This window comes from Panthera leo, chromosome B3 (assembly GCF_018350215.1).
Source record: "Panthera leo isolate Ple1 chromosome B3, P.leo_Ple1_pat1.1, whole genome shotgun sequence".
NCBI classification, from domain to species: domain Eukaryota; kingdom Metazoa; phylum Chordata; class Mammalia; order Carnivora; family Felidae; genus Panthera; species Panthera leo.
The window spans coordinates 145,715,287-145,783,034 of NC_056684.1; the positions used below are offsets into that span (position 1 = coordinate 145,715,287).

The 67,748-nt window shown below is 64.9% G+C and overlaps 2 protein-coding genes across 4 annotated transcripts; both read right to left on the reverse strand.

The window, feature by feature from the left end:
• Window positions 1-23,010: 23,010 nt before the first annotated feature.
• Window positions 23,011-46,241, reverse strand: JAG2 (jagged canonical Notch ligand 2). 2 transcript variants are annotated; one of them, XM_042944476.1, is made up of 26 exons: window positions 46,176-46,241; window positions 45,622-45,972; window positions 38,454-38,511; window positions 36,811-37,062; window positions 36,591-36,651; window positions 32,137-32,267; window positions 31,928-32,047; window positions 31,624-31,737; window positions 31,288-31,401; window positions 31,031-31,147; window positions 30,903-30,949; window positions 30,622-30,792; window positions 29,620-29,770; window positions 29,359-29,511; window positions 29,156-29,269; window positions 28,822-28,935; window positions 28,626-28,739; window positions 28,331-28,447; window positions 27,966-27,993; window positions 27,793-27,878; window positions 27,181-27,294; window positions 26,959-27,074; window positions 26,254-26,502; window positions 25,657-25,788; window positions 24,019-24,175; window positions 23,011-23,642 (listed from the first exon to the last, which is right to left on the reverse strand). In XM_042944476.1, exons 1-26 carry the CDS (start codon window positions 46,239-46,241, stop codon window positions 23,158-23,160), a joined length of 3,732 nt encoding a protein of 1,243 aa, XP_042800410.1. In that variant the 3' UTR covers window positions 23,011-23,157. The 2 variants fall into 2 exon arrangements, with proteins under 2 accessions (XP_042800410.1, XP_042800409.1); XM_042944475.1 differs by lacking the exon at window positions 31,031-31,147.
• Window positions 46,242-51,443: 5,202 nt separating this feature from the next.
• On the reverse strand, window positions 51,444-58,728 carry NUDT14 (nudix hydrolase 14). 2 transcript variants are annotated; one of them, XM_042944477.1, is made up of 6 exons: window positions 58,566-58,728; window positions 55,534-55,577; window positions 54,973-55,037; window positions 54,514-54,751; window positions 54,197-54,373; window positions 51,444-51,764 (listed from the first exon to the last, which is right to left on the reverse strand). In XM_042944477.1, exons 1-6 carry the CDS (start codon window positions 58,644-58,646, stop codon window positions 51,524-51,526), a joined length of 846 nt encoding a protein of 281 aa, XP_042800411.1. In that variant the 5' UTR covers window positions 58,647-58,728; the 3' UTR covers window positions 51,444-51,523. The 2 variants fall into 2 exon arrangements, with proteins under 2 accessions (XP_042800411.1, XP_042800412.1); XM_042944478.1 differs by lacking the exon at window positions 54,197-54,373.
• Between the last annotated feature and the right edge of the window lie 9,020 nt (window positions 58,729-67,748).

Here is a 67,748-nt window from a genome sequence, read left to right on the forward strand (position 1 = left end):
TGGTGCTGAGGTCCAGGGCAACTCCATCCAGCCGTGGGCCAGCGGGGATCAAAGACAGACTCAGAGGGACCATGACGCTAGCAGAGCGGAGACCTGCTCCACTGCTCAGAGCCCCCGCAGGCCTCCAAACCCACAAGAGTGCGGGTGCTAGACCTGGCAAGCATGGGTCTCACAGCCTGGCCCCACCCACAAACGTGGCAGAAAGATGGCGTTTATTCCAGTCTCCTGTTAAGGCCTGGAAGTATAGTTCAAGTTTTGGGGGTTTTTAGGGGCATTCCCTCCATAAAGGACTTGTGGGTTCCAAATTAATTCCGGAATAGCATATATATATATATATATATATATATATATATATATATGGGCTTTTTTTTAGATTTTATTTTAAGTAATCTCCACATCCAACTCAGGGCTTGAACTCATAACCTCGAGATCAAGAGTCTCGTGCTCTACTGACTGAGCCAGCCAGGTACCCCTATACATATATTTTTTAAGTAACATTTTTCCGGTTTCTGTTTTTCCAGTGACTTAGGGGAACACTGCTTATTGTTTTTTATCAAAGCGACCCTGTTGAACTCAGAATAGTACTAGTAGTTAATCTGTTGGTTATTTTGGCATTTCAGTGTGAGTTATCATGTTATCTGAAAATACATGACATTGTAATTTGGTCTCCCTCCATCTAGTTCCTAAATTGCTGATTTCTTTTTCTTGTCTTATCACGTTGGACATCCAGAATAACACTGAACAGAAATTGTAAGAATAAACACGCTTATGTTATGTGTAATTTGTTTCTGTTACATTTGCCAGGTTTGGCTGTGACAACACTTGCACATTAGGGAAATTCCCTCTGGTTCTTATTTTCTAAGTTTCTTGTTGTTGTTGTTGTTGTTGTTTTTAATAATGAGTATGCATTAAACTTTGTCAAATACTTTAATCTGCATCAATGTAAGAATGATCTGACTTTCCTTCTTTAACCTGGTGAATTGCTGTGTTAAATCTTCTAATTTGAACTACGCCTACATTCCTGATATAAAGTTTGTGTGACCTTAACACACCATTGGATTTTAGTTAGCTAATACTTTAAGGTTTTTTTTGAGATTTTTAAAATGTTTACTTTGAGAGAGAGAGAGCACGCACGAGTAGGGGAGGGACAAAGAGATGGAGACAGAGGATCCAAAGTGGGCTCTGCACTGACAGCAGAGAGTTCAATGCAAGGGTCCAACTCACAAACGGCAAGATCACGACTTGGGCCAAAGACAGACCCTTAACCGACTGAGCCATCCAGGTGCCCCAATACTTTAAGATTTTTTTTTAAATTTTTTTTTTAATGTTTATTTCTTTTTGAGACAGAGAGAGACAGAGCATGAACAGGGGAGGGGCAGAGAGAGAGGGAGACACAGAATCTGAAACAGGCTCCAGGCTCTGAGCGGTCAGCACAGAGCCTGACGCGGGGCTCGAACTCACGGACCGTGAGATCATGACCTGAGCCGAAGCCGGACACCTAACCGACCAAGCCACCCAGGTGCCCCAAGATTTTTAAAACTGGTGTAGAATTCACTGATCGAGTGCTTCCTAGACTATCTCTATACTAGCTTCATAACATGGGTTGGACCACTTTTCTCTCTTTCTCTTTTTCTGGAACACTTATATGTCATATGGGTTACCTGTCCCCAAGGATTTGGTGGATTTCATCTGTGGTACCCGCAGGGTGGGGGCTTTGGGAGGCGTGTGCGTGCTGGTGGGGAGGTTTGGCTATTATTGTGATTGTTAAATGATTATTAGACTCTTGTGTCTTTCTATTTCTTCTGGTCCCAATTTCAGTATTTTAAATTTTCTATAACTCCGGGTTTTCAGATTTATTGGTGTGTACTCTTTACAAAATGTTTCTTACAGGGGTGCCTGGGGGACTGACTCTTGATTTTGGCATAGGTCATGACCTCACGGTTCATGGGATCGTGCCCACGTCGGGCTCTGTGCAGACAGCTCAGAGCCTGGAGCCTGCTTCACGTTCTGTGTCTCCCTCTCTCTCTGCCCTCATCCACTCACACCCTGTTTCTGTCTCTCAAAAAATAAATAAATGTTAAAAAAATAAAAAACAATAACTCTCATACAGCTATAGTTAATTCTCCCTTTTCTCCTACATTTTGTTGTTTCTTTTGTTATTTGCCATCAGTCTTGAAGCCAGCTTTGACTTCCTCACTATTTCTTTTCTGTTTTTGTCTTTGTTCCATCGTAGTCTGTATCTTTATTATTTCCTTTCTTCTTTATTTCTAACAAAGCTATACGGTTGTTTCTAATACTATTTAAACGTGTCCCACAAATTTTACATAGAAGCTCCTTTATTCTTAAATTCTATGCATTTGGGGATTTACTTTATGAATTTCTCTCCAACCCAATCCCTACTGAGCACTTTAAAAAAAAAGTTTCTGAATGTGGCTTTTTTTAAAAAATTTTTTTTTTAACGTTTATTTTTGAGATGGAGAGAGACAGAACTTGAACAGGGGAGGGGCAGAGAGAGAGGGAGACACAGAATCTGAAACAGGCTCCAGGCTCTGAGCTGTCAGCACAGAGCCTGACGCGGGGCTCGAACTCATGGAGTGTGAGATCATGACCTGAGCTGAAGTCAGACGCTTAACCGACCAAGCCACCCAGGCGCCCCTGAATGTGGCTTTTTTAAAAATTTTTTTAAAGTTTATTAATTGTTCAGAGACAGAGACAGAGCGTGAGCAGGGGAGGGGCAGAGAGAGAGGGAGACGCAGAGTCTAAAGCAGGCTCCAGGGTCTGAGCTGTCAGCACAGAGCCCGACGCGGGGCTCGAACCCACGAACCGTGAGATCGTGAGCTGAGCCGAAGTCGGACACTTAACTGACGGAGCCACCCGGGCGCCCCTTGAATGTGGCATTTTTAAAGCCATGGTTTGGTTACTGGTCTCTTGTTTTGAAAATTATATTGTTCTTGGTTTCTTGCATAGGTAGTAAATACGCCCGGTGTTAGATCCACAGGATAGAGTCGCCCCCGCTGCCCTGCTCCAGACTTGTCCGCTCCCAGAGCCGACCAGCCCCACAACCTCTAATGGGTTCTTCTGAAGACACCCTCGGTACGACCAACACGGCAACACTTTCTCTGCCTTGTCTCCCTGCCCTTGTCTGTCACACAGTCCCCAGCCTTGGTTGGTGGCCGTACCGCCCAGGCTTCCCTGCAGCCAGGAGCTGCTGCTGGGCCCGGGAGAGGACAGAGAAAACATTTGCTTTTCCGTAACGCGTGGGACAGGTGTGACTGAAACTGCCTTTCCCTTCTCCTTTCCCTCCTTGAGCACGGCCAGACTTGGGGAGAAGAGGCAGCCGTCTTGTAACAACGAGGCAACAAGGCCGAGGGGAAACGCCGGGCTGCCGGGAGACCACTTCCTCTGGGCCTCTTGGGGGGAAATAAACTGCTATTTGTTGACATCACGCTAAGTTCGGTTTTCTTTTGCTTGAAGCCAAACCATTTATAAATTTCCAACACACACACACACCTCACAGATGATCGCATATCGTACCTTCAGCACACTGGTTCCCTTCACGTGTCCGTCAGTCTGGGAGACGGCCCTTTATCAGTCCCTAGAAGGCAGCCTTGTTTGCGGCCGCGACATCAGCCGCTGTACGTGCACCACGGTTCGCTGAGCCGGCCCGCTGGCCTTCGGAGACGTGTCCGGCCTTCTGCGATTGCAGACAAGCCTCCACTGAATGGATGGCACACGTGCTTCATTCCACACCTGTGAAGTCACATCCGTGAGATGCATTCCCGGGCATGGAGACTGTTATCTTTAGGACGCCCAGTCTCCTGACCCGGACCGTGCTACATCCCCGTCTGTGTCCCTCAGTGCGGTATGAGTCCTCTTACTTTGGGTCTTAGGAGTTTCTTGTTAACCTTATTCCTGGGCACTGTCACCAGGTAGCACTCTGGCCACCGGGATCTTCCTTCTCAGGACCCTTCCTGCAAACAAGCTGGTTTTGTCGAGACCAGGCCAATAATTACGTTGCTTTTGTCGCAGCCACAGCACTGAAATAGAGTTGGTAATAGAATCTAAGTCGAGGGGCGCCTGGGTGGCTCAGTCGGCTGGGCGTCCGACTTCGGCCTGGGTCATGATATCGCTGGTCCCGAGTTCTAGCCCCACGTCGGGCTCTGGGCTGACAGCTCGGAGCCCGGAGCCTGCTTTGGATTCTGTGTCTACCTCTCTCTCTGCCTCTCCCGTGCTCATGCTCTGTCTCTCTCTCTCTCAAAAATAAATAAACACTAAAAAAAAAAAAAAAAAAAGAATCTAAATCGATCCTCCTGGATTTTCCAGATACTTAATCGTATCGTCTGCAAAAACTAATATTGTATTTCCTTCTTTGCAGTTTTTAAAAAGATTTTATTTTTTATTTTTTTAAAGATCATTTTATTTATTTATTTATTTAAAAGTTTACTTATTTTTGACAGAAACAGAGTGTGAGCATGAGTGGGGGGGGTGCAGAGAGAGAGGGGGAGACACAGAATCCGAAGCAGGCTCCAGGCTCCGAGCTGTCGGCACCGGGCCCGACGACGTGGGGCTCAGACCCACGAATTGCGAGATCACGACCTGAGCTGAAGTTGGACGCTTAACGCGCTGAGCCACCCGGGCACCCCTTCCCTGTTTTTTTGTCTTGAGTTTCTTCTGGGGTACAGAGGCTTGGAACCAAATCACAGGCCGGCAGCCTCACGGGCTGAGGAAGCGACATCAGAGTGCAGTGCTGCTGGAGGGGCAGCCGGCAGAGGACAGGAGGCAGCTTCGCGCCATAAGGGCATGTGGTGGGAGCCTGATGCCAGTTCCCTTGCGGGGCGGCGGGGGGGCCTTTTCCCCACACCCAGCGACGCCCCCCCCCCAGTAGCTGGATGTCCTGCACCCCGCTCAGTTCAGACCACCTGGAGAGGCCCCAAGGGTCGTCCCCTGGCCCTCACTTCCGATGCCCGTTCCATGTGCGGGCTGTCACCTGTGCTTCTGACCGACTGGCTGTAAATCCGAGGTTCTCGTGCCCCTTCCTTGGGCTCGGTTCACTTGCCAAGGGGCTCGGAGAACTCAGGAAACCAGTTTATTACAACAGGCATTGAAGCACGTGGAACAACAGCCAGACGAAGAGACGCGCAGGGACCCAGCAGCGTCCGTGCGCGCGGCACCCGGGGCACGCGGCTGGCAGGCTTCACCCACCTGGAAGCTCTCGGAATCCCGTCCTCTGAGGTTTCCCGGAGCTTTCCTTCCGTAGGCTGGCCTGGTTAAATCGCCAGGCGACAGATTCAGCCGCTGTCCCCTCCCCAGAGGTCAGGGCGGGAGGAAGCCGACAGCCCCCAGGCAACCAGCCCCCACCCAAAGTGGTTTCCGGAGCCACCTCATTAACATCACAGAAGGCACCTCCCTGGTCCCCCTCACGGGGATTCTAGGGCTTCTTCGGGAGCAGGTGCCAGGAATGCGGACGAAGCCAAATGCAGATTTCTCATTTTGTAAATCACAACACACAGCGCCTGCGTGTGCGTGGGGGTTCTCCTCAGCCGCCTGCCTGGGGTCCAGGCTGTACCGTGCAGGGAAGCGGGGACACAGGGCTGTGGGCTGAGAGGCGGGGAGGGGGGGCGGCGCAGGGCTGTGGGCCGAGCCGGGGACACAGGGCTGGGCGACACTGTGTTCTTGCCCAGCTGGAGGGAAGCGTCCCCGCTGGGCACCTGGGGAGATCAGGTGAGACCCCAGCAAGGCCGGGGTTTAGGAATAAGAAACACCCTCCACAATAAAGGCCACAACATATGACCAAGAACAAACGCGGAACAGCCCCACCCTTCGAAGCATCCAGCCAAGCCTGACGTGACCAGACAGTCCTCCGGGACTTTAACTGCCGTCCAGAGCAAAACGACATCTTTTAAAAGATGGTCCCATCATTGAGACACCTTTCGACATAACAACCACCGTGTCTGGAACATAGCAAACAACGACCAGATGGAGAAGAAGAGTGAGAAGGCGACCCATGATCAAGGGGGACGAAGTTGATAGAAACAGAGTCTCAGGTGACCAGATTCTGCAGCCCACAACTTTATTTTTTTTCAATGTTTGTTTATTTTTGAGAGCGATCGAGCAGCCAAAAGGGGCAGAGAGAGGGAGGGAGAGGATCTGCAGTGGGCTCCCCACTGTCAGCACAGAGCCAGACGCGGGGCTCGAACTTACAGACCGTGGAGATCGTGACCTGAGCCGAAGTCGGACGCTCAACCGACTGAGCCCCCCAGACGCCCCGGTGCACTTGGATTTTTAAATCTCCTCGGGGATCTGTTATAATTATAATTATGAATGATAATACTTTCTTAGAAAATGCTGTTTCAACCAGGCTTTGTATGTTTGCTTACTGTTCATCAAATGGTTTCTTATCACGGAAAACAAGTTCTATACCTGTGACACTTTTCCTCTTTCTCCCTTTTCTGTGCACTTGAACTTTCTCCTTTTCCTTTTATTAAATTTTTTTCTTAATGTTTATTTATTTTTGAGACAGGGGGAGACAGCATGAACGGGGGAGGGTCAGAGAGAGAGGGAGACCCAGAATGTGAAGCAGGCTCCAGGCTCCGAGCCGTCAGCACAGAGCCCGACGCGGGGCTCGAACCCACGGACCGTGAGATCATGACCTGAGCCAAAGTCGGACGCTTAACCGACTGAGCCACCCAGGGGCCCCTCTCCTTTTCTTGACTAGGCCTTCTAACTGTTGTTCTGCTTCCTTGTGATTTTTGCCCCCAAAGGGTTAGCGCTTCCGATTATGTGTCAGTTCCCACCATCTTCTGGTTTTCAAATCCGTTCATTTTTGCTTTTGTCTTTACCGCCTGGCCCTCCCCAAAGGTTTGCCCCCCATCCGTCAGCATTGCAGTCAGCGCGCCCCTCCACCCGCCACCTGGAGAGGACGCCCTGAGCTGTCCCCAGCCCCCTGCGCCTTCCTCGCCAGGGCCCTCGGGGCCTCGCTGACCGCAGGCACGCTGCGGGGGGTCCTCGTGGGACCAGCATCGGGAGACCGGGGACCCCTTCCTCCCTTACTGTGGATTCCTGGCTCCCTCTGAGTCGTGCCCGGCCCCACCAGTCCCCCCGGCCTCAGCCAGCGGGTGCCCGTGGGCTCAGGTGTCCGTCAACCACCCTAGAAGGTGAGGGCACCCCCAGCTTCTGAGCTAAAACGTGGAATTCTAAATCCCTTGTAACCGCACGCATCTCAAAAGAAGCCATCGGGTCCACACGCTCACTGGCCTGGGACTTGCAGAAACCTCGGCCCTAGTCACCTGACCGTTAGGTGACAGATCTTGCAAATCTTTTGATGTGTAAGCCGTCTTTTCCCCAGTTAGGTTTGTGCTTGTCCCCCGGGGCCTGCCGGGATCGGTTCGGATTGCAGACTAGGGAGCGGAGAGGGCGGCCCGCAGAGCAGCACCCCCCCCCCAGGTGGGATGGACGCGGCCAGCACGGCGGGACCAGGCCCTTCGAGGGACCCGGGGCGCTGTTCCCGCTCAGCACGATTATCCTGCCGTCCTGGCGATCCGAATCTTCTTCCCTCCCAGTTCTGGGGTCCTGCTCTGTCCCGTCAGGGCTCCAGCCTTCACAGAGGGGCCTGGGGAGGGACGTCAATCCCGCGTGTGGGAACCGGCAGGCCCCAGCCCCGATGATGCTCGTCTCCCTTGGGAGTGCATCGACGCAGCGGCCACGAGAGACCAGAGACCCTTGCGGTGCCTCTGGACTCCTGTTCTCTGACCGGTCCTTGAGCTCAGAATCCAAACCCCCGATCACATCACATTACGTCTCAGACTGCAGTGCAGGCCCGGGCCGCTCGCACCGCCGAAACACACGTTTCTGGGTACTTCGCTCCCGGTGAGCACGGGCGGCCGCCCAAGGCCGAAGTCCCTTCCGCCGCCCGTGCTGTCGGGGCCAGGAGTCAGTCTCGGGGACAGAGCTCTCCTGGCATGGAGTGTGCAGACCGTGGAAGCTCGGAGGGACCTCGGCTGAGTCTCAGAAGTGGCTTTCGGGACCCACGGCCGGCTTGGCCCCGTGCTGGAGTTCACATGACCGCAGACACCGGAGGCCCCCTCAGGCGAGGCCTCGCTGCTCCTATAGAGACCAGCCTCGCGGCTCGCTTGACGGGAGAAGGCGTCCGAGGGGACTGCCACTGTTGCTCCCATTACTGGGGAGCTGCCCCCGGAGTGCAGGCCCTGGCTGGAGCCTGGGGAAGGACGGCCGTGCTCCAGCCCCGGGCCCGTCAGCCGCCAGGCCCTTGTGGGAGGCCGCCAGGAACGGGCCGGACCCCGGCGGGCCCCCAGTCCCCTCAGACGCCCTCGGGGACCCGGACGGCAGAGGCAGGGGCGGCCTGGCCACAACTCGGGGAGAACCGCTCCCGGAGCCAGAAGCGTCGCACGCAGAACACGAACACGTGAACGGCTGTTTTAACCCATGGGTTCCAGGGGGGCCTATTACACACGCGGGGTGATTGGGGCCCTCAAGGAGGCTGTGGTTCCCGCTGCGCTTGGGAATTTGGGGAACCTGAAGACGCAGCCCCACGTTCAGCTCCGGGACCCCGCCGAGCCAGGACCAAAGGCCGCTAGATGGAAGCCCCATGACCTGGACTGTCGGGGTGAGACTCGGGCCTGTTCCCGCCGCCACAGAAGAGCGTCCCCGCTCGGGCTCGCGCGGGAAACGGTGGCAGCCGCGGGAGGGCCGCCCCACCTTGCTTCCCTTTCCAGCGAAGGTCGAGTTCCTGGGTGCCCACGGGAGCCAGGTACCAACCACACGCACTGTCCACCGGAGAGGGACCAGACGAGCACTGGACTGTCTGCCGACTTCACTCGAGGGCCTCGTTTGGTCCCAGCTGGGGGTGGGGGGGGCGGTGGGGAAGAACCATCATGAAGCGAATGGTCCCCGGAGCCACAGAGAGAGGCCACAGACCTGACCACTTCGGATCAGCCAAGAGCCACAGGCACCAGCCGGGAAACAGTGTGCAACACACAGCGAAGCGACAGGTCTGACCACACGCGTGTAACACTTCCGTTCAGAGGAGGAAGCCGCAGTTGACCCTGAACTTGCGGAAATGTCTGCAACACACACGGTGGGAGAGTGGGCAGGTCTGAGCATGTGCACGTGAGAAACGCCTCACAGCAAAGCTTCCCGGACAGACGGAGCCGGTCAGTTCGCGGGCCGCAGTGAGCAAACAAGGTCACAAGCTTTGTCCTTCGTCGGAGCCCCGCCCACTCACGCGGCCGGAACCTCTCCTCCCTGCGGCCAGCTTGCCCCGGGGCACGGCCTCCGCCCGGCCCACGTCTCCAACGTGCCCACTCTTGCCCTGGTGCCCCCAGGGCGACACAGCCGCCCTCAGAAGCGGTTCAGCGGCAGCAGAGCTGGGGCACCGCGAGGGCACAGCCTGAGCCCGCGCCATCCTGCTCCGGGGGGACTGGCCACGCCGGGTGCACTCGGGCGAGAAGGGCTGGGGTTCTGTTTATAGCCCCAGCACGCAGCAGTGATGAGTTTTCTTAATGTTGATTCATTTCTGAGAGAGAGCGAGCACTTGAGCTTAGGAAGGGCAGAGAGGCGGGGGGAGAGGGAGAGAGAGAATCCCAGGCAGGCTCCACGCTGTCGGCACAGAGTCTGATGTGGGGCTCGAACCCATGAACCGTGAGATCATGACCTGAGCCGAAACCAAGAGTCAGACGCTTAAGCGACCCAGCCCCCCAGGCACCACCCCCCCACAAATATTTTAATTGCCTTTCTTTAGTTAGGAAAGAAAACTATTCCACATATATGCTTTTGATTAGCACTTAAATATATAAATTTAGTCTTATAATATGTTAATCTGTCATGTTTCATTTTTTTTAGTGTTTGTTTTTGAGAGACAGAGAGACAGAGCACGAGCGGGGAGGGGCAGAGAGAGGGGGACCCAGAATCCGAAGCAGCTCCAGGCTCTGAGCTGTCAGCACAGGACACGATGCGGGGCTCGAACTCGCAAACCACGCGATCATGCCCGGAGCCGAAGTTGGACGCTCAGCCAGCTGAGCCGCCCAGGCGCCCCGAAGTGCTGAAATTTTTGAATAAAATAGTAACAAAATGCATGGCTAGGAGGGATGACGGTGTGAACGGCCACCTGGAGCCCGTGGGGACAGGGCCATCGGCCCCGCGTCCACCTGGGGCTGGAGCTGAGTTCCTGCCCAGAGCCCCCCCGTGAGGTTCTTCCCCTCAGGAAGGGGTCAAAGAGAGGTCACAGGTGCCAAGCGGGAAGGGGGGGGGGGTCCTTCCAAGCTGGCACAGCATCCCTGAGAACGCTGTGTGCTCCCGGCAGCTTGTGCACGCGTTGTCCGCGGCCGGCGCACGCAGCATTCAGAGACCAAACCCATGCTGAGGACAGAAGCGCCATCCGGGGGTCGTCTTCCCGTGAGGCAGGCGGGAGGCCGGGGACGCCTGTCAGTGCTGCCCTGGCCGTGGGCCCTCGGCCGCTTCCATGACCGCTCTCTCCGCCTTGGTTTCTTACTGCGCGAAGGGAGCGGTCACTGTAGCCCCAGTGCAACCGTCGCGCGGGCGGGCCACGAGGACCCGAGTCACCCCGGGAAGGCTCGGACCAAGGCCCCGTTACCCCTTCTCGAGTGGCGGTCTCCGAGTCGGCCCAGCCCAGAGGAGGCCCTGAGGCCCTGAGGGGGCAGCCAGGGGGCAGGAGGGGTCCCCCAGCCCTCCTCTCCACCGGCGACCTCGGGTCCTCCCAGCTGCCGCCCACCTCCGTCAATGACCGCGACCTGACCCAGCCCGTGCCCCTACTTGGATGACCACCCTGGGCGTTCCAGGGGACTTGTGTCCCCCGGGCACGCCGGGTCTTAGTTCTGAGTCTAGATGACCGTGGGGGGCTGGGGGCCTCAGGAGAGCTCAGCACAGGGCCGCTGTGAGGCCAGAGGGCCAGCTCACTCTGACACCGGGGCCCCCGAGACCACGCTCGGGTGCGGGCCTCACTGCAGGCGCTGGCCGAACTCACCAGAGCCGATACACTCAGGAATGGGGTTCGTCCTGCGAACGGACTGGGCAGGAGGTGCAGGGCGGTCACACACCCCCCCCCACCCCCGCTCCCTGGGTCCGCATGCCAGGCCTCTGCCGTCCTGTCCCCCGCAGTCAGAACAGCACGACTTTCCCGACCGGGATGTGGGGGCGCCTGCACACAGGACTGCCAGCCGGGGGCGCCCACCCGGCGCTGGCGTCCAGGGTCCCTGCTGGCGTTCCGTGGTCGACTGAGCCTCTGGAGGTCAAACTGGTACCGCCTGACCCAAGGCCCCCACCCTGATCCCGCTGGGACGAGCTGGTGTGGCCCAGACCCCCAGGTAAACAGAGACCATCTTATCAGGCAGGACATCCTAGAGACCAGGGGCCGAGGGTGAGGCCAGACCCCCCTTGGGCCACGCAGAGTCCTACACCACGCGCCTGTCAGGGGAAGGAAGGCGGGTCCACGCGGGCAGGGGTGGGGGCGGCACGGCCTGGCCAGGAGCCTGGAGGGGGCCGGGCTCAGGGTGGTCAGATTCATTCAAGCCCAGCCAGTGCTCCCACCCAACCCCCGGCCCAGGCTGGCGTGCACGTGTGCAACCGGCCGAGGCTCTGACTGATGCTTCCGGAACTTCCACGCCTGCAAGGGGGAAGGGCGAGGGGTGGGCAAGGACGTGGGAAACTGGGCTCCTTGCACGTTGCTAGAGGGATGTAAAATGGTGCAGTTTGGCTGTTTCTTAAAATATTAAACTCAAATTTACCATATGGCCCAGAAATTCCGCTCCCAGGAATCCACCCAAGAGAAAGGAAAACGTGTCCACACGGAACCTCGAGCGTGAGTGTTCACGGCAGCCTGACTCCCACGGCTGGAAACGACCCAAACACCTACCCACGGTGCCTGGACACGCGAGACGTGACGTGTCCGGGCCACGGAATACAGCTTGGCGACAAGAAAGAGCAAGGTCCCGACACGCGGGAGACGAGACCGGACACAAAAGACCACAGGTGGTTCAGAGGAGGCGGGTCTGCCGTCGAGGGAGGTCATGGCCTCCGGGACTCGGCCGGGCCCCGCCCCGGCCGCCCTGCTCTTTCCGGGGAGACGGAGGCGTTCTAAAATGAGACCGGGGTGACCCCTGCAAACCTCTAAATCTATGAAAGATGATTGAACCGCACACTTCAAGCAAGTGGATTTTACAGCATAGAAAACATACCTCAACAAAGCTGTTAAACAGGAAGAACCAGAAAGAATTTCTGCTCTGTTCCGCCCACTCGCCCGAGGTCGCCTGCTAGCTGGCCGGACAGGGGCCCAGTGGGCCCAACGCCTCAGCCGACGGACGCCCCTCCCAGATGTGTGTGGGACCATCCCAGCCAGCCCCCCTCGGGGGACCTTCAGGTGCCCGCTGCCTTCGCGAGCAGTAACACACACTCGACGGTTGGGGCCACCGTGGGCGGCGCTCGGTTACACGCCGTCGCTGGCCGCACACCGCCGTGACCTCTGCTCGCGGCGCTTTCTCGCCGGCAGCCGCAGGTGACGGGTCTGGTAACCGTGCTGCGGGCAGGCCTGTCACATCCCAGTTGCCCCTGGCACGAGGTCGTTCCTAGGGCGGCACCCAGGCCCCAGGCGGCGGGAGAACCAACCCGGTTCACAGGAGTCGCTCGCTCCATCTTCGGTGTTTGGTGGCTTTCGGCCGCCCCCCCCCCCCCCCCCCCAGCCCTGCATCTGAGCAAACCCCGCGTGCTCCATCCCTAGGCGCCAGCAACCACTTCCCACCGCGCGCTCCAGCCTGTGCACCCCCCCCACCCCACCCCGGTCCCCGCCCCAACCCCGATAATCAGCAAAGCGGCCAACACCACTTTCGCTCAAGCCATCGGGACCCGCACTGCCTCCTCCCGTCCCCTCACCCCTCGGAGGGTGCGTGCATCCTCAGCCCCCACCGCTGAGCCGGCGCTGGGGGTCCTCTCTTGGAAGGACTCCTGGTGCGTCCACTGTGAGCCCTCTGCTGTGCTCCGTGCGTTTCAGACAGGAAGGATTTCATACGGAAGATGTGCACACGACCAGGGGGGACCGCAGCGGCCACTGAGAGAGCCCAGCCAGGGCCTGCCTGCACGGCGGCCTCTAGTCCCTGTGCCACAGGGGACCGCAATAGGGGCCGGGGGCCCGCGTCCCCGCCCCCCCCCCGAGACACCATCCCAACTATCCTCTGGCCATCCAGGCAGAAGAGCCCGCTCAGCACAGGAGAGAGGCAGCCTTCCAGATGTCTCCACAAGGAATCCCAATGTCTTCCACTTCCCTCCGCGAGCGCGTCCGGTACGAGAGCGCCCAGGGGCTCCCGTGTGAAAAACACACCGAAACACTTGGTTGGGAGGGGGCGGTGTGAGGGCGCCTGGGGGCTCCGTCGGTTAAGCCTCCGACCCCTGATTTCGGCTCAGCTCACGGTCTCACGGTTCGCGAGTTGTGTTTGGAGCCGGCTTGCGATTCTCTCCCTCTCTCTCAAAATAAATAAAGTAAAATGTAAACAAAATTAAAAAAGACAGCGAATAAATAAATAACTGCACAACAGATGGATTTTTGGTACACATAGAGCTGAGCGGCCATCTCCACGACCAGCGTCAGTCACCTTCTTCACCCCGAGAAGACATCCCGCCTCCGTCCGCAGTCACACCCCATTTCCCCCTCCCCCGGCCCCCGGAGGCCACCGCTCTGCGTCCTGTCTCTGGGGACCTGCCTCGTGTGGACGCGTCATGTGAAGAGAACCGTAGGACACGCTGCTTTCTGTCTGTACTTTCCTTCACCGGGCACCTCTCTGGGACTCCCCCGTGTCCCGAGACCACATCATCAGCTGACGGATGTTTGGATGGTTTCAGGGTCGGGCGATTACGCTCAGTGCTGCCGTAAGCATTTATCGACAAGCTTTTGGTTTGCACTTATGTTTTTATCTCTCCTGCGTAGACGCCCAGGGTTGGAACCGCCAGGTCACATGGTATCTCCGTGTTCAGCCTTAGAGGCCCCGGACCGTTTTCCCAAGTGGCTGCTCCATTTCATGCTCCTTCCAGCGACAAACTAGAGTTCCACCTGTCTACTTCCTCATCGACACTGTCTGTCTGTCTGTCTGTCTGTCCCAGGCGTCCTGACGCGTGTGAGCCCGGTCCCGTCGTGGTTGAGATCTGCGTTTCCTGAGGGTGACGGATGTGACGAGGAGCCTGTCACGTGCTTGCCGCCAGCTGTGCGTCTTCAGTGGGGAAACGTCTGCTCAGGTGCCCGTTTTTCAGTCGTGCTTTGTCTTTTCATTATTGAATCGCAAGAGTTCTTTATATATTCTAGTCTAAGCCCCTCAGCAAACATACGGTCTGCAACTGTTTTATCCCATTCTCTGGTTTGTCTTTTCACCGTGTTGAGGGGGTCCTTTGAAACCCAAAAGTGTTTCATTTTGATGAAGCCCTATTTATCCGTCCTCTCCTCTACGGCTTGTGCTCTGCTGTCGTGTCTGAAGCCGCCGGGGCTGCCCCGGCGGCACCGGGACTCGAGGCAACGTCGGCTGCCTCCTTGTCACGCGGCTCTTGCGTGTACGTGTCTGGTCCACCGGGGGCTCATTCTTGTACACGGCGTGAGGTAGGGGTCCAGCCTCCCTCTTGCACGTGGACGTCCAGTCGGAAATGCGTGGAAAGACTACCCTCCCCCCTGTGTCGTCCCAGCACCTGTCTCGGAAATCAGTTGACCATGAACTCTTGGCTCTACTGCACTGACCTGCCCGTCTGTCCTTGTGCCAAAACCAGACGGTCTTGATTATGGTCACGGGGTGATCAGTTCTGAGGTGCGGAAGTAGGAGTCCTCCTACTTTGTTCTTTTTCGTCAGGGTTGTGTGGACCATTTGGGGTCCTGTGCAACTCGATGTGAATTTTAGCATCCACGTGTCAATTTCTGAGGGGAAGATTCCATCTGGGATTTCGGGAGAGATTGTGTTGAATCCGCAGATCCACTCGGGGAGCGTGGACATTTTCAGAACGTTAAGTCTTCCGATCCAAGAACACGGAGCGTCTACCGCTTAGGTCATCTTCATACTCTTTCAAGGAACACCTGTTGTTCTTAAATTGTTAGTTTTCCCTCTTCAACCCCCCTCAAGCCTCATATTTTCTTCTGACTGTTCTTTGGCCCCCGGTTTTGTGCACTCACAGCCGCAGGCAAGGCTTTATTGCTGCTTTGTCCTTGTCGTGTGCACTTTTTCTCCACCACGAAGGCATGAGTGTCCAAGGGTTAAACGTGTTTCAGCTGGTCTTTCTCCCCCTTCTCTGTCGGTCCTTCTCACTCCTTCCCTGACCCCAGCCCCACCTTTGTCACGTCGCCCACACGGACACTTGCGTGCCCTCTCTCTGTGTTCTCTCGGAGCCCACGAGTCCGCGTTGCATGCACGTGATAATGTGGACGCGTGTGCATGGGTGACACAGTCGTGACTTCTTTTAAAAGAGCACAGGTCATCTCAGCATTACTAGCCATTAGAGAAATGCAGATCAAAACCACTCACACTCAATACAATGGCTACTGCTGAAAAAACAAAAACTTAATCAGTGTTGGCGAGGATGTGGATAAGTCGGAACCCTTGTGCACCTTTGGCAGGAACGTAAAATGGCGCGGTCGTCATGAAAAACGGTACGGAGTTTCCTCAAAAAACTCAAAAGTAGAATTACCACATTTCCAGCAATCCCACTCTGGGCATTTACCCAAAGGAATATCTGTGTATCTCGAAGAGATGTCCGTACCCCCGCGTCCACCGCACCATCGTTCACGACAGCCAAGAGCTGGGAGCAACCCAAGTGTCGATGCATAGATCGGGGGATAGACAAAATGACGGAATAGTACTGAGCCGTAAAAAGCAAGGGAGGTCTGGCGCCTGCTGCCGTGGACGGACCTTGAGGACATCATCCCAGATGAAATAAACCAGTCGCGGAAAGATAAATGCTGTGTGATTCCACTCGTCGGAGGTACCTGTGGGAGTCACATTCATAGAAACAAAATGTAGACGGAGGGCTGGGGGTGGGATGGGGAGAATTTAATGGGGACAGAGTTTCAGATTTGAAGAGGAAACAGTTCTGTGTCACAACAACGTGAATATACTTGATACTATTGACCCATATCCTTAGAAATAGTTAAGATGGAGGGAGCCTGGGAGGTTCGGTCGGTTAGGCGTCCGACTTTAGCTCAGGTCATGATCTCACGGTCCGTGAGTTCGAGCCCCGCGTCGGGCTCTGGGCTGACAGCTCGGGGCCTGGAGCCTGCTTCGGATTCTGTGTCTCCCTCTCTCTCTCTCTCTGCCCCTCCCCCACTCACACTCTGTCCTTCTCTCTCTCAAAAATAAACATTAAACATTTTTTAAAGACAAAATGAAACAAAATAAAATATGTTCCCACGTCCCCCTCCTCCCCCATCCCCCCTGAGTGTGGGTGCCCACCGTGGGGTCGGCCATCAGAGCCCTGCAGCCTCTGTCCCCGTTCTGGGCTCCGTGGCTGTGGGAGACGCGCCAGCAGCTGGACCGGCCCGAGCCGCCCGAGTCAGAGTGACCGCAACGTCACGGGAGACCCCGAGCCACATCCGCCCGGCCAGCCTCTCCCGGACCCCCAGCCCTGAGAAGTGGCCCGAGATGATAGGTGTTCATGGTTCAAGGCCCTGCATGTGGGGTCACTTGTCACACAGCAGCAGGAACCAATACTGGCTCTAGTGACAAGTCTGAGGTCCCCGCGTGTCAGGTGCAATCATCCGGACGCACACGGAGACAGCCGTGGGGTGGCCGGGCGCCCCGGGCCTCAGCGGGTGGTGGGTCCCTCTCACCACGCGCCCCCACGGCAGCCTCGGCGGGGCTTCTGCCGAGGGTGACACTGACCCCGCCACGCCCGTGTCACCTCCCGGGGCCGCGCCACGGAAGGAGATGCCAGAGAGCATCGGGAACGCCCAGCACACTGTCCCCTGTCCCCCGGCCCCCGGCCCCCCGCCCTTGTCCGTTTATCACTTCGGCGTGGCACCCTGGATCCTGGAAAAGCTTCCCCTTCCCCCAGAGCCGGAGAGCTTCCGCAGGGCTGCTGGGGAGCGAGCCTGTCCGTGGGCAGCGCGGGCCGTGGGCCCTTCTTCCCTCGGCAGGCGGGGTCTGTATTTAGCTCGGAGAGCTGTGCTCCCCGCCTCTGACTGCCCCTCTCCACCTACTCCCCGCTCGCCTTCGGGAGCTCCTGTTACCTACCCTGTGCTCTGTCTCCACCCCAAGGATTTTCCCTCTTCCCTTGTGATCCTCCAGGACTAAATTGGGGCTCCATTGCTGTTCCTGTTGGTGTTCGTCCTGTCCACTGTCAAGTGGCCGGGAGATCGCGTTTTCACTGCAGAAAATCGTCTGGTGCCCCCGTGGACCTCCTCCGATGCTCTCTCCTTGAGAATCAGCCGTGTGGCTGTGTTCTCCTGAAGCCGTCTCGTGGAGAGGCGCTGGGGTTCCTGACCGCCCGCCGGCCGCCAAGCCCGGGGCTGTCGTCAGCTCTCCTGGGCTCTGGGGCGCTGGTGTCCAAAGGCCTGTGGGTGTGGGAGGCACAGCGGCCCCCACGTAGCGCCAGTGGGAGGGCACAGCACGGGCCCCGGCCCTGGAGGGGATGTGGAAGGTGCAGGAAGCCCGAGGACGCGAGCCAGGCCTGTCCCACCTGAGGGGACACACCCCGCCCCTGTTTAGAACCTGTTTTCTGGCCCGGCCCGGACGCCAGAACCCCACACCGGCCTCGTCGCCGGCCTCGTCACCGGCCTCAGACCCATCCGAATGTCCTCTGTGGATGGGGAAGGGGCAAGCCAGCTTGGGTCTTGGCACAGCTGGAGTCAGGCCACCTTGAGGCCACCGCCACCTACCTGTGGCCTGGCCCGCGGGGGTTAACGGCCCCAGGTGCAGGAGGGACACTTGTGGAATCAGCCCCACCACTCCCCAGGGCCGGTTTCTTCGGAGACTTGGCTGCCAGAGCTGTCGCCAGGCAGAGCCAGCCGGTGCGGTCCCCGGGGCCACACGCCAAAGACGCAGCAGGCGGCCCCGGGGCGGCGGGTGCAGGAGGCCCTGGTCCTGGCCTCCCGGCTGCTCATCGCCCGCGGTAGGCCGTCCGCCAGGGCACCGGGTCGGCCGGGGGGTTGGGACGTGCTGCTCGGTCCGGGCACTGCTCCCTGCTCTGACCGGGTGGTGGTGGGAAGGGGGAGAGGGCCGTCTGACCCCAGCCCAGAGGAAGCGAGCATCTCCAGGAGAGCTGTGCGTGGACGCCAGCTCTGTCCGTGCTGTGGAACCTGTGTCACGGCCAGTGTGGACGGTCGCCCTTCACCTAGTGGGCACGGCGGGGCTCTCTGGGTCCCCCGCCCTCAAAGAGAGGGCTGCCTGGGGCTGCCCCCGCCTCCACACCTCTCCCAGCCCCTAGTGCACATCCGAAGCCCAGTCCCCTCCAGATGGCCACTAAATCCCGTCACCATCTTCTCTGAACCGCACAGCGTTTGGATGCTACACACAGATGAGGGGGGACGCAGACCCTGCTGGGCCCGTGCAGCCTCCCCGGACCTGGGCTAGGAGCAAGTCCAAAGGTCCTGGCTGGGCTGCCGGCTCAGGGCTTCCTGACCCCAAAGCCCACTGTCCACCAGGTGTGGGAAGGCCCAGGCCTCTCTCTGTGACAGGCACCCCACAGATGGTGGAGAACTTCCCCAGCCCAGCGCTCGGGCCAGAGCCTCACCCTTTCCCGTCGGGCCCCCAGCGTCTCCTGTCCGGTCCCCCAGACCCACCAACCAGGAGGGAGGGGTGGGGGCAGCAGGAGAGACCCGCCACCAGGAGGAAGCTCGCACGGTCGTGCAGAGCACAGCTCACGGGAAGGTGGCTGCGCAGGGGACCCAGTGGCCAGGAGGGCCCCAAACTGGTCCCGGACTTTGTCTCCCATCTGGGCCACAGCAGGATCCGTGCAGTCGCGCAGGCTTCGGCGGGGGGGTTGCTGGCAGTGTCCACGGCCACTGCTTCTTGCCAGTGGAGCCCCCCTGAGCGGGGTCGGGCACCAACCTCGGGGTAACTGTGTCTGCCGCTGGGGCATCTGTGAGCCTGTGTTCCTCTCCGTGAACTTGCTGACAAAGCAGCTGCCCTCTGGGGGCTAATTACCTGCCCCCCCCTCCCCACCGCCCCCAGGAGAGAACAAGGTTCCAGCCGGGACAGGACAGAGTGGCCTGACCTTGTTATAGGGTCGTGGCCTCAGCATGGTGTGGCTAGGCACAGACCAGGGCAGACCGATGAGGGGCATCTGGGGTATGGAGGTGGCCCCGGGAGCAGAGAAGCGGGCGGTGGGCCAGCCACAGTGCGCCGGGCTAACGTTCCTGGCCGCTCTTCACGGCCACACGAGAGCACAGAGTAGGGGCACCGCAGGCGAGGAGCCGCGGTCCAGGCGCCGTGCAGGCATGAGCCGTGGGAGCCCGCAGGGTGTCCTTGCAAGCCGGGCCCGGAAAGGCGCGTGGACAGCCCTGCCCCCTGCCCCCACCAGGCACCGGGCCACCCAGGCCGCGCCCGGATGGGGAAGCAAGGCAAGGACCCGAGTGGCCTCGGGACAGCCCGCTGGGCCTCTTGCCAGTGCCTTCCACTGAGGTTCTCCCCGCCTCGGGTGTCTTCGCGGCTTCGGACTGCATCCTGGGGCGGCTTCTCCCGACCTGTCTTCTAGCTCACTCGTTCTTTCCACCGCAGGCTCTCAGGGCAGCCGCCGCGTTCTTAGATCCGGATGGCACTTGGAAGCTGTAGAAGTTGTGCTTGGTTCTGTTTCAAATCTCCTGGGCGGTTTACTTTGTCTTTTTCCTTTTTTTTTTTTTTTTAATGTTGAGAGAGTATTTACCTACATGCCCAGAAATCTGGCCCAAAACTTGGACCTCCAGCACGGAGCCTTGGCCCTCCCGGCCGAGTGCGGGCGCAGGAACGGGAACGCCCTGGTCTAGAGCAGCACAGCCCAGGGACCGGGGGTGGGACGCCCACGGGCCGGCGGCTGCCAAAGGCAGCCAAAGACAAAGAGGTGACGGGAACCAGGCACTCACCCCAGTCCCGCACACCAAGAGGAGTGCAAGACGCTCTGGGCCCCACTGTGGGACCGAAGCGTGGCCGGGCTGGGGTGCACGTGTGTGCGAGAAGTGGACGTCCGGTGCCGCACGCGGGCAGAGCTGTAGGCTAGGTGCCCGCCCCGGTGCCGGGGCAGGAGAGCAGGGCTGGCAAATCTGCCTCTGAGGAACGTGGGCCTTGCCTTCCTGTGAGGGGACAGGGGACGAGGGGGGACGGGGGACGGGGACGGGGGGATAGGGGACGAGAAGGGGGGAAAGCGGACGGGGAGGGGGGGCCGCCGGAAGTGCGAGTACCTACCGGGGGAGAGCCTGAGCCTCTTGCGCTGGTGTGTGCTCCCTGCCGCCAGCTCTTCCGAGGCCGACTTGGGAGGCGTCCCACAGCCGCTGGCTGCGGGCACCGTGTGGGGGGTGTGAGGGGGGGCGGGTGGGGGCCAGGCTGGCATCAGGGGATAGGAGCTGAGTGCAGGAGGGTGACACGTTCCGGCCCGGCCGCTCACAGTCCTGGACCGACCTGTCAGGCCCCCCAGAGGGCACGGCAGGGACGCGGCCGGCTGCCGCGCTGTCTCCTTGCGCCGCGTGGCTCGTGCGGAGGCGAGACTGACACGGCACCACGGGCCGGGGGCTTGGGGGCGGACCCACGGTGTAGCGGGCGCATCAGGGCTGTGGATGCGCGGCTCACGGCGGCCGTGGCTGCGCCGGCCGTAGATGCGGAGGTGCGTCCCAGCTCCCACCAGGAGGCCCCACGTGCGTGGAGACCGCTGAGGCCACAGGGTAGCAGAGGGCAGTCCGTTCGCGGCCTGGCTGGCAGGGCCCGGGCCGCACTTTGTTGCTTCCCAGCTCCTCCCAAGTGTAGATGTTTTCGAGGTCCCGCCTGTCCATCCACATCGCTGCCCGGTATTCTCTGAGCCCAGGGGGCAGGTGCGGTTTGTAGCCCATGTGAGCGCTGGGACGCACCTGACGCCCGCAGGCTGTTTCTGACGGCTCTTGCTTGCAGGGCCAGGCCCCCTCCCACCCCATGTGCTGGGGTGTGGGCCGTGTGGTCTGCTGACCGACCCTGAAGACTGACGCACGAGGCACTTAGAGATCTAGGACAAAGACCGTTCGCATTTGTTTCCACTGGGCACCTGGGGGCCTGAGCTGCGTGTCTGCACAAGTCCGGCCTAAACCGTGACTTCTCAGGAGCAGACCTCCCGCCCGATCTGCCTGGGCCGACCCCTTGGCGAAGAGCGGGATGGAGCGTGACCTTTGCCCCACAGCCATCTGGAGGACAGACGCCTCCAGGGTGCAGGCGACCATGAGCAGGGTGTCCTGCAGACCTGGCCTCTCACGGGGAAGGAGCTGACGGGGACGACGCAGGAGGGCCTCCAGGAGACAGTCTCTTACATGGCGCCTGGAGGGCCCGTGACAATAGAAACGGCTGGAGAACGTGCGTCCCGAACCACGTCGCCAGCAAGCAGTGACTGTGGCCGCTCCCGGCCGGCTCCCCCAGACCGCATGCTTTCTCTTCTTTTCCTCCTAAATTCTGTTCTCGCCTTTGCTCCTCGACTTAGTGACCGCCCGCCCCTCAGGGGAGAGCGAACGGCAAGCCAGCCCCAAGGCCACTAAGCTGAGCTCCCGCCTGTCCCCCCAGCAAGAGGCAAGAGTGACTTTCAGCCACGGGTGTTCATTCTCTCGAGTTCTGATTCGTAATTTCTTAAAACCTTGACAGCTTTTAATGAAGAAGCAACTTGAAACTTTTATAACGCTTTCTCAGCAAAGCACCCCGTCTCCCCACTTCCCGGAAAGTTTCCGCCGGGCCCACGTGGGCCACACGGGATACCAACGTGCTCCCGGCCCCAGGCGCCCGTGGGGACCCCGCGGCCCCCAGGCCCTCATCCCACCAGCAGCCACCGTGGCCGTATGGGCCTGCACCCCAGCCTCCCCGCGCCAGGCTCTCCCCTGCGGAGGCCCCACCCCACCCGACTCCCGGTAACAAAGAACAGCACCGAAAAGAACAAGGGAGGCCAAAACGTTTAAGTTATTAAATCAAATATACAGAGTGATTCATTTAATATGTACATATTTACAAAAATGCACTTTCACGAGGAGGGGGGCCGGGGCCGGCAGGTGGGCAGCAGCCTGGAGTCCACGGCAGACGCGGACCGTTGCGAGGGGAGAGTCTGTGTGAAGGCACTTGTCGTGAGCTTCGACGCTGCCCCCGTCCCAGGGACAACAGAGCAGTCGGGAAGGGCACTTCCGAAAACACAGTTGAGAGATCTCTACAGCGAGCGCTCCAGGCAGGAGTAGGCGAGGTCGGCGGGCAGGAGGGGCCGGCCAGGGAGCCAACCGGGGTCTGCCCCCGGGGCCCCGGCCCTGCCGAACGCAGGCCTCTGCTGACCTCAAGCCCCACTGACCGCCACAGGCGCCACCGACAGCCACGGGCCACGCCGCACATCACGGGTCCCACCGACAGCCTCAGGCCACACCGACAACCACGGGCTGCGCTGTCAGCCACGGGGGGTCCCACCGACAGCCACGGGTCCCACGGACAGCCTCAGGCCATATCGACAACTACGAGCCACGCCAAGAGCCACGGGTGGTCCCACCGACGGCCACGGGCCGTTGTGTCACCGCGGGTCCCACCAATGCCATGAGGCACGCCAACGGCCGTGGGTTGTCCCACCAACGCCATGGGCCACATCAACAGCCACAGGTCCCATTGGCTCTTTGGCCTGGAGCCACCGAGAACGCCAAATGAGGAATAATAAGGAAGATTCTGTAAACAGTGCACCACCTCTGCTAACGAACAGACAATTTGGTGAGGACACAGACACCCTTTGCTCTCTCCTGCCACACAGCGAGTGCGACACACAGAAACGTTACAAAAATAGCAACTATCCGAGAATACTCCATTGTTCTCCGCCTGACGGTCATCGAATAATTTATACAAGGTGAAAGAAACGTAGAAAATAAACATTTGTTTTTGGTTTTTGGTGTTTTTTTACACAAAATAAAGAAACTATGCACACGGCCTGGGCCTCCTTCCATCTGGCGGGTGGTGTGGCGCCCGGTGAAGGGTCCCGGTCGCGCCCCAAGGGCTGGCCTCCGCCCTACTCCGGGCCGGCGGGGCGCGAGTCACTGGCGCTCCTGACCGCGCGGTTGTCCACTTTGGGGCCCGAGGCCCAGCGGGCCGGCCTCCCGGGCGAGCAGCTGGGGTCTTTGGTGAATTTGTGGGAGAGGAACTTCTCGGCCTCCAGGCAGTCACCCTCGGCACGGCCGGGCTCCTCGTCGTCGTCGTCCTCCCCCCCGCCTGCCCTGCAGCCCGCGGGCCCGGGCAGCAGCTCGCCCACCCGGCGCGGCGGCGGCGTGAAGTTCTTGCACGGGTACAGCGCGTCTTTGTGGCCGCCGAGGCCCGGCCGCTCGATGGGGTTGCGGATGGGGTTGAGAGGGGCCCACTGGTTGTTGGCGCTCTCCTCCCGCGGCAGCCGGCTCCTCTCCCGCTCTTTCCTGCGCTTCCGGGTCCACCACACGCAAACGACCACACACGCCAGACACAGCACGCTGAACACGCCGCACAGCACCGGCACCAGCAGACCTGGGAGGGGCGCGGCCGTGAGAGGGCCGGCCGGCTGCGGGGGGGGGGGGGGGGGGGGGGCCCTCCTCCTCCTCCAGCTCCGGCCTTGTGGGGAGGGACCCGGGGGCAGGGCTGGGAGGGTGGGTGGCAGGTGCAGCGGAGGGACCACCGGGAGGGGAGGGGAGGGGAGGGGAGGGGAGGGGAGGGGAGGGGAGGGGAGGGGAGGGGAGGGGAGGGGAGGGGAGGGCAGGGGAGGGCAGGGGAGGGCCGCGGGAACTTGCGGCCCCTCACCCCCTGCCCGGCCCCGCCCCCGAGCCGCCCCGGGCTCCGCCCCACCCCGCCCCCCTCCGCCCGGCCCCACCCCTGAGCCACCCCCTCCCCCCGGCCCCCTGCTCACCCACGGAAGAGCCGCCCACGACCACCGTCTCCACTTTGACCTCGGTGATCGCCAACAGCAGCGAGCTGTTGCCCCGCTGGGTGATGGCGGCTACGATGGCGTGCGCCGTGCTCTGGATCAGGCCGCTGTCGGGCAGGTCCCTCGCGGGGCTGAAGGACTGCGGCAAAACACAGCGCGACAGACCCCACTCACCGCACGGGCCAGGGCCGCGCGCCTGGGCTGTGCAGAGCCAGGGAGCGCCGAGGCTCCCGGACGGTCCCCAGGGTGCATGCAGTGGCCGCGGGCCGGGGACCGGGAGCCCCCAGGGCTTCCTGTGGGGAGACTCACTGGAGGAGAATCGCGCGGTCGGGGCGACCGCAGCTGCCGGGCTCAGGGGAAGATGGGCTGGGCCCCGACCCCCTCGCACCTGGAACAAGGATGGCCATCCCTCCCAGGAAGGCGTCCGGCCCCACTTGGCTCTGCCCCAGGTCTCAAGGGCTCCGCAAACACGTCACTGCCCGCTGCACCACCCCGAGGGCGCCGAGTAGCCAGCACCCCGGGAAACTACTGCGCCTTCTCTCCGTGTCTCCCCCTCCACTTCGGCCTCACGAGCCTCCCGGCTACCAGCCTACACCTGATCCCCACCCCGGGCCCAGAGCAAGGCCCCGAGGACACCTGCCTGGGGTCCGGACTGCACATCCCAGGGTGGCCGAGCCAGGGGGCACCCTTTCTGCACAGACCCTGGGGGACACGACACAGGCAGAGCAGGAGACCGAGCGAAGCCTGAGCATCACCACCTAAGACCCTGCCCGGCTGGGCACCCAACCCGCCTCTTGGACTCGGCCCCACGGCTGGGAGTCGGGGCTCCAGGGGAGGGCTCTTGGCCCACAGCCGCAGGGACCTCCTTGCTCCCTCACTCTCGCCGGGGAGAAACCCCGCTGCCCTACCCTACCGCTGCCCACCCCGGACGCTGGCCGCTGGCCTTCCCTCTCAGGACCGCCTCCGGGCCTCATCTGCTGTCACTCAGAGCCGCCCACAGCTCCAGAGACCCCTGCCCGGGGCCCGGGCCTCCGCGGCCTCAGACGCCAGACCTGAGAAGTCCGTGAGCCAAGTCCGACGTCCCAGCCGCCCATCCACCCGCGCTGCCTCCAAAATCCCTGGGGCTGACAGCCGGTGCCTGGCAGGCTCCCGGGACCTGCTTCTGCAGCTGAGCCCGGCCTCCTAGGACCTCCACCTAGCCCTCCCTCGAGGCCCCAAGGGGGCAGCACCCCTCGCCCGCAGACCCTTCCTCCAGTTCCACAGATGGAACGGCGGACCCACCCCACACCCTTGCTCCCGTTCCCTGAGAAGCTGACCCCACTGACCCCCAACCTGGAGCTGCTTCTTGGCTCTTCCTGCCCCTTCAGGCCCCTCCCGCTGCCAGCCTGGCTGTGCACGCTACCCGTCAGCCCCCGCGAGGGCGCATGAGGGGCCCGGCTCCCACAACACACAGCTGCGCCGGGACGGACTCCTGAGTGTGCGTGTCAGCCCCCGTCCCCTGCACCTGAGGGCAAGCCTGGCCCGGGCCCTCGGACCCAGCACCTCAAGACAACAGACAGGGCGGGACCCTGGGAAGGGGAAAGCGGGCAGGGGCGGCCACCCCATCTGCCCGGTGCTCACCACAGCCACCTCGACTGCGCTGGCCCCAGAAGACGGCCGGTCACAGAGCAGCACCAGCAGGCGGTCACGGGCCACCGCCCTTGTGGCGGGCAGGGCGCGGATCCCGGAGCAGATGGCGCCCACGGTGGTGCCCTGGGCAGAGAGACAAGCGGCACATGAGGGGGATCCCGGGGGCTGGGGACCGAGGCTGCCCCATGGGCACGTGGCAGGCAGGCCACAGCTCACAGCCCCACAAGGAGGAGGGCGGGGATGCGGAGGGTCCCGGAGGGAGCTGGCTTCCCGGTCCCCTCCTGCACCCACCACCGGCAGTCGGGGCGGGGGTGGGGGGTGGGGGGCCCGGAGGCGCCCAGTCCTCACTCACCCGCCTGCCAGCAGCAGCTCCAGATACAGCCCAAGGCGGGGAGGGGGCCTCACCCGTCCTGAGCCCCCTTCCCAGTCTCCTGGCTCAACCCCCCCCCCCCCGTCGTCCGACCCCATGGGGCCAGGATCCCTGAGCGAGCGGTCGCTCGGGCCCTCTGAGCAGCCGCTCTGAGAAAGGACGATGTCGGGGCTGTGCAGATGCCCGGGGCGCCCGCCTTCCGGGACCGGACCGCTCACCTGGGGCACTTGGTCGCGATTGAAGTGCAAAGTGAGGCGTGCACAGTTGTTGTCCAAGTGGCTGGAGCGCGGCAAGCACAGGGTGCTGGGCAGCAGGGGCTCGTCGGCGCCACACTCGCCCCACGCCGCGCAGGGCGGCTGCAGGCACTGGCCGGGGGCCTTCTCCTGGCACCGCTGCCCTGGCGGGCACTGGGCGCTGAGGGTGTCGGGCCGGCCGGCCAGCAGGCAAGGCTTCCGCCCGCACCACACCTGGGTCAGGCAGGCACACAGAAGGACAGACACAGGGGCACGCAGATGAGGACCCGCAAACAGACACGGGCACCGTGCAGGAAAGAAAGACGCGGTTGGGACCAGCAAGGCCCGGGGCTGTGCCCTGCCCCGCCACGGCCTCCCAGGATGAACGCAGAACCAGAAAGGACCCCCACCGGAACAGGGGGGCCCAAAGAAGAATGAGGCTAGGCAAGGCCCATGCTGGGGGCTTCTGGAGCCTAAAAAGAGTCTCAGTTTCCCCAGTTGCACATCAAGAGGGAAGACCTTCCTCCCAGGAGGCCCAGCAGAGGTGGGGAGTACGGCTCTCCAGCCCCAGCACCAGCACCCTAGTCTCACGGGCAGAACGTCAGTGTTACAGAAAGGTGACAGTGTCCCCTGGGCCAGGGGTACTGGGACAGCAGGCCGGCCGGGGAAGCTCTGGGGGCACCCCCATACCTTGCTGCAGTCCCGGCGACCGTCCACGCAGCGGCAGCTGTTACAATCTTCCACCCAGGAGCCCCCGTGTGGGAAGGGTACACCCTGTGACCAGCAGGACCTCCCAAAGACAATCACTGAGGAGAGAAAAACTGGAGTCGTCGGCAGGCTGGCCCTGGGAGGCCAAGTCCATCCACGTCCCGACCTGGCATGACCCCATTGGGCAAGGTGCCCCCCACCTACCCTCCTGGCACCGTGGGCCGGCCCGGCCTGGCGGGCAGCTGCATCGATAGCCGTTGATCTCATCCACGCACGTGGCCCCGTAGGCACAAGGCGAGGACTGGCACTCGTCGATATCTGCAGGGAAAAGTGGCCAGGCTCAGGAGGCAGTGAGGGGGCCAGTGACCACACGCAGGGCCCAGGAGGACCCCCGGGCCAGGAGAGGAGCCTCCCCCCCCCCCCCCCCCCCCCCCCCCCCCGGCCAGCTCGGGCCTTCGTTCGCCCTGTGGGGCCTTTGTACTGGGCCTGGCCCCGGCACCATCACATCAGCCCGGCTCTGACGAGCACCGTCGTCCTCCACTCGCCTCTGGACTGAGGCGGACAGAAGCCTCTGGGGAACCAGCCCCTTACAGAGCAGCCCCCAGCTGCTGGCATGGGAGTGAGCAAAGGGGGGGCCCGTCAGCAAGACACATGCGACTGAGGCCCGGAACAAGGGCAGAAAGTGACCGGTCGTGCCGTCCTTCCGGTTCACAGATACTGTGGCCCCGGACTCCCGACACCCGGGCCAGGCTGGGAGGAGCTCCCAGGGCTGGGGCCCCACAGCCCCCACCCGCCCAGGCGCCCCAGGGCCCTCACTGATGCGGCAGTCGGGACCCGCGAAGCCAGGGGCACACTCGCAGCGGAACCAGTTGACCCCGTCAACGCAGACACCACCGTTGTAGCTGCAGGGGAGAGGGCGGGCGTCAGGGGGGGCCCCCCCGGCAGGCCGAGCGCCCCTGGGCCAGCCAGCCTCCAGGGCCGCCACTCACCAAGGCAGGGGATTGCAGTCGTTGGTATCTGTGTTTGAGGAAAGAGAGGAAGGTCAGCACTGCATCCACCCCCCGGCACCCCCTGGGCCAGCCCACTGGACAAGGCCAGCAGGCTGAGGGCACTGGGGCCAGGGCAGCGGTGCAGGAAGAGGTGTCACAGAGGAGCCTATCCGGGAGAATGCCTCAGAGAGCGGCAGGCTGACCCCCACCAGGACACATGGGGATCGGGGGCAAGGCTAACGAGCTGGGGGTGGGGCCAAAAGTGACACTGCAGGTCCTGGGGGGCACCAGGGCTTTGGGGCATAGGTGGGCTCCCACCCCACAGGCCTCCACCCACTCCCCGCGGCCCCCACCCACGAGCTCACTGTGCGTGCAGGTGCGGCCCTCCCAGCCGTCCCGGCAGATGCAGGAGAAGGAGTCCCCGCTGCCCACGCACGTGCCCCCGTTCACGCAGGGGTTGGGCAGGCAGCTGCTGTTCTCGGCTGCGAAGAAGAAAAAGAAGAGAACCTTCTCATCTGATCTGGGCAGGCACGAGGCGTCCACTCACGTCCCTGACCGGGCCATGCCAGGCAGAGCTGGAAGCGGAGCCAGGGGCGGGGCCAGGAGCAGGCCCAGGGGCGGGGCCAAGGCCCAGCGCGCCCCGGAGCCCTGCCTCCTCACCTATGTTGCAGGTGCTGCCCTTCCAGCCCGGGGGGCAGGCACAGCGGAAGGTGTCCCCGCTGTCATAGCACGTGCCACCGTTGCTACAGGTGTAGGCATCGCACTGGAACTCGCCTGTGGGCACACAGGCCGCTCAGTGGGAGTGCCCAGAGCGGCCGGCAGACCCCAGCGCGGCAGGGGCCCGGCGGGCACTCACGCGAGTGGCAGGTCTTGCCCTTCCAGCCGTCATCACAGGCGCAATAGAAGTCGTTGACCAGGTCGTAGCAGCGGCCGCGGCTGTGGCAGGGATCGGGAAGGCAGTCGTTGGGATCTGGGGGCGAGGACGCCGGTCAGCGGGGGTCGCCGGCGCTCAGGGAGGGTCAGGGAGAGCGTGGGGGTGTGAGGAGGTGACCCGGGAGAGAGGGAGGGGCGGGGGCGGGTCGGAAGCACTCGTGGAGCCCCCCACCCACCCCACACAGAGGCCCCTTTGGGCACCACTGAGTGAGCTGCCGAGCCCCTGGGAGGGGGGCGGGGGCGGGGGGCTTACTCACTAGTGTCACAGAGCTCGCCCTCCCAGCCGCTGGGGCAGAAGCAGCGGAATGCGTCCACCTCATCGATGCACGTGCCCCCATTGCGGCACGGCTGACCCAGGCAATCGTCGATGTCTGCGGGAGGCGGCAGTGAGCTGGGGGGGGGGGGGGGGGGGGGGGTCTCTGCCGGCCCGTCCCGCCCAACGCGGCCTGCAGCCACTCACTCTCATGGCAGTAGGCGCCCGTGAAGCCGCTGTCGCACACGCAGGAGAAGTTGCCCCCAGGCAGGCTGACGCAGTGTCCGTGGGGACCACATACACCAGAAGGGGCCCTGCCCGCCACTCTGGACTCCGACTCAAACCCGCACCCATCGATCACTGCAGCAGATGGGAGAAGGTCAGTGTGCCCGCCACCCCGCAAACCACAGGCCCCACCCCACCCCCACCTCCGCAGGCCCCGCCCCACCTCCGCAGGCCCCGCCCCACCTCTGCAGGCCCCGCCCGGGCACGACTCCCTGGGCACAGAACAGTTCTTGCCGCCCACGTCGTCAGGGCATGCGCAGTAATAGTCGCCCTCCAGGTTGTAGCAGCGAGCTCCGTTCTGGCAGGGGCTGGGCTGACAGAAGTCTATGTCTACCTGTGGGGAGGGCGGGGAGCATCTGTGGAGGCTGGGCCCTTACCTGGGAGACAGCCGGGCCTCGCATCCCTCCGAAGAATCCCGGAGGCCCAGGCCCTGCTCAGCCTGCACACCCAGGCGTCCGCTGCCGGAGCCCGCAGGACCGCCCATCCGACACTGTCCAGGCCAGTCAGCTGGACGGAAACACCTGCAGGCTACAGGCCCCTCCTACCGCCCTGGCCTCCAGGGGGGCCCGCTTCCTCTGCCTCGCCAGGCAGCATCCGGCTTCACCCCTCCTGCTGGCAGGAAGGCCGGCTCCTGGCCCCCTCCAGAGCCACCACAGCCACGCCAAGCCCAGTCTGCGGGTCTTTCCCAAAAGCGTCATCACCAGGCTCCACCAGTACAGGCGGGACTTGCACCAGGGGCCCTAGGAGGCCCGCCAGTCAGGAGCCCTGCCCCTGGCGCGCCTGTAGCCCCAAAGGCCAGGGCAGGTCAGCGCAAGGCGGGGTCACGAGGCACCAGGGATGTCAGCCACCCCTGCTCAGACACACGTGACCGTGCGGGTCCGCACGCCCTGGGGCACCCCATCCCACCCAGGGCTCCTCCGTCACGTGAAGATCATTCCAGTCACAGTGACAGGTAGACAGGTAGAGAACCCGGGCCCGCCCCATCGGGAGACACTTGTCAGTACAGGTAGTGACCCTACGACCCCCCCCCCGCCCCCCGCCCCCGTCCCGGCCCCACCCAAGGCTCCGAGGCTGGGTTTCCGTCCAGAGGGGCACGCAGCCCAACTGCGGCCTGTCCCGCACACTTGGGTGGCCTGGGATGACGGCATGCCCCTGAGGCCCCCGGGGCTGCACCCCAGGCCTCACCTCGCAGAGCGGCCCCGAGGTGCCCTTGGAGCAGCGGCAGCGGAAGCCGTCCCCCAGGTCCTCACAGAGGCCACCGTGGCAGGGGTTGCTGGCACACGAGCTCAGCTGCAGCTCGCAGTGCCGGCCGCCGAAGCCCCGTGGGCACACACACTGGTAGCCGGTCGCCAGGTCCTGGGGCAGGGTGAGCAAAGCAGGGGTCGGTGAGCCTCCACAGGCCACCCCCCGGGGCAGCTCCCGCCCGCCCCCCTCCCCTCGGCCTCCGCCACGGGTGCGCGTCTTACTTTGCAGATGCCACCGTGCTGACACTGCCCACGACAGTCCTTGATGTCTGGGGACAAGGGGCGGGGTCACGAGCAGGGTCCGGGATCTCCGCAGCCCCGCCCACCTGGCACCACCCACCCGCCCATACTGACTGATGTGGCACCGACGCCCTTCCAGCCCGGGACGCAATCACAGTAATAGCCACCAATCAGGTTTTTGCAAGAAAAAGCATTAAGGCACGGCTTCCCCTCACACTCATGGGCGTCTGTGAAGGAGACAAGGGGGAGCGAAGGGGCTCAGCCCCACCGGCCCCACACCTGACCCCGCGGCCCCAGCAGCACCAGCAGCCACAGCCACATGCACGGAGCACAGTCCATGTACGCGAGGGCCCCGTGGGCCGCTTACCCAGCTGGCAGGTGGCCCCCACCCACTGCTCGGGGCAGATGCACTCGAAGCCGTCCACCTGGTCCACGCAGGTGCCCCCTGCCGCGCAGGGGTTGGAGGCACACTCGTCGATGTCTGCAGAGGGACGGAGGGAGTGTGTGGGGGTGTGGGCCACGTGGGGAGGTGGCGGGGCTCTGGGCCCCGGTGTTCCTGTCACTCCTCTCCTGACCACCAGGCCCACGACAGCATGTGCGGACTCAACCACCCCGCCTCGCCCTGGAGCGCCAGCCCACCCCCACTCTCAGATGCCCCCAGGTGCCAGGCGGGAGCCCCACCCCTCTGAGCGGGGGCACTCACCGAGAGCACAGGTGGGCCCGCTCCAGCCTGATGGGCAGTGGCATTCGAAGCCAGAGGGCACCTCGTGACAAGAGCCCCCATTGGCGCACGGGTCGGAGGCACAGGCGTGCTCGGCTGCACGGGGAACCGAAGGCGGGGGGTTGGGGGAGGCCGGCAGCCCAGGCCCCCCGCCCTTCCACGAGTGTTCCTCCCCGAGGCCCCAAGCTGGGGGTCGGAGGATGCCTACTGCAGAGAGACCAGAGACACGGGGCCCGCGAGGCTCCCCGGGCACCCGCCCGAAGCCCGTAGCTGGCCCCTGACGCACCCCGCTCACAGTTCTTCCCCGAGTAGCCATCGGGACAGGCGCAGTGGTACTGGTCGGGCTCGGCGTTGATGCACGTGCCCCCGTTGGTGCAAGGGTGGTGGCTGCCGCAGTAGTTCAGGTCTGGAGGCGAGGGGAGGGTACTCGGAGGACGGCCCCCGCCTCGGCCCCCCGGCCTGCCCCGCCCAGCCTGCCCCCGCTCGCCCAGCTACCTTTGTTGCAGAGCAGACCGCCCCAGTTGGTCTCACAATTGCACTGCCAGGGATCCACACAGCTGCCGTGGACACAGCCAGGGTATGGGACGCACTCGTCGCAGAACCGCCCCTGCCAGCCGTAGCTGCACCTGCATTAGGCCGAGAGGCACGAGGCCCGGTGGGGGAGGGTGGACGCCAGGAGCCGTGGCCACTGCGGGGAGGCCCAGACGTGGGCGCAGTCACGTGGGCCACCCCCGGGGGGCCGGCGGCCTCGGCCTCTGAACCGAGGCAGGCCCCGCGCCGGGCGGGGGTTACGGCCCGCCAGCCAGCCCGCACCGTCACGGGCACTTCCCGGCCGCTGGCCTCGGATGGCCGGCCGCAGCTGCCCAGCCACTCCCCCCCCCGAGCTATTTTGGGACTCACCCCTGAGCAGGGCCCCGAGAGCAGGCGCTGAGAAAGGAAGGCCCCGCGGGGACCCCAGGAGCGACGCTGCCAGCCCAAGCGCTCCAGGAGCTGCCAAGGCTGGGCGGCACCCGGGGCCAGGCGGGCTGCTGGGACGCCAGGGGAGAGCTCCAGGCTCAGCCCCCCTGCGAGACCCCAGGCACAGCGTGTGACCTCACCTGCAGCTCAAGGGCAGCAACCACTCTGCCAATAAAACCCTGTCGAAGACCCATCTCACAGATGGGGGATGCAGAGGCCCACCCCCGGCCCTGAGCCAGCAGTGCAAGAGGCCACGCTCAGACTCAGAGCAGTTCCTGACCCAGGAGGACTCACCCGCTTCCTGGCAAACAGCCCAGAGAGGCCTCTTGGCTCCGAGGCCACGACCCCAGGCCTAGCCCCGCCTTCCGCTATGGGCCAGCGCTCTCTCTGGGAAGTCCTTCAGGAGAGGCAGGCGGCTGGGGCACAGAGGGCACCCAGGCCACCAGTGCAGTCCCATCCCAGGTATGGCCCCGCCAGAGCTGAGCCTGACTTGGGGGCACTGCAGTCAGGAGAAAGAGCCCATTGTCCCGCAGTGCACCCCGGGGATCAGCGGGCTACCCTCCAGGCTCTGGACAGTCCCCCCGGGGGCCCCCTTCCTAGAACAGGAAGGTCATGGCACGGTCATCGAGGCAACGTCCCCTCCGTGCTGGCACCTGCCATGTGAGTTTATTTTTGTAAAGGAAGGAGCGGTGGCCTTTTCCTGAGCTGCCCACAAGCCCCACCGCCAAGGGATGCCGACAGGCTCAGCAGGCAAGACACGGGGAAACCCAGGCTGGAAAGAGGGGCTCCACCGCCCAGCCCCCCCACTTGCCAGGAGGGCCTGTGCATGCATGGGCTGCACGTCCTCACCCAGAATCCTCCCTACCTACAGGTGACGTGAGGGGACCGGGGCTGGGGGCGGGGCACCCGCCAGGAAGGACCCCGCAGGTCCCGAGGATGTGCTCTCAGCCTTGGGTGGGGCAGCGCTCACCAGGCCCCACCCTCCCTGGCTTCCCTGGCCTGTGGCTCCAGAAGCCCAGGGAGGAGGCGGCAGGAAGGCAGAGCCATTCCCGCAGCATCCGGTGGGGGGGGGGGGGGAGGGGGGTGTCCTGCACTGAAACCTGAGCCCTGAGCCACCAGCAGCAGCTGCGCTCCACCCACAGGGGTGGTGGGGGGGCTCACCTACTGCTCCCCACAGCCCACGGCAGCAGGAGGGGGGTGGGAAAAGATCCACTTCTCTCCCACCTTCCTCCCACCCTGGTCGCCCGGTCACTGGCCACCAAGGGCTGCTGGCGCGGCATCGAGGCGGTGCATGGCACCAGGGGGCAGCCCTGCTGCACCCCGGCCGCACCCCTCCCCATGGACTGGTCTGCCCACGGTCCCCACGCTCACACCCATCACACAGGCCAGAGGGCAGGGCTGCAGGGCATGGCCCTGCCCCAGGCGGACCCAGGATACGGCTTGGCGGGGTGGGGGGCCTGCACCCCCCCCCCCTTGCCCTGGGACCCTCCGGGCTCTCCTCACACTGCCTCCCAGGCTGGAACCCCCACAGGACACACAGAGGGGTCCCCCCTTCTCCGTCTCCCGAGCCAGCCAGCTCTCAAACCGCACCCTCCCGTGCAGACTCAACACTGGGTGACCTGGGGAAGTGACTTCTCCATGCTCAACATCCTCGTCTACGAAACGCACGTGACAGCACACCCGCCCCCAGAGTGAGGCCCTGGGGTCAATGCACCCTGCGGCCAGGGCAGGGCCACCGTCACCCCGACCCACCTACTCGGCCCACAACTGGCAGCCCCTCCCAGGGGCTCCCTGAGTACGTCCACCCGGACAGCCGGCTCCCAGGCTGCCCGTGCACCTCTGCGCCCACCCTCGCTCACACGCCGTACCGGGGCCCTGCTCTACGTCCTACGCCCCCCCCAAGTCACAGGCCCCGGGCCCTCCAGCCGCCCCGCCCCCCCGCCCCTCTGCCTGCCTGCTGCCCCCTGACCCTGTCCCTGGCTTCCCCTGTCTGCAGGAGGCTGACAGGATCTCTCACTCTCCTGGGGCCCCCTCGATGCCCAGCCCGTCCTGTGCCATGTCCTGGTGCCCCCGCGACCCCCCAGCCCGTCCTGTGTCTTCTCCTGGTGCCCCCGCGACCCCCCAGCGTGTCCTGCGTCCCGTCCTGGTGCCCCCGCGACCCCCCAGCCCGTCCTGTGTCTTCTCCTGGTGCCCCCGCGACCCCCCAGCGTGTCCTGTGTCCCGTCCTGGTGCCCCCACGACCCCCCAGCCCGTCCTGTGTCTTCTCCTGGTGCCCCCGTGACCCCCCAGCCCGTCCTGTGTCCCGTCCTGGTGCCCCCGCGACCCCCCAGCCCGTCCTGTGTCTTCTCCTGGTGCCCCCGCGACCCCCCAGCCCGTCCTGTGTCTTCTCCTGGTGCCCCCGCGACCCCCCAGCGTGTCCTGTGTCCCGTCCTGGTGCCCCCGCGACCCCCCAGCCCGTCCTGTGTCTTCTCCTGGTGCCCCCGCGACCCCCCAGCGTGTCCTGTGTCCCGTCCTGGTGCCCCCACGACCCCCCAGCCCGTCCTGTGTCTTCTCCTGGTGCCCCCGCGACCCCCCAGCCCGTCCTGTGTCCCGTCCTGGTGCCCCCGCGACCCCCCAGCCCGTCCTGTGTCTTCTCCTGGTGCCCCCGCGACCCCCCAGCCCGTCCTGTGTCTTCTCCTGGTGCCCCCGCGACCCCCCAGCGTGTCCTGTGTCCCGTCCTGGTGCCCCCGCGACCCCCCAGCCCGTCCTGTGTCTTCTCCTGGTGCCCCCGCGACCCCCCAGCGTGTCCTGTGTCCCGTCCTGGTGCCCCCACGACCCCCCAGCCCGTCCTGTGTCTTCTCCTGGTGCCCCCGCGACCCCCCAGCCCGTCCTGTGTCCCGTCCTGGTGCCCCCGCGACCCCCCAGCCCGTCCTGTGTCTCCTCCTGGTGCCCCCGCGACCCCCCAGCCCGTCCTGTGTCTTCTCCTGGTGCCCCCGCGACCCCCCAGCCCGTCCTGTGTCTTCTCCTGGTGCCCCCGCGACCCCCCAGCGTGTCCTGTGTCCCGTCCTGGTGCCCCCGCGACCCCCCAGCCCGTCCTGTGTCTTCTCCTGGTGCCCCCGCGACCCCCCAGCCCGTCCTGTGTCCCGTCCTGGTGCCCCCGCGACCCCCCAGCCCGTCCTGTGTCTTCTCCTGGTGCCCCCGCGACCCCCCAGCGTGTCCTGTGTCCCGTCCTGGTGCCCCCGCGACCCCCCAGCCCGTCCTGTGTCTTCTCCTGGTGCCCCCGCGACCCCCCAGCCCGTCCTGTGTCTTCTCCTGGTGCCCCCGCGACCCCCCAGCGTGTCCTGTGTCCCGTCCTGGTGCCCCCGCGACCCCCCAGCCCATCCTGTGTCTTCTCCTGGTGCCCCCGCGACCCCCCAGCGCGTCCTGCGTCCCGTCCTGGTGCCCCCGCGACCCCCCAGCACATCCTGTGTCCTGTCCTGGTGCCCCTGCGACCCCCCAGCGCGTCCTGTGTCCCGTCCTGGTGCCCTAGACCCTCAAGCTTGTCCTGCGTGTGCTACGACGTGTGTCTCCCCACGTGTGTCTCAGGCTGGGTCTCTCCACATCCATCCCTCTGCTTTGGCGGTGTCTCCCAGAACAGGAGAGACACCGCCCCCAGCACCACCTCCCTCTCTCTGCCCTGCCGGCTCTGCCCAAGGCCGGCGGCCTCAGTCACGGCAGCTCCCTTGTTCAGCAACTCTGGCTGGAAGACCTGCGCCCCCCCCCCCGCCCCAGCCCCCCACTCGTCTTCTCAGACCCCACTTCAAATCCACTCCGGGACACCTGCACAGCCACAAGCATGAGCCCCGGTGCCCCGCGTGCCTGCTGTGCCGAGGGCACCCGTCTTCGGGCCCTTGCCACGGGCCCCTTGCCACAGGATCCTGAAGGAGCACACACGCACCCGGGCTCAAGGACACGCGTGGCATCGGCTCTGTCCCTGACATCCTGCTGGACCGCCGTCGCCCCCAGGCACTTACCTGCATTCCCCGGGCACGGCACACCCCCCGTGGAGCAGATTACACCCCTGTTTACACACCGCTGTGAACAGAGAGCACGTGAGAGGTGCCAGCCGAGGCCAGCCCCGCCGCCAGCCCGCACCCTGCAGCCCTCCGCCCGGCGCCCCGACGGGCTGCCCCCTCGCCGCACCCCCCCGCCCCCGCGTGCCCCTCGAGTGCCGCCCACCCGGCCGGCACTCACCCTCCTTGCACTCCTGGCCCATCCAGCCGTCCATGCAGGCTTTGTTGCCATACTGGTCGCAGGTGTAGTGGCCGAAGAAGTCGTCGCGCGGCCGGCAGAACTTGTTGCACGTGGCGCTGTAATAGTTCTCGTGGCAGCGCACGCGGATCTGCAGGTCCAGGTGCGCCACGTGGCCGCTGAAGTGCAGGCTCTTCCAGCGGTCCTCGGGGTTGATCATGCCCGCGTGCGACACCCGCTCGATCAGCAGCTCCTCTTGGGGGGGCGGCAGAGTCAGCCGGGGCCACGGGGACGCCGGCCGGGCCGCCGCGGGGGCTGCGGGGCCGGGGGGGGGCCACAGCTCTGCAGGGGCGGGGCCGGCCGGACTGCCCTCCCTGTCGAGGGTTCTTCCCCCCCCCTCCCCCCACACTGTCTTAACACAAAGCTTCTCCCGCCCCCGAGACACACGTGGGTCCCGTGACCCCACAGCTGGGCCTCACTTCCAATTAAGCCACGAGGGGCTGAGGGGGCAGGCTGACAGCCGTGGGCACACAGAGCGGGGGAAGCCACCCCCAACGCTTCTGTTCCGATTTGGGGTTTTCCACAAGGAGAGGCCCGGGAGCCACAGGCACCTCACTCTCCCTCCCGCTGCACCACTTAAGGGCCTGGGGAGCACTCCCGCTCTGGCCCCACAGCCCACAGCCCACTGAGCCCATCTGGCCAAGGTGCCCGGCCGACCCGTCCCCACACCTACCCGGTCCCCACCGACCGCTGCCCTGAGCCCGGGGCCCCTCCGGGCAGACGGGGGACCCGAGGGCCCTCGCGACATCACCCTCGCAGCATCCATCCCAGCGATGGCCCTCCGTCCTGCCTGTTCCTCAGGCCATCCCGACCCCACCCTCTCTCATGACGTCTACCTTCGGAGTGGCCAGGGCCCCACTCGCCCCACAGGCCGCCCCTGGGCCCGGCACCCAGCGGCCTCCTCCCGGGCCTCCAACCTGGCCAGACAGTCCACCCTACGTGCGGTGGCCTGCGCGATCCTGCCTCCAGGAAAAGGCCAGCATCCTCAGGGGGGCCCACGCGGCCTCCGTGACCTGACCTTGGCCTCGCTAACCTCGTCACCCCCCACCACGCAGGCCCACGCTGCTCACAAACACATCGGCTCACCCCTGCCACCTGCACGGCTCCTGCCCTCTGCCCTGTCACCGTAAGGCCCACAGACCCCACGCACAGGCCGGCCGGCCGGCCGGCCGGCATGTGAGCCTCAGGGAAGGGCCAGCGAGCCCCCACGTTCCAGGACACAAAGGCAGAGGAGGGGCCGCAAATGCAGAGAGCCTCTCAGAGACGCCCACTCCGCCATGCGCCCGACATGGCCCTGGGGAAAACATCTCATCGGGAGAACAGAACGGAAGAAGCCAGGACTGGGGTCAGGGTCCAGGCACAGCTCTGCACATCACAAATGTGGCAGAGCTTCTAGCAGCCAGGGCAAAGGGGGAGACAGCACACTAGACCCCTGGGGTACAGGCTCATGGGTCTTTGTCCCCAGCAGGCAGAGGACCGGGAATCTGGCCACACGCATCTGGCTAAAGAGGGTAGCCTCCCCGTGTCCTGAGGGAGGCCCTGCAGGCAACTGGCTGCCCCAGCCACCCGGCTCCCAGAGGACTCACCATCCGGGGTGGTGTCATTGTCCCAGTCCCAGGCCTCCACGATGAGGGTGAAGGAGCGCTGCAGACACAGGGGCAGGCAGTCAGGGACCAGGCGGGGCCCACCCTGGCCACCTCCCCTCCCCAGTGCCCCAGCTCTGCCCCTGGGGTTGTCCCGGTTCTGCCTCCCCGGCGCCCTCCCCGCCTCACTCCTCCGCTCTGGGGAGTGGCTTAGTGCCACATCTCAACAGGCCCCAAAATGACCCAGGGGGCGGAGGCTGCCCCTCCAGGCCACGAAGGCTCTGGGGACTTGGGCTCCTGCAGCCCCAGTGGCCCACACCTAGCCAGCTACCCCAGCTGGGTCAGCAGGAGGAGCGGGGCAGTGGGCTGGGGGCTGGCACACAGACCAGGGTCCCACGGGCAGGAGCACCCCTGGGCACCTCACTGGGGCCCGCAAAACATGAGGCCTTCTGCGAGCGGAGACTCGAGAGGGACGATGCCCTGTCACCGCCCCAGCTGCCCCTCTACCAGGGCCCGGAGCTGCCCCCAGGCCACAGCAGGTGCACGGTTCAACGGCACACATCCCACAAACCTGCCCCATCCAAAGAACAGAAGGGAGGGGCCCTGACTGCACAGATGGGGAAACTGAGGCTCGGGGACTGCCCACGGATGTCACTCCCCACTCGCTCCTCCCAGGAGCCTCTGGTCCTCGAGTACAATGTGATGAGGTAATGTCACCGAGTGAACTCAGGACCCACCCTCTCCACCGGAGGCGGCAGAGACCCCAGCAGTGCTGCCCTTGTCCAGCGCAGGTGTGCTTTCCAGCCGCAGGGGCCCAGCTCCTCCCGCCCAGGGCCTTCCGTGCTCCCGGATGCACACTGCTCAGCCCTCTTCAGACCAGCCATGAACATGCTGAACACCCCTCCATCCAGCCCTGGCTGCCCTGGGTTGGGGGCCCGTGGCACAGGGCCGCCTCTGTGGCCACAGGCTGGTGGCTTCCCCCCCAAGGTGGGGGGCCACGCGGGAGAGGCCAGACTCATCCCCACCCTTGGCACCCCCCACCTTCTCGCCCCTGTGGTCTGGCCGTGCCGGGGAACTCACACACCTCACGGCCAAAGGCCACCGCGTGGGCTGTTCCCCCAGCCCAGCAGCCTCCCGCTGATGCCCCAACCCGTCAGCACACTCCGGCCAGAGACAGACCCCAGTCTCCCTGGACCCCGGCCCCACTCCGACTGCCTGCCACACCCAGCCACCCCCACAGCCTCCGGGTCCCCGGGGCACAGCCCTCCTTCGGGGACCCTCTCCTCGTCCCCACTCTAGGCCTGCAACTGTCCCTCCAGAGAGACCGCACCACCCCCAGCTGTTCCCAGCCTTACCTACACTGCTGACTCTGCCCTGAGCAGAGCCTCCTGGATGCCCCACGGGACCTCACACCCACCCAGGAGCCGTCCTCCACCCCTTTAGAACATTCTCCACCCACATTGGGCTGTCACTAGGCTCTCGGTCGCACATCTTGGAGTCTCCCTTAAACCCACTCCCCATGCCCCCTACCAACCTCCATCAAGCCAGCTACCTGCAGCCACTGGGGCCTCCACACCCCCATCCATGGGAGCCCCGATGACCCCCAGGGCTGTGTGTCTTCCCCAATGCTCAGAGCCCTCCTGGGGCTCCCCGTGACTCCTGCCCTCTTCCCAACCACCCAGCCCCTGCCCTGCCTCCACCCCAGCCTGCCCACCCTGCCCCTGGACCTTTGTACACACAGCTCCCTCCCTCTGCCTAGAATGCCACCCTCGGGCCAGCCTTCCCCTGGCCGTTCCCACTCGTGCTGACAGTTAGAGTACCCAGCTCTTCCTAGACCTCACTCCACCCAACTCACTCACTCACTCATTCATTCATTCATTCATTCATCGAGCATGCACCAGGCATGGACCTACTACTAATGGGTGAGTCAGAGACCCAGGGGCGAGGTGCCGTTCTAAACAGGGATCAGGGCAGGCTGTGGAAATGGAGATGTTGGGGTTGAGGCCGCAGACAATCAGGAAGCACCCTGAGCAGGAGGAAGCGCACGGTAGGCCCGCGGGGCTGGGAGAGCAGGGGTGTGAACACGGGCTATCAGGCTGTGCTTAGTCACAGACCCCGTACCAGCTCGGGCGCCGATGCCGAGAGAAACGAGTGGTTGCTGGAGGGGGCAGGGAGGCCACAGACCGCCCGGCAGGGCTGTAGTGACCGCTCTGGCCACTGTGCAGAGTGGTCTGCGAGGGTGGGTGCAGGCAGGGGCAGGGAGCCACAGGCCGGGCACGAGAGGACAGGCCGGTTTTGGGGCGGTGGGGGGGGGGGGGGGCTGTGACCACCGCTGCAGGTCAAGTCCACCAGCAGGACGAGCACCTGGGCTCCAGGTGAGCAGGGGGCTCCTCCTGGCTCCCCAGAGCCCCCACGCCAGAAGCTCAGGTAGGATTACCACCACCTTCGTCCGCGCCCAGGGCTCCAGTTACCTGCTCCCACAGGGATGCGTACCCGCCCGCCAGCTGGGCTCCCTGCGCACGGACAACAGGAAGTCATCCAGAGAGAACCTGAGCCAGCAGGCGGGACAGCACCCACACCTCCCCCGGTGCTGGGCCCCCAGCCTCCTCTCCTCTATGGGGCTGGCCTCCAAGACTCAGTTTCCCCAATGCCAACGGCAGCCTCTCGTCCCCGTGCTTCCTGACACGTGCAGTGTGTGAGCCAGGACAGGGTTTTGTCGCCCAAGTCCCCAGAGAACAGGAGAGTCGATAGGTCCAAGCCAGAGGCTCATAAGGTCTCCCGTGGTTCCAGGGATGGGGCAGAGACGATGAGGGCTGGGCAGTGGTAGCTAGGACGGGAGGGGGGCCCCGAGCAAGCAGTCAGAGAGCCCCCGTCCCTCCGCCCAGGCCAGCCTCAGCTGGGCCACCTGCCTGCCTGGCCCCGAGAGGCCCATCCGGCTACCTGGCCGTAGTCCCCGAAGGCCCCACCACACCCCTTCCCAAAGGACTGCCCTGACCCACCTGCACCACACAGGTAGACCCCCGGCCCGGCCATCTGACTACCCCTCCCCAGCTCAGACCCCCAAGGCCAGGCCCAAAGCTTTCGTCTGACCCTCGGACGGGGCTGACAGGGCAGCAGCCCAAAGGCATGGGAACGGCACAGGGCAGACACGGGACCCATGGACCACACCCCGTGGCCAAGAAAGGCCGGCACTGGTTTCTTCCCGCAGCATCCCGCATCAGCAACCCAGCCCCCCCATGGAGCCGGCGCCAGGAGCTCTAAGCACAGATACATTTCCTGAAACCTGAGCCTTGGAGAGGCCCAGGCCTCTGCCGCCATTGTCCCTAAGGAGAGGGGGAGGGGGCCACCTTCCCCCAAGGCGAGGCCCGAGAAGTGGACCACAGGTCCGCCCCACACAGCAACTCAGACACCCGCACTCCACACCTTGCCTGGGTGCGCCCCACCTGCCCCACCCGCAGTCCCTCACCGTGAAGGTCGCAGGCAGCCCGGGGTCTCCCGGTGCCGTGTCACACGGACCTCGCGAGATCCCCGCAGCAAAGCCCATGACGTGCTGACACCAGTCAGGCCTTCCCCACCCGGGGTCTGGGGATGGGGACCCCAGCTCAGGCCTGGAGATTAGAGAGGCTTGTCTGCCGGCCTGACTCCGTCCCCTCACTGGGCCAGCCTGCACACCCCCCCAACCCCCGTCCGCACACCACAGAACAGCTGACAGAGCCCCCCACAAAGCCCCGCCACGGGCCCTCCAGCATCCCTGTTGCTCCGCAACCCAGCACCCCCTCAAAGCCTGAGGACAAAGCCCCTGTCCATTTCCGAGCCCTCCACTGGCTGGCGCGGCCCCTCCAGGCACTGAGAGCCCCGCCCTGCCGCCCCCACACCAAAGCCTCAAACGAGACCCCTGACACCAGCAGGTGACCAGGTGCAGAGCAGGGTGCGGCCTGCCGAGTGTCATCCAAGCAAGCCCCTGGTCCCCTCTGGGATGGCTCAAGAAAGCAGCCCCAGCGCGCTCCGGGGGTGGGCCCACGGCAGCCCTCGGGTCCTCGGGGCAGGGCACACAGGAGGGATGGAGGCTCCCCACCGAGGGCAGCCGCGGTACTCCCGGACACAGACCCTAGCCTGGCAATCCTGGGCCGGAAGCACGCAGACGACAGGTTCCCGCGGCAGTTGGGCGCAGCAGGGTCAGGCCCTGTATTCACATCCCACCAGGCCCTCCCTCAGCGGCCACAGTCCCTACACACGGCCCTGAGCACACCAGGGACCCTCTGGGACTCTGGCCTTCTTTCTGTGGGCTCCCCGTGGAGAAGAGGAGACGGGGGAGGCCAGGGAGCAGCCCGGGGGCTTCCACGAGCCTGAGCCCACAGGGCAGCCCTGCCCCCCCCCCCCCACTTGTGAGACCCCACCATCGCCCCACTTCACAGGCGGGAAGGCCCCGCACCGGGTCCTGCAGTGGCCCGAGAGCTCAGGTGGCTATACTGTGAGGGTCAGCCCCAGGCCCGTCTCCAGCGAGCCACACACAGTCGCCTCCCTGCACGCGCGACGTGTACGACAAGAGACGCCTACGGGTGGCGTTCTGGGGTGCCAAGTGCCAGGGCCTGGGCCAGGTAGGAAGGGGTGTGCTTCCTGCTGGCCCCTTGCTCAGGACGGGCCCCTCCAGCAGCCAGCTGCTCTGAGCTCACCACCCACAGGCCCCTCCAAACCCAGCACTGGCTCCCGGCCACACCCAGAGGTGGCACGCGTGCACACACGCGCACAGGCACGCGTGACCAAACGTGGCCTCCATCCTGACCGCCACGGGCTCAGCACCAGTGACAACAAGGAGTCACCGAACTCCTGGGGGGCCAGTGGGAGGTGTGCGTCGCGTGGGCCACATCCTGGCAGGTCTACCCCCACCTCCCAAACCCTGGGCCCGCCTGTCCCCAAACACCGAGCCCGACGCCAACCCGCAAGCACGCGCTATAGACGGCTCGCCCCACGCGGCCGGCTCAGGGCCCGCGAGGGCTCAGGACGGGCCCAGGGCAACTTGACGGGGTGGGGGGGGCGGTGCAGAGCCCAGACTAGCTCCCTGTCCTCCTGTCTCCGGGGGCGGGGGCAGGGGCGGCACTGGCAGCTGGCTCCCTCACCTCCCCAGCTCAACGCCCTCCTCACACCCCTACTCCAGGATGCCCGAGAGTCCAAGCTGGTCCTGGGCAGGGCCTCCCCCTGCCCCCGCCGCAACCCTCCCAAAGGAAACCCAAATACGATTCCAAACGCGCCCCGGCTCACAGGACGGAACCGAACTTGCAGCAGAGCCAGGCAGCGTGGCCGCGGGGCTGCCGCCGGCGGAGCGGAAATACCAGGGCGCTGGCATCACCAAACCAGCTGCACACGGCGGCCAGGATGCACTGTCGGCGGGGAGCGGAGACGCGGAAGCCGCCCCCCGAGCATGCAGCGAGCCCACGGCCCCGGCCACCTCACAGCGCGTCCCCTCCTGAGCACCTGAGGGAGCCAGCTCGGAGCGGGAGGAAGGGGGGGGGGGGGGAGACGGCACCAAAGACCCAGTGCCCAGGCTCCGGGGCTCCCTGCCCTGTCCCATCCCGCCCCTGGCCAGCCCGTGGGGCCAAGAGCCATGAGGGACACGCGCCGGCCCGCCACATTCCTCCAAGGCCTCCCTGCCCCCCACCCCCACTGCTGCCAACTCGAGCAGAAAACACATCCTCAGGTAGCGATTTGGAGCCACGCTGGCTCAGGCCCAAGTGCAGATGACAGGCTGCGGGCCCTGCTCAGACCTGCCTGCTGCACGGCTGTGGGGGTGAGGGGGCCGAGCAGATCCTAACCGCCTGGAGCCCTCCCATGCCTGCCCCTGCCTTTTCCAGCAGGGACACAGCTCCCACCCAAGGCCCCAAGGTCAAGGGAGACCCCAGAGGCCAGCCAGGGACGCTAGGACGGGGCCCTGGCTAGAGGGGACCCCCGCCATCCCTCCTATGCCAGCGGAGCTCAGAAAGCAGCAGAGACGGGGTAGCGGGGAAGGCTGCCTGGTCTAAGCTTAGGAAGAGGTATCAGCACAAGGCTCAGAGCAGGGTGAGGCAGGGGGCCCAGCCCCCCCACAGGCAGGTCCTACTGACCCAACATTGGCCGGCCTGGCCTTAACCCCAAATCTCTCCCAGGACCAGGGCATCAGATGGACACCGGTGCGGCCAATGGTCTGGGGCCCTCAGTCACAGCCTGGCACCCTGCTCCACCCCTCCCCGCTCCCAGACCCTCTAGCAAGCCCACCTCAGCGGCCCCCACCAGCTCCTGCACACTGGGGTGCCTCTCTGGGGCCTTCTCTCATTCCTGCCCCACCCAGACCTGCAGCAGAAACCTGAGTGTGGGGGAAGGGGGAAGGGGGCAGGCTCTGCTTCAGAAAGCGGACCAGTCACCTGGTGCATCAGGAGACCTCCCCTGGCTCACCCAACTACTCGGGCACATCCCCCTGCCTGCCAGCCCCAGAGCAGACCCCAGGTTTGGACCACATCCCTCTCAGCATTCCCGAGCCCACTTTTCAGCCAGCCTGCCCCCCACTGACCCCCTTAAAAACAAAATAAAACAAAACCAAAAGCCCCCAGATAGACGGTGCCGGGAAGATCCCAACACCAGGGGTGTCCTTGGGCCAGCAGCAGGGGTGCGCCGACACTCGCACATCGGGTCCTCCAGGGCCAGCCAGGGCTGCCCCCCACCTCCACCCCCGGGCATCCAGGAAACAGCAGGGCGGGCGCAGGCTGGCCACGGGCCCGGGGCGGCTCCGCCAGGGCCTGCCCCAGACCAGCCCCAGCACGCGCGGCGCACATGCCTCCGCGGCCTGCCCGGGCCCGGGCGCCGCGCCTCGCCTCGCCTCGCCTCCCCCCTCCCCAGACAGACACGCGCAAGGAGACGCAGGCACACGCCGAAGGCTGCCGCGCACGCGGGCCGCGGCCACCCCGCTCCCGCCCCGCCCCTGCCGCGACCCCCGCGCGTCCACGTGGCCAGGCGCGGACGGAGCCCCACGGAGCACGCGCCCAGGGTCGGCCCGCCGCGCGGCGCCCCCTGCCGGCCCCTCCCCGTCCGGGTGCGCGCAGTCGGCATGTAGGGCCCGGCCGCAGGTGCCGGAGGGGCGGCGGGCGCCGAAGGAGGGGAGGGCTGGGACCGAGAAGGGGTGGGGGTGGGGGGGGGCACGTACCGGCCAGGCGAACTGGAAGGGGATGACGACGAGGCCGGGGTCCTTGTCGCCTCCGGCCCGGGCCCGTGCCCGCGCCCGATCCCCCGCGGCGCCCGCCGGCGGCAGGTAGAAGGAGTTGCCGCCCAGCACGGGCGTGGCGCCGTGGCCGTAGCTGCAGGGCCCCGTGGGCGTCACCTTGGCCTGGTATTCCTTGAGGCACACGCGCACGTACGTGTCGCACTCGTCGTGGCCGCAGCCCCCCGCGCGCGTCGTCCGGCCGTCGCCGTCACAGCAGGCGCCGCTCAGCAGCTCCCCGTTCACGTTCCGCAGCGCGCTCAGCTGCAGCTCGAAATAGCCCATGGGCCGTGCCGCCTAAAAATAAGGCAGAGGGAGAGCGCGTGGAGGCGCGGGCCGGGGTCGGGGAGCCCGGGCGCGGGGGGTGGGGGACCCGCCCGGAGCCCCCGCCGCGCCGCGCAGCCTCGAGGGCTGCTAACAGCGGGCGCCCGCAGCGGTGCCGCCCGGCCCCGAGGGGCGGCCCGGTGCGCCCCGTCCGCGCCCCCCCGGCCTCCGCTCACCTGCACGCAGAGCGCCAGCAGCAGCAGCAGCCGCCCCGGCAGTCGCCCCCGGGCCTGCGCCCGCATCGCCGCCCCGGATCCCCCCCGCGCCGCGCCCGCCGCCCCGGCCCGCGCCGGCCCCCCCCTCCCCGAGCCCGCCTGCCCGCCCTCCGAGCGCCGGCAACAGCAGCGGCGGCGGCGGCGGCGGTGGCGGGCGGGGTCGGGGCGGCGATGCGGGCGCCGGCCTGGACGCGGGCCTGGGCGGCGGGCGCGCGGGGCGGCGGCGGCGGCTCCGGCTCGCAGGCAGCGGTTCTCCAGCCCGGCTCCCTTCCTCGCGGCGGCGGCGGCGGCGGCGGCGGCAGCGGCGGCGGCGGCGGCGGCGGGTCCCGGCCTCGGCTCTGCGCGCCCGCGCTCCCGGCGCCCGCAGCCAACAAGTTCGGGACGAGACTGACAGCTCGCTCGCCCATTCGTCACCCGCGTACCTGCATATGCATGAGGGGGCGGGGCCGCGCCGCGGGGTGGGGCTGGGGGGGGGGGGCGGCCGGGGGCGCCCGCTTTAAAGGCGGCGGAGGGCGCTCCTGCCCGCGCCCAGACCCGGCGCGCGCCTCGCCAGGCCCCCGGGCGTCGGGGGTTCCGTCACGCCTCCAATGAACCCGGCGTGCGGGGGCAGGCGCCGCCAAGCGGCCTCCCCTCGCCCGAGCCCCGCCGGGTGTCAGGAGCCGGGGGTGGGGCGCCCCTGAGGTCACCGCCGAGGTCCCCTCCCATCAGTGCGCCACCGCCGCGCTCCTCGCCGTCCCGGGGGAGAAGCCGCCTGCTGCACAAATCAGGGCTCTGCCCCCACGCGGGGCGGGCGCGGCCTGGGACCCTTCCTTGGGGAACGTCCCCCTCCGCGCAGCCCCTACCGCCTCCACGCCGGCCGCAGGGGGCGCTGCTCCTCTCCGACGCCCCTGCCCTCCCGCCGCACGGCTCGCGGGTCGGGCAGCCAGGCAACAGATGCTCCGCGGCGTAGGCTGGGTGCCCGGGTCCGCGCTGGCGCAGGGGTCGCCAGGCCTCACCCTTGCCGAACGCCTAGGCCGGACCCTGGGCTGGGGTGGGGACACAGGGGATGACCAAGGAATAAAAGACGGTAAAAGACGGTGGTGCACGCTCAAAGGGACCAGGGGAGAGCTGCCCCAAGAGGCTCTTCCTGCTGTCCTGGTCACCAGGTCCCCACGTCCCGCTTCTCCGTCATCACCGTGCTGCCCTCTGCCGGGGTAACCTCGCGCCGCCCCCCACCACCACCCATCCGGGGTCAATACCAAGGGCTCCTTGTCTGCAAACATCAGCCCCCCTCCAGCAAGCAGGGTCCCTTCCAGGGCTGGCGGTCATCTTGGCGGTTAGGGACCCGAAGTCCACAGGGGTCTTCTGACCCCACCCCCCACAAAAACTGGGCTATCTTCTCAACTCTGGCTCCTGGAGCGAGTCTGTTGCGGGCCCTTGGGCTGGAAGTACAGCCCCTGCCTGGAGCTTGTAATTGTTATGGGGTGGGGGGAGGCACAGAAGGCTTCCTGGGAGAAGAGGCTTTCAAGGGGGCCAGACTGATGCCGCTCAGCAGCCCCTCTAGGACGCAGGCGACAGGAGCAGCTGGAAGCCCCTGAAGGGATGGGCCTGGCACCCATCCCTGCAGACCTGAGCCCCTGGCTGCTGGGATGGGGGGGGGGGGGTGGGGGTGGGGGCAGGACACACACCAAATAAGGGAATGCAAACTGGGTTGGAGCCTTCCAGTTACTGCCTGCGGGGGAGGGGTCATGGGGAGGGGGACGCAGGGTGGGGGGCTCCTTCTCTTTGGCTCAGAAGCAGGCACCCACATACTCCTGGCCCCTAGACAAGTGAGGAGACCCAAACACAGCTCCAGGGGCCCAGGGCTCCATCCCTGCCCATCCTAGTCTGTGCCCTCTGCCCCCACTATCCAGGAAATTTCTAGACACCTTTACCCAGCATTCAGCCAAGTGGTGAACCCTTGGGGGGGTCCCGGCCCAGGCACGAACAGAGCTAGATTGACAAACTTAAAGGGTGAGGCAGGCGGGGCAAACTGGGCAGGGGGTCTACTAAGACCCAAAGGCAGATGAGTCAGCCAGGAGCTGGGAAAAGCACGTGCAAAGGCCCTGGGGTGAGGGAGCCTGACCCAGGTGAAAGCCTGTGAGAAAGACACAACGGCAGACGCACAGGGGGTGAGGGGCATAGGTGAGGCTGCTGGTGGTAGTGACTGCCGGCTGTGCTGGGCCTCTGCACTAGTCTTCTGCTAAGACCAAGGGGAAGTCACGGAGAGAAGCTGAGCTGGGTCGGGCTGCACTGTAGAGACTTACATTTTCACAGAAATCCCTGGCTGCGGGGAGAGGGGCAGCAGGGGTAAAGCCAGGGCAGGGAGGCCCAGGACTGCCAACCGGGGCCTGGCAGCAGAGGGACTGGGGTGCTGGGGTGGGGGTGGGGGGCGGAATCCCCAGATAAGTGGTGGGCGGAATGCAGAGAACAATCCCCCCACACGCCCCTCCGTCATCCACCTCTGAAGCTTCCTGCCCACAGCCAGCTGCAGGAGGGAAGGACGACCCGGAGACTCGCTGAGCCGCCAGTTCCAGAAGCTGCGGAGTTCCGGCGGGGGTTCTTTCCGTGCTCGGAGCGGTCTCAGCTGGGAGGTACCAGGGAGGGATGCTCACTGCATCTCAAGATTCAAGCTCAGCCTGTCGAGGGAGGTGGCCTCCCCGGGGCCCCTCCGGCTGGCCAGCCCTGTCTCGCGGGCAGAGAGAGCCCCCACCTGCCTTGCAAAGCTAGGGAGACAATGGCCTGGTGCCACCTGCCTCCCTCGGGGCCTTTCGGGAGCAGGGCAGCTGGGTGACCATCAGGGCGGTACCAGGGGTTCGGCAGACCCAGGGTGCCTGTCAGGGGCCGGCTCCTCGCCTCCCTGCCCAGCGTGCCCCACCCTGCAGGGCACAGAAGACTCCTGCCTCTCACTGCCCCCATTCTCCTTCTGCTTCCCAGGAGCCTCAGCCCAGACTTAATTCCCAGGAGAGGTTCGAGTCACGAAGGTGGCCACTTCAGGCAAGGGGTGGGCCTTGGAGGCTGCTGGGAGAGGGATAAGTCCTCCCCTCAGGGTGCTCCCCATAGGGGTTTCTGCAGCCTTGGGCTGGAGGGCTGGGGATCCTATGGGGCCCAGGGCGCCTGTATCACCCGTGCTGGGCCGGGCTGCCCCGCCTCTTCCAGAGAGACCCCATCCCTGTTCTGGGGCCCACTGGGCCGCGACACCCACCTCCAGCCTGGGGGCTCCCTCTCCGAGCTCCCCAGTACCAGGGGCTCTCGGGCATGCTCTGAGGTGGGCGCTTGACAAGGCGTGGGAGGGGCGGAGGCCCCCGACCTGGCAGGGGATCTTCAGGGCCAGGCCAGGGTGCGGGCTGCCCGGAGTCTGGATGGAGCCGGCTTGGCTCAGGAGCGAGCTGCGCTTCCGCCCGTGTTCTGTGGTGCTAAATATAGCGGCCAGGGAGGGGAGTTTCCGGTTACAGCCCCCCCCACCACCCCCCAGTGCCGGGAAATCGATGCCAGCGCCGTCAGGCCCAGCGGCAGTGCCTGCTGACCTGCCCCATCAGGCTGCAGAGCAGAATGAGGGGGCTGGACCGCACCCAAGTCCGGGGGCTCTGCCCCTCGCCCCCCGCCTGCCGCTTCCCAGCCCCCAGCTGCTCCCCGGCACCAGCCTGCCAGGGCCCCTCTGAGGCAGCGGGCAACACCTGCAGGTCAGCGAGGAGGGACAGTGGGGCCCTAGAGGGGGGCACCAGGCCGGCAAGAGGGAGGGAGGTGGGGTGGTTCTAGGCTGGGCAGGGTTCCCGCCCTGCGAGCCGTTCTCCGGATGCAGCGAGGCCCAGCGCGGCCCGCTCCTCTGGACCCTGCCACGGGCGAGCCCTGCCAGCCCCCTTGGTCGCACAGCACACACCTGAGGGCCACTCCCAGCAGTGTGCCACTCAACTGGCTGGGCTCCCTGGAGGCCCCACCTGGGTCGCAGCCAGCATTTGCATACAGGTGGTGCCGCTCGGGTGGGCCCCTTGGGCACGGCCTCCTCAGGACGGCCTCGAATGCCAGGCCCAGGGGCTGTCTGCACTGTGCCTGTCGCCCCCGCCCCCTCCCCGGCTGAAGGGAGGGGCCTTCCACGTGTGCTGCCTGTGTGGGGTCAGCCTGGGGCAGGGCAGGGGGATTACTGGAGGGCAGGGTGACCTCAGCCAGAGGGAGTGGCCCCCACCTGGCAGTGGGGTCTCAGTGGGAGCCAAAGGCAGGCCCTTCCTCAGCACCCGCCCCATTCCAGCCTGAGGTCTGGTCGGAAGGGACACTAAAGTCAGGTTCGGAGCAGAGCTCCCGACCATGCCAGCTCCTACTGCCTGTGACAGCAACAGCCCGTGGGCACCTGGCCCTCCCCCAGCTGCCCACAACCCATCATCCGTGGCGCCGCCCTCGGTGGACCAGAGGACTTGGAGGGCCCTGGGGGAGGGCCAGGACAGATCACCAGCTGCAAGGGGGGTCAGGCTGGCCCTCATCCCAGGAGCGTCCCCAGCGCTCAGGCTGGGCCCCCGTCCCCGACCGACCGACTGCCCAACCTGGACTGTGGTGACTGGCACACCCTCTCCACTTAGGACCCCCGTCCACCCGCTACGTATGGAGCATTTACTGGGAGCGTAGCTGAGCAGTCACCCAGCTCTCCTGTGAGCCCAAGTGTTTTAAGGGTCACAAAGGCAGCTCATGCAGCCCCTGACCCTTAAGACAGGCCAGGGTGCAGGGCAGGGGTCCTCCCAGCTTTGTAGGCCACGCCACACACAGGCCAGCAGGCAGAGGGAGTTCTTATCACCGACTCCAACTGCCCAGAGCACTGCCCGGGGGGGGGGGCGGGGAGAGGGGGCGCTAGACCCAGAGCGGCCCTGGCTTCGGACTCCAGGAGAGGGTAGGGTGCTGGGAGCACGCGCCCTCAAGAATGAACAGCCTGCGGCTCTGTCCCCACTTCCTCCCCAGGGCTGGCTCTGCCACCGCTCCACGGCCACCCCATGGCCCACCACTCTGTCCTCCCTGAGCGCCTGGCCTGGCCGAGCCCCCACCTAAGGCCTGACCTTAGCCTTCTGCCGGCCACCAGCTGCCCTCAGCAGTCCCTGCCCTGCCTGCTGCCAGAGGCCTCTTGGTGGAAAGCCCACCCTCCCCCAGGGCCCCCCAGGGAAAGACCCGTGGTCCCTCCACCTGCCCCAGCCCACCCGGGGCCACCGCTCGGAGCCAGAGGACACAGGCTGGAGTTCTACAAGCCTTTATTTGGTCTGCAGGAGGTGACCGTGGCCGACCTTGGTCTCGACCCCCCCCCCCCCGGAGTCTCACCGGGGACCCAGCCCAGGGGCCACACAGCTGAGGAACCAGGAGATGCCGAAGATGACACCGAGGGTCTTGGGGACATCCGGGTCGTCCGCGAAGGCCTGGGCCCCATCCAGCGGCAGATGCACCACTTGGATGAGCTCGCCCTCCTCTGCCAGGCCCCCGCCCGGGCCGCTCCGCTGGGAATCGGTCACCTCTGCGTAGAACATGGTCTGGTTGGAGCCGGTCAGTCCCACGCCAGACCTGCGGGTTGAAACAGCCCCTACTGAACCGCCCACACGGGCCTCGCGGACACACCTGTCCTGCTCCCTCCAGCCCTCCTTCTAGCCTCCCCCCCCCCCCAGGCCAGGCAGGCCAGTCTGGGAGGCAGGACTCCGGGGTGCACCCCCCCGGACCCCCCACCCCCAGATTCCTGCGACCTTCGGGTGGAGCAGAAACCTGGCAGTATGCTGGGTGTCGCTTCTGTGATTCTTACGTCACGAGGCAGAGACGGAAGGGTTCTGCAGGTGTCACTAAGGGCCTTAATCAGATGACTTTGACTCGGCCACAGAGATTACGTTGGTGGGCCCAACCTAACTAGGTGAGCTCTTCAGTGCAGGTTTAGAGAGGGGAGACGAAGGAAGTCAGAGAGACAAGCCCGTCCCGCAGGCCTTGCAGACAAAGCAAGCTGCCCTGTGAGGGGGCCACGTGGTCCAGGCCCGCAGGTGGCCTTAAGTTGCTGACTGTGGTCCCCGGCCACCAGCCAGCCAGGAAACGGGCCCCTCGGTCACACAGCCACAAGGAGCTGAATTCTGCCGCGACCGTGTGCGCCGGGAAGGGGGTCCCGAGCCCCAGACGAGCCCAGCCGACCCTGACTGCAGGACAGCAAAACCCTGAGCGCCGGGCCCCGTTCCCAAGAAGCAGACGGCTGACCCACAGCGACTTCGAGGTCCTAACTGTGGGCTGACGGAAGCCGCTAGGTCTCTGCCACATTCGGCAGTGCAGACGCCAGGCAGGCCGCTGCCCTCTGCTCACGTGAGCCCCTCAGCCAGGGCCTCCCTTCCCACCCGAGGCTCCAGGCGGGCTGGAAGCAAGGGCCCTCCTGGCGACCCGTGTGACCTGCCCTGTGAGAGCCCCCAACCCCAGCATCTGCAGGACACCAGTTCCAGGCTGGGGACAGCCATGCTGAGGCAGCTGGGGCGTGGAGGGGTGTGGACAGGTGGCCAGAGCGGGCCGCTGGCCGCCAGGAGGGGGGCAGACACCCAGGGGAAGCGCGGTGGCCCAGACTGGCGAGAACGGGCAGCCACGGGAACTGCCGTCTGTGAGGGCAGGGCCATGGCGGGCCCGCCCGCGTCCCAGAACCGCAGGGGAAGGTCCTGCGTGAGTGGGCGGGGGGACCGGGGGCGTCAGGCCAGCCAGACACCCGCAGGGCGGAGGCTGCTCTTGCAGACCTGCCCGGGCGGGGCGCGGAGGGCAGAGACGGCTGACAGAGCTTCCGTGCCCCACCCCCCAGGACGGCCAACCCCATCCCGACCGACCGGCCTCACCTAGCTGCTTCCCCCGCCCCAGACTCTTATCTGCCACAGTCCTCTCCCGATGGCCTGTTTACAACGGTGGCCATAGGCTGCGCCTTTGACGGAAGCGCCAGCGTGTGGGGTTTCCAGTCCCAGTTTCCGCCAGCTTGTGAAGGAGACAGGCACAGCCTTTGACCCAGAGCAAGAGGAATGTGCCTTCGGGCCTTGTCACCTGTGCCTGGCAGGTGAGTGGCCTGGTTCACCTCCACACCAAGAAGAGGCTCGAGATCTCTCTGCTGTCTGTCCAGCCCCCGGGTCCGCAGGGACAGCTGCCCTGACCTCTCCTCCAGCCCCTCAGTCCTGCCCCCCTGCCACAGCCACCCCTTGCCTCCAAAATGCAAGTCTTTACCATGCTGCTTGCTGCCTAGAGCCCTCCTGGGCTCCCCAGCACCCTCACGATCAAGCCATAGCCCTGCTTGTGGAAACGTTGCAGCCTGGGCCGCGCTTGGGCCGGCCTCTCTGCCACGACTCCGCCCAGGCTCACCTCATCTGGGGTCCCCCACCTCCCAGAGTGCCTCCTCCCGGCTCAACGCCAGCTCCAGATCAGGCCCCTCGGATCCTCTGGGACCCCAGCGCCGAGGAGGACGCCCGCAGGTCACCGAGGCCTGCCCCTCAGACCAAGACACTCAGCCGCTTGGCATCTTATGTTCGACGCGGGGGCTCCCTCGTGTGCCGGAGGTCAGCTCCAGCCCCCAGCCCCTAGGCCAGGGAGACACGGCGACAAAGCCCTGGGCTGCTGAGGCACAGGGGCCTGGGCCCCACACCGGGTGGTTCCTGCACTGGGCTGAGGAGCAGAGCTCCCCCCTCTGGGGACGGCTGCCAGTGGCCAGTGCTCAGCGCTGGGGACAGGGTGTCACTGCCAGGACCGTCCTCCTGCTCCCAGACTTCACCAGGGTCAGGGACCCTGACAGCATTCCTGGGGCAGGGGCGGGAGGGGCCTCACCCCAACATCCCATCCTGGGAGGACAGCCCCAGCTGCGGGCCTCGTGGGGAACACGGTGGGGACACCCGGGCTCCGGGCCACACGGCTTCCGCTCCCCAGCAAGGCCGGACCCCTGCCCACCACCCCCCCACCCCAGCCTCATTCCTGAGGCGCCGTCTGCCAGCAGATCTGTGACTCACCCCCACCCCCAGCGCCCGGTGCTTAATCCCACAGGAAGTAGAGGTATCTGTCGGCAGCAGCTGCTAGGGCCGCAGGGTGGGGGCGCCGCGTGCTCCAGAACTGCCCCCCAGAGCCCCGGGTTCCGGCCTGGATCACGATCTGAGGTGCGTGCTGCCCCACCTCCCCCCAACTCCATGCTGGAAAACAAACAGGAGCCGCACACCCGTGAGGACGGGGCGCTCGCTGCCCCCCAGCGCGTCACACCCCCCGGGGGGCGGTGCTGACCGCAAGATGCCCTCCCCCGGCCTGGCAGGCCCGCGGGCCCAACCCCACTCACTTGTAGGTGGCGACCCGGCGCAGGTCGGAGGGAGCCAGCCGGTAGCCGCACTCCTCCCAAGCCTCCGCACAGGCCACGTCCTCCAGCGAGAGCCCGGGCTGGTCTACGAGGCCAGCGCACAGCTCGTAGGTCACCCCCGCCGAGCCAGGCAGCTCCACTGGCAGCGCCCGGGGTCCGTCCTGGTCCACGGCCGCCAGGGACCCGGGGAAGAGGCGCTCCACCTCGCCCACATACACAGCTGGGGGCCGGGGGGGCGTTGACCACGGTCACGGCCGTGCTGTCGAGGCCTCCACGCGCCCCGCTCCAGGCCAGACCCCCTCACGGGGCGTGAGTTTCCCCTGGAGCCCCCCCCCCCCCCCGCCGCCCCATGTCTGCGTTCGGACCCGATGGCCCCCAGGGGCCTGAACGTGCCCCCCGCAGCCCTCCCCTCCCCCCGCGGCCCGCTCTGCCCGGCCTCACCTGGCCGGAACTGCTTCACCAACACCAGGCTCTGCTGGGAAGAGTTGAACATGAGAATGGCCACACTGCGGGGGGTGGACAGAGCTCAGGACGGAAGCAACCCCCTCACCTCGTCTCCCTGGGGCCCCTGGCCCCCATGCCCCGTTCCCAGCATGCCGGGCCCACCTCCTCTCCCCAGCAGCCTGGGAAAATGGGGAGACTGAGGCCCAGGCAGGGCCAGGGCTGGCCAGGCCCACTGCGTTCCAACTGGCCGAACGGGGGCAAGAGGGTGGGGTTAGGGTTAGCTAGGGGTGGCAGCAGCCGAGGCCGGGTGACTGACGGGACACGTGGCCCCCGCTGGCCAGCCGCCCACCAGCCACGCTCCTCACGCCACACTGCCACCCAGCCGGCAGCCCTGACGCCCGGGGCGGGCGAGGGCACCCAGATGGCCTCTTCCAGGTCCACCGGGGCCTGAGCCGGGAGCCAGAGGCAGGGGTGGGGCTCCAGGCCCCCAGGGGCCCAGCGTCCCAGCGGGCAGCAGTCTGGGGCTTCCCAGGCAACCAGGCCAGGCCGGGCTCTCACCTGTCATGTGTCTTCATGAAGTCCCACGACTTCTGAGTGCCATTCTGAAAGAGATGGCACAGGGGTGAGGGTGGGCCGCGGGGCTGCCCGCGAGGCTCCAAGCGCTCAGGGCGGCTGAGAAGGCCAGACGACCCGCGCACCGCACCGGCCCGGAGACCCACTCGAGGCCCACCGGGGGAGCCTCAGCAGGTGGGGGAGGAGCAGGAGCGGGCCGGCCGGGGAGGTCAGCGACAGTCTGGTGCTCCAGTGGGGGGGGTGGGGCGAGGCAGAAAACCAGAGCAAATGGTGGAAAGGCACAGGCTGACCTCAAGTAGCTGCAAAGAGACGTATCCTGTCAGCAAGTGGAGGGTGGACCGTGGGGGCTGTGGGGGAGAGACGGGCAAAGGTGTCCTTACAGTGAGGACAGGGAGGGTCCCCAGGGGACAGAGATCAGGTGTTCACTGCTGAAGCTCCCTCGGGCCAGGGGACAGGGTGACAGGAAGGCAGGAGGGGCTGGCCGGCCTCCCGAGAGGGCATCGGCACCACCCGAGGCAGGCGGGAGGCGGCCCTGCAGGATGGAGTGATGTAATGACAATGACGGTGACCAGCCGGGTGATAGCCCCTCCCCCAGCCCGGTGTCTGTCTCAGGCCGTCTCTCGCACATCCTGTGGTCCTGCTGTTTTGTCACTGGCCTCCACCGTCCTGCCCCCCAGGCCTGGGCAGCACACCCCCAAAGGGCTCCCGGGGCTCCAGGCAGCCATCAGTGAACGAAGGAGGTGGTGCAGGGCCTGCTGGGGGATGGTCAGGGGGCGCGAGGGGCCCAGACTCCTGCCAGCTGGACACTGCTAGACAAGGTGGGCTCCCATCCCAGGGGCCAGAGCCAACAACAGCATTCCACTTGGCCCTGCCTGCTCCCCAAGGGGCCTCTGCCAATGGGGCTGGCCCTAGGGCCCTGGGGCCCCGCCCCGAGGCGGCCTGTCACCAGCGGGCTTAGCCTAGCCACCCTCGGTCACTGGGTCGGCCCTAAGGCCCTGGAGAGCTGCAGGCCCCACTTTTGGGGCTCTATCCAGGCCCTGAAGACACCAGAGACACAGAATGTGCCGCTAGGACTACCGGAGAGGGAGGACTTCCTGGAAGAGGTGACAGTGCACCAGGCCCCACCGAAGTGAGCAAAGGGTGTTCCAGGCAGAGGCCCCCACGCTGGTGCGAGAGGAGCGGGGAACATTGGTTTCAGCTCGGCTGGAGGCAGAGGAGTCCCAGAGGAGTGGTGGGGCCTTTGTTTCCAAGGCGGCGGGAGGGTGGACACCCTGCGGTGTACAGGTCGGGCTGCCTGGGAGGCCGTTGAGAGGCACCACCCCCAGGAGGCAAGCCTGGGCCTGCCTGCCATCTGGCCACCCTGGGGCCAGCCACCCACCCGGGACGGGCTCCAGAGGAGGCCTGCCGTGCCTCCGGCCTCCCTCAGGACACGGGCCATCTTGTGCGAGTCTTGGGCACTCTCTCGGCTCAAGATCAAAATGTCTGTCAGACCCTCAGGTCCAGCAAAGGCAGGGTGCCAGGGGCAGTCCAGGAGAGCCGGTGAGGCCCAGCCAGCCCCTCCACAGGACCCCCGGACCAGCCGGTTGGGTCCTAGGCCTGGTTAATCTTCTAGGGGCCCTGGGAGGGAGAGACAGGACTTCAGAGCCACAGACATGACCTGCCTCTGGCCTGTCTGGCCAGCACGTCTCCCCTGACCAGGGGTAGCTAATGACAGAGGGCTGCAGATGTCCCTCAGTGGCACGCACAGCCCAGCCCGATGTCCCCTGGAGGCGTGCTGCGTTGGTTCCCAGGCCTGTGCCCATCACGGCCTCCTCTGCTCTGGTCACCAGCGCCCGTTAATGGGAACACACGGACAGGCTACCACACTTCACAGGCACTGGGAGAGGGGCGCCTGGCTGGCTCAGTCTGCAGAGTGTGCGACCCTTGATCTTGGGGTTGTGAGTTCGAGCCCCATGCTGGGTGTAGAGATTACTTAAGAATAAAATCTTAAGAGTCCCTGGGTAGCTCAGTCGGTTAAGCATCTGACTCTTGACCTCAGCTCAGGTCAGGATCTCAGGGGTGTGGGTTCCAGCCCCGCGCTGGGCTCTGCACTTAAAATAAAAACAAAAACAAAACTGGGAGAGAACTGCAGCCATAGGCCCTAGAGCAGTTGTGCGCCTGGCCCACCCTGTGCCTACCCACTGCCTCCCGGAGCCTCAGCCCCTGGGGGGCTGCGCAGCCACAGTCAGGCATCCCCAGCCAAAGTCAGTGCCAGGGAGAAGGGCAGCCACCTCCAGGCCCCTGCCTGTCACCTGACCCCCTGCGTCTGTCCCAGGCCAGCACTGCCAACTTGGGCCCATCCTAAGAATGGAGCCAAAGGACTACATGGGCAGGGCAAGCGAGGGGCGCGGGGGCCTCCCTCAGGCTGGAGGCTGCTGAGCGAAGGGCCGCGGAGAGGACAGGTAGCCGCAAGCCCAGAGGCAGCCGGGGAGAGGAGCGTGGAACATCCGGCCCAGCTGTCCCGACTGGGAGGCGGGCGGGCGCCGGTGGACCCGAACCACAGAGCTGGTTCTCACTCGCCCCACAAATACTTCTCCCGAACCTGCTATGTGCGTGGCGCCCAGGAAGTCGGCTGGTCCCGCTCTTCCTGTGACAGGTGGGAGGGCGGGGTGGGGGAAGGATGCCCGAGGGGCAGCCCGCCTGCCGGCTGAGCAGGTGGAGACTCTGAGGTGCCCTCGGAAGCAAGCCCACGTGCAGAGCGCTGGGGCCCTGCCAAGCCTCCTTGGAGGGATGAGTGGTCCCCCAGCGGCGTCCCGACCCGGGCGCTCACCCCGGCTGGGAACCCGGCTCGAACCGGAGCCGCACTCAGAGCCGGGGAGCTCGGCCAGGCGCGAGGGGCGGGGCGCCGGGGCGGGGCGCCGGTGGGGGCGGGACCTATGGTGGGGGCGGGACCCGGCGGGGGCGGGGCTTCGGCGGGGCCGGGGGAGGGGGCCCACGGTGAGCGGGGCCGCGGAAGGCGCACGCGCGGGCGGGCTCACCTGGCGGTAGTGCAGCGTGAGAGGCCGCAGGTAGGGCGAGGCTGCGCAGCGGCCCACGGCCGCGCCCTCGATGCGCTCCATGGCAGCGCGCCGGGCAGCCGGGTCCGGGCGGCCACGGGCAGAGTGCGCACGGGCCTCGGGCGCGCGGCGCGTGACCCGGCTTTGAGCATGCCCACTGCGCGCGGGGCGGGGCGGACGGGCGCCGAGCGGGGGCGGGACGGGGCGGACCGCGGGCGGCACCTGCCAGGGGGTGGGGGGGGCCGCGCAGGTGAGGCGCTCCCGCTTCCGCGCGCTGCGGGAGCCGAGCGGGGAGGGCCAGCCCGGTGGACCCCGGCTGCGGCGCAGGGCTGGCGGGCGGGGCTGGAGGGGACCCGCCGGACCCGGGACTTCGCAGCTTGAGCTGCGGCGGGAGGAGCCGAGCGGCTGTCCCAGCCCACATGGGTTGACCAAGGCCCGGAGATTAGGTGGGGGTCAGGCCCCGGCCGGGGAGAGGCTGGGCCCTGAAGAGAACGGTCAGGGGTCGGGGCTGCCTGGTGGCGCCTGCGGGAGGAGGAAGGAAGGGGTCGGTCGGCGGCTGCGCGCGGGGTCACTGCGCGGGCGACGGTGGGGGACAGTGTAGTCACCTCCAGGGTGCCTGTTGGCCGGGAAGACAGAAGCTCTGGAAGGAGGGCGCGGCAAAAGAGCCCGGGAAGGGGGCGGGACCAGGGCCGTCGCAGAGCTCAGCCCTCCCCTGGGGGGCAGGGAGCTGACCTGGGAGGCACTGCCCACCTGCCGGACTTGGGAGGAGCTGACACTCCCTGTCTGTGGAGCTGTCCGGGCCTCACCTCTGGAGCCTGCTGCTACCCCTACCTTCTTGGGAAGTCCCACCGTGCTGACACCCCCTCTAGCTGTGGAAAGGCCCCAACAGCTGGACCCCTGCCTTGGGTGTGGATCTGCGGAGCCTTTTCCAAATTCACCCACTGCCTCCCCGGGACCACTAAGGTCCGTGGGGTAGGGGAGCCGAGTCCTGCTCTCTGAACTACGGCCCCAGGGCTAATAGCCCAGGCGGGTCTGGCCATGTGGCCCCGAAGCTGACTCCCATGTCTCTTTGTCCATTGCCGCGTAGGTGCAACAAGGCACCCCAGCGTTTCGTGGCTCAAAGCAGGCACCCATTTGTTGCTAGCTCAGTCCATGGATGGCCCCCGCCCAGATGGGCAGTTCTCCCCTCGGGTTTCTCTGCGGTTGTGGTCAGGAGCAGCAGGGCTCCGTGGGCTTACGTGACCCGGATGGCCTCTTTGCCGCGTGGCTGGCCCCTCCCATGGGCTGGCTGGCCTTCTCCCGGTGTGTGACCTTTCCGTGTGGCATGGCAGTCTCGGAGCAGTGGGGTTCTCCCACGACAGCAGCTCCCCCAGCACATGGTCACGAAGCCGTGTTTCCCACGACCCACCTCAGAGGTCTCGCAGCACCATTTCCGCTGCGTCCTGTGTCGCAGAGAAAGTCCTGGGCTGCCCGGGTTCCAGGGAAGGGGCCTCACAGGGCTCTGGAGCACCGGGCCCCCAATAACGCTGTAGGGGTTTGCCCCTCCCAGCCTTCGCCACCGACTAGTGTCCTGGCGGGGGGGGGGGGGGGGGGGGGGCGGGGGACGGGCAGAGAGACTACACACCAGGGCCCGTCCCGGAAGCTGGCCCCACCCCACCCAGCAGCCAGGTGCACCTGTCCTGCACACACTCCGGGCCCAGGGACGCTCCCTTCCCGGAGCACAGGACAAATCACAGAGCTGAGCTGGCAAGAGCCCCGGCCTGGGCAGAGGAGGGGCCACAGGGAGCTGTAGGAGCATCTGGGAAGACGCAGCGTCTCACAGAGCATTGTTTCCTTCACATTGAGGCGGAAAGCACTGTTTTCATCACAGAAGCGGCTCGTAGCCTGGACTGCGGAACCTAGGTCCCTTCAGAGTACCAGCGAGGCGCTGCTCCTCTGGGAACTAGTGGCAGTTCCGTAGAGTTGCCGTCTGACCTGCTGAGTACACGCCCGGCTGTGCAGCCAGATGGCTCGGGAGACCCTCTCTCCGCCAGCCCTACTGGGGCCGGAGGCAACGCGCACCTCCCTCCGCGGGCCAGCAGGTGAGCCGTGTGCTCTCGCCCTACGGGAGAGTGTCTGTTGGGTCATAAAAAGGAGGGAAAGTCAGATACACGGGTGAACTCGGTGTCATGCTGAGTGAGGGAAGCCAGACACAAGAGGCCACGTCGTATATGACCCCATGGACGTGAGGCAAAACAGGCAAGTCCAGAGACAGACAGCAGTTCAGGGATCGCCAGGGGCTGGGGTGGGGGGGCTGCTCCTGGGGATGAGGTTCCCTCTAGGGGCGGAGCCCAAGTTCTAGAGCCAGGCAGTGGGTGGGGAAGACCACTGGAGTGTATACAGGGTGAGAGGGTTAACGTCATGTGGATTTCAGTTTCTTTAAAAGGGGAAAAACTGTCTGCAAAACAGCTCAAGGCGTCTCCCCCAGCCCCATCCCCCACATGCCCTAGGGCCCTTCCCCTTAGTGCTGGACGTGGATGTGCACCCTAAATGTGGACCTGGGGTCGGGAGGCCACGGGTGGCGGTGAGTCTCTCTGGTAAGGTGTGGATCCAGCCATTGTTCTGAAGTGCCTACCACATCCAGGCGGCCTGGAACCGGGGGTCCCTGGTAACAGGCACTGGGCCGAGTACCCCCCTCAGTGTAGGGGGGGGCAGGCTGGGGGGCAGTCTAGCCAAGGAGGCGCCGCTCCCAGAGACCTGGAGGAAGAGGAAGGGTCACGACAGAAGAAGCCCTTGGCCCTCAGCAACTGGGGCCCATCCCAAAGCCGCCTCCAGAGGCCCTGCTGAGCCCCATCCGGAGGCTGAGCTGGTACGGAGCCCCCGTGTCCGTGCTCCAGCGCCATGGAGGCCAAACTGGTGGCTTAAGGCAGCACAGATTTTTTATCCTGCAGCTCTGAGGGCAGGGGTCCAACACAGGCCTCACTGGGCTCAGCCGTCACCGGGGCCACTTTCCTTCTGGAGGCTCCAGGAGAGCACCTGTCCTGGCCTTTTCTGCTTCTAGAGGCGCCCATGCCCCTTGGCCCTCTCCCTGACTCTGCTCCCATCATTACGTCTCCTCCTCCTCCCCCCCTCCTCCTTATGAGGACGTTGTGATTACCTGGCCCACCCCGATAATCCAGGCTTATCTCCCCATCTCAGTGAAGGACTTAATCATTCCGTGCCACATACGGTTCCGTTGCCCCAGTGCTGGGGACCAGGGTGTGGACACGGGGAGCAGGGCAGTCCTGTGTCAGGAGGCCCTGGGGCAGTGGGATGCCGCCGGGGCTCCCGAAGGCCCTGCTCCTCGGTGCCGGGCGGGCGCTGGCGGGGCGGCCGGAGGCTGCCGCTGGCTGCTGCCTCCCACTCTCTGCAGGAGCAGGGGCGGGCTCACCGGCTGCACAGTGGTCCCCACGGGGAAGGGGACTGCGAGCCCTGATGGCCTGGCCAGCAGGGCTTTCCGGTGGCACCAGGCTGCAGGGTGCTCTCAGGCAGTAGCCAGCAGCCTGGGCAGATAGACAGGCAGACACTGGCTTCCTCCAAGGTTCAGCCTTTTCGTAGTGAGGGTGATGGGTAAGCCATGGTCCAGAGAGGTGAGGATGCTGGTCGGGGGCTCCTGATGGGAGAGACTCGGGGTGGGGGGCAGCACCAGGAGTGAGGGCCAGAGGGGTGGGCCGGCGGGAACAGTGCAGCCGGGCCTGGGCGTGTAAAGCAGGTGCACAGCTAATGTGTGGAGGGGCTGAGCCAGAGGACAGTCAGGGAGGGGCAAGTTCAGGGGCACAGGCACGGAAGCCCACCGGCTCTCAGGCGTGAGGACCAGGGGTGGGTGGGGCCCCGAGGGTGACGGTGTGGAGCTGTAGGGGTGCGTCTGGGCACCGCACACAGGTGAGCAGGGATACCTGAAGGCAGGGAGCAGCTGAGTTGAGGAGCACGCGCCACTGTGCCCCACGTCACTCAGTGGTCGCTGGTGGCCTGCCCGTGCGCGTGGGTGTCCTGACCTCTGTGTCTCTGCAGCAAGCTGTGGGCAGAGGGCCTCCAGGCTTGGTGTGGGTGGGTCTTCTCCGCTAAGCAAAGGGGCCGAGCAAGGTGGGCACCTGTGCAGAGGACCCAGGGGCAGCAAGGCTCCTGCTGGGGCTGAAGCCTCACCTTTCTGGGGGACTCGGCTCCCCAACCTCCGTGAGCCTGGGGGAGCACCAGGGGCGGCAATGGGGAGAAGGTACCAAACCCCTGATCCTTCCGGTGCCCGGAGAAGCCTCTTTCTTCTTTTCACGTCAGTTAGGAAGGGACTTCGGGTGATGGCTGTGTGTTTTGTCTTGGGGTTTTTGCTTATCTTTTATTTTATTATTAGAGAGAGAGAGAGGAAGTGTGCAAGCAGGGGTGGGGCAGAAGGAGAGAGAATCTCAAGCAGGCTCCACACTCAGTGCAAGCCCAACACGGGTCTCAATCCCGTTACCCTGGGACCGCGACCTGAACCAAAATCCAGAGTCAGACGCTGAACCGGCTGAGCCACCCAGGCGCCTGGCTGTTTGTGCAGTTATGGGTTGAAGGTATTTTTTTCCCGACTACACGGTATGTGTAACGCATTGGTTACGACAGGCTCGGCCGCAGACAAACAGGGGAGCCGCCCACAGGAGTTCAGACGGCACGGGGTCGACCATCTCTCGTGAGAAGTCTGCAAGGAGGAGGCCCCAAAGCTGTCCGAGCTCCGCCACGCACAGCACGCCGGCCCCGCTGAACCTCACGGTCACAGGGTGGCTACCGTGGTCCCAGCCTTGCCTGCAGACCCCGTGACATCAGTACACGGGAGGGGTTTTGCAATTGAGAGGAAACCCTTGCCCAGGAGGCCCCGCTCTGAGGACCAGTGACCATTCTCCGAGGTCTGGCCGGGGGACATTGCCTTCCCTGAGCACAGACCACAAGGGTGAGGAGGAGGTCAGGTGGCCGCAGAGCGGACGGGGGGGAGCGTCCACTGCCTCAGCCCCACGGCCGGGGACTTCAGCTCCTCTGTGCGTGCGTGTGTACACGTGCCCGTTTCCCCTCCCGGGGTGTTCAGCTTGGGACCCCCTGCTAACTTGGCGCTGGACGTTTGTCTCCTTCGAGGGAGTGTGCACTTTGTAGCACATTCAGAAGAGCGTCCTGTTTGTACTTCCTTCCACGCTTAATCTTCTCATGTAATCATCCCTTCTCTTTCCTTCTCCTGCGAGGGCTCGTCTTACGCGTCAGCGTGGCTGTGCCGCAGGGGCCCGGGTATTTGGTGGAACGTTACGCCCGGCATTTCTGGTGAGATGGACATCTGACTCGGCGAACTGAGGGAAACGGAGGCCGCCCCGGTGTGGGTGGGCCTCGTCCGATCAGTTGGGGCCTAAAGACGAAGGCAGAGGGGGAGAACCCGCCCCTCTGCCCGTCTTCCAGCTGGGACACGGGTCTCCTCCTGCCTTTGGGCTCAGAGCGAGACCCACGGCCGGCTCTCCTGGGCCCGGTCGTGGGGCCTTGTGGCCATGGGGGGGCCTGTGCCCCTCTGGCTGCGTTTGGATCCTGAAGTCCCATTATGTCCTGTCTGGGATGGGCTTCTGGATCCTCAGCCAGCGACCCATCTGTTTGCAAACGTGTGCCCTGCAGTTTGTGAAACCTTCTGGCATTTTCTCCCTTCCGTTTGCTCACCGCTCCAGAACCCCGTTGGCTGGATGTCAGATCACACCTCTGTGGTCTGTTGTTTGTATGTCTGCCCTTCCGTTCTGCTGAATGGGAGCGTTTCTCAATTTTAACTTTCAACCCGTCTTCCAAACTGCTGCCGTCGTGTCTCTGACCCCGGGGAGCCCGTGCCTCCTCTCCCGCCTCCGCCTTCTTGGCGGCGCTGTCCCTGTTTCCCGACGCGATGTTTCAGCCTCTGTCGGGGCGTGACAGGCGGTCCCTCGTGCACACTCGCCGTCCTGTTTCCTGTAACCGTGGCCCCGTCTGTGTCTGGGCAGTTGTGTCACGGATGGGGGGGTCTGGTGTCACCGTCCAGCCCCGGGGGGCCCAGGTTTTCGTATCGGGGTCTTTTCTCTGGCCTGAGCCTTGTGGACAGAGCGCACGCTGACCCCGCCCCCCGCCTCTGAGCCCTGGTCCCCCAGAGAGGCCGGACCGCATGGCCGGGCCGCTCGGGCTTTCTTCCTGCCACTCTGCCGATGCCCGTGCCAGTGCCACCCGGTGTCACTGCTGACTTCACGTCTGACTCCACAGTTCCACCTCTTTGCTTTGCCTGTTTTTCTTCAGAATTAGCTTATTTATCATTAACCTTCACTTTTCCTTACAAGCGCTAGAACAAATGGGATAAAACCAACAGGAGGGATTTGAATCGGAATGGCCACTGGGTCTGTGATGACCTGGGAGAACATGCGTACAGGCTCCCCGCGCCCAGACGGAGCCCCCTCATGCACCCAGATCTGCCTGGATCTCTCTGGGGTGCCTCTTTGTGGACTCGAATCCCCTGCTGTTGGGGACACCCCCATGGTTGGGGACACCCCCCCCCCGCTGTTGTGGATGCCCCCCTGCTGTCGGGGACACTCTCCCCCGCTGTTGTGGATGCCCCCCTGCTGTCGGGGACCTGCGCCCCCCACTGCTGCCAGTGCCTCCCCAGCAGTGTTGTGCTGCGTGTGCCTGGGGAAGCGGCACCGCTGGTTTTCAGACGGTAAAGTGCGAAGTGTTGTGCATGGAGGAGAATACAAAAAACCAGTTAAAAAAAATAGCAAAATAGACATGCAGGAGCCCGATATGAAATAGCACATTTTTGGTTCCCTGGAAGCCGCTGGGGGGACTGTCTCAGCACAGTAACTTCCTGCAGACGTCGTGTCCTGTCCCCTGGCTTTTAGCACTTGGTGTATGTCCCCGGCCTACGTTCTCCCTGTTTTGACAAGCGGCTCGGCTGAAGGCCCCCCAGGAGGAGAGACACTGCAGAGCCTCAGCCTCCCAGTCGGCGGGCAGGGACGCAGATGATCTATGGACGCCCAGGCGCCCACGGCCCGGGCAGGGCAAAAGGCAGGGCTAGGAGGATGGGCTGCCCCGCGTGTCTGCTGCCGACCCACCAGGGTCCTCTGCGCACTCTCTGGCGTAGGTCAGGCACGTGTCAGAGCCGCTGCTCCTGGGGGAAGCTGTGTCCTCAGCTGCCCAGTCCGGATGGCCGACCCTTACAAGGCACGGCTGTCCCGCAGACCTCTCCCCCCACAGCCCTGGGGCTCCCTTCCTGGGGCTCCCGTGGGAGACACTGGGGTCTGCATGCTGGGCTTCTCTCTTTCTTGGTTTGCACGCTTGTTTTCCTGGAGCAGGTCTTTGAGAGAGCACACGTGGCAGATAGCGTGACACCTCGCATGTCTCAGAATGTTTTTTATTCCATCTCCTACTCCGATGATGGCTTGGCTGGGTATGGAATTCTAGGTTGGAACCACTTTCTGCAGCACTAGAGGCAGTGGGCAGGCAGTTCGTCGCCTCCTTGTCTGCCTGCCTCCCGTGTGGCCGCTTCTACTTCCGAAGGTGTCCTGAGGCCTCTTTTGGGACCCAAAACGTGTTGCTTTGGAGAGTGTCCCATTTGTACTAGAAAAGAGTGTGCCTCAGTTTATTGCATTATCCAAATTGTTCACATCTTTGCTTGTGGCTGCTCGAGCTGTCTGTGTGCAGAGAGGAGTTGGAGCAGGTCGCTTGTCATCTGTGGCTTTTTGTTTTCTGAAGCTGTGTTTTTAGTTGCGTATGTGTTCTGTTCTCTGATCTGAGAGTCATGTCACACTTATTGATATTCCTCTTTGTCCTTTGTGATGTTTGTATTTTAGAATGGTTATAACAGTCCATTTTATGCTTGGTATGTTTTACTGCAATAAAAAAGTATATAAAATAAAACAATCAGAAACCACGCACTTCCAAACAGGAGAACACCGCTGATGAGCGACGTCCCGCGCCTACCATGGCCACACTCAACAGTTGGTCCACGGCAGATATGTGGTCGGGGCCCAAATGCTAGACAACTGCAAGGGAGGACCTGAGGACACTGAGATCCGAGAGACACACGAAGGAGTTACAACATGCGGGCCACGCGCGGGCCCTCACCAGACCGACTGTCCAGGAAACTGGAGCCAGACTGGGCACCAGTGTGCTGAGGGCACTGAAGTCCCTTTCTGGGAAGTAGTCTCTTAGCGATACAAACTGAAATATGAAGCCATACCTACGATTCGCTTCAGAACAACCAAGTGGGAGGAGGCGTGTCGGGGGGTGAGGACAAAAGGTGGAGGCCGGAGGCAGGAAGGATGGAGGAGGGTCTGTGTGAGCCGGGTGATAAGAGGCCAAACTCCACCCTCACGGCCCCCGTGCCCCCTGAGAGTCCTCTCTGCCTGAGTCCTGCGTCTGTAATTTAGGCAAATCTTCTCTGAAGAGTCCCTTCTCTGTTTTGTTCTCGGAGGGAACTCGATCGTGCCGTCCCTCCTCCCACCGCTGTCTCTGCCCTGGTGCGGCTGCCGGCTCTGCACCCTGCCCTGTTCCAGGAGAGGCCTTGCCATGACCTTCCCTGGTTCCTTCTCTGGGGACACCTCCTGAGCCCCGTGTTTCAGTGGCATCATGACCTGTGTCTCCACTGGCTCTCTCTGAGACTTGGGCTCCCGCCTCTGGTTTCCTGTGCCCCCCCCCTCCAGTCTGTCAGTCTGTCCTGCCCGGGACACCCGGGACACATTACTCCCTTCTTCCCTCAGGCTGGGCTCTTCCTTGGCCTGGCCTTGCCAACTGCACCACGGAGCCTGCCGGGCTGGGACTCAAGTGCGTGGGCCGGGGGTCGGGGCGTCCTCCTGCTCACATCGAGGCCGCGCCCCACCGCCTCCTCCTTGCCACCACCCTTCCTAAGGCCCCGACGCCCACCCCGGGCCTGCCCTCCTGGCTGCGTGGCTTCCCACCCCTCTGGCCTGAGCCCTGCCCCTCTCCCGCCGCTCCTACCTCTAACTGGGGGCTCCGTGTTGGGTGGCCCTGGGTCTGTGGCGCCTGCACCCCGAGACTCCCGGGCTCCTCACTGGGATCCTCCAGGATGTGAGAAGTGGGGCGTCAGCTGTCCACAGCCCTTCCCGGGGCTCCTCGGGGGCTCGTGGGAGCCCCTCGGTGCACCTGCCATTTCCCGTGTACGACCGAGCTGAGCTGTAA

What these genes read in the sequence shown, in the direction of transcription:
- JAG2 (XM_042944476.1), bottom strand. Translation starts at nt 46,241, where the DNA reads ATGCGGGCGCAGGCCCGGGGGCGACTGCCGGGGCGGCTGCTGCTGCTG. An exon ending in GGGGAAGAACTGTGAGCGGG is followed by an intron (nt 31,738 to 31,927) that starts GTGCGTCAGGGG and finishes TTCCCCGTGCAG; the next exon opens with CCGAGCACGCCTGTGCCTCC. An exon ending in GCGCAGTCGAGGTGGCTGTG is followed by an intron (nt 24,176 to 25,656) that starts GTGAGCACCGGG and finishes GTTTTGCCGCAG; the next exon opens with TCCTTCAGCCCCGCGAGGGA.
- NUDT14 (XM_042944477.1), bottom strand. Translation starts at nt 58,646, where the DNA reads ATGGAGCGCATCGAGGGCGCGGCCGTGGGCCGCTGCGCAGCCTCGCCC. An exon ending in GGTGAAGCAGTTCCGGCCAG is followed by an intron (nt 54,752 to 54,972) that starts GTGAGGCCGGGC and finishes CCCGGCCCCCAG; the next exon opens with CTGTGTATGTGGGCGAGGTG. An exon ending in ACCGGGCGCTGGGGGTGGGG is followed by an intron (nt 51,765 to 54,196) that starts GTGAGTCACAGA and finishes TTCAACCCGCAG; the next exon opens with GTCTGGCGTGGGACTGACCG.